The 69,502-nt window shown below is 38.9% G+C and overlaps 10 protein-coding genes and 1 long non-coding RNA gene across 12 annotated transcripts in view; 6 read left to right on the forward strand and 5 right to left on the reverse strand.

The window, feature by feature from the left end:
* Nucleotides 1–200, forward strand: part of LOC116127429 — a 586-nt gene extending 386 nt beyond the window's left edge. Inside the window, exon 2 of the long non-coding RNA XR_004127604.1 lies at nt 1–200. This exon is cut by the window's left edge and continues 120 nt beyond it. This is a non-coding gene — a long non-coding RNA (uncharacterized LOC116127429).
* Nucleotides 201–1,032: 832 nt separating this feature from the next.
* Nucleotides 1,033–6,976, forward strand: LOC116127413 (nuclear transport factor 2). Of its 2 annotated transcripts, none has more exons than XM_031413061.1 (9): nt 1,033–1,440; nt 3,281–3,415; nt 4,079–4,388; nt 4,640–4,896; nt 5,355–5,568; nt 5,842–5,963; nt 6,045–6,113; nt 6,328–6,409; nt 6,500–6,976. In XM_031413061.1, the coding sequence occupies exons 1-9, from the start codon at nt 1,411–1,413 to the stop codon at nt 6,631–6,633; spliced, it is 1,353 nt and encodes a 450-aa protein (XP_031268921.1). In that variant the 5' UTR covers nt 1,033–1,410; the 3' UTR covers nt 6,634–6,976. The 2 variants fall into 2 exon arrangements, with proteins under 2 accessions (XP_031268921.1, XP_031268922.1); XM_031413062.1 differs by lacking the exon at nt 1,033–1,440 and adding an exon at nt 3,153–3,159.
* A 399-nt stretch (nt 6,977–7,375) lies between these two features.
* On the reverse strand, nt 7,376–13,844 carry LOC116127300. The gene is made up of 9 exons (XM_031412960.1): nt 13,731–13,844; nt 12,313–13,250; nt 12,071–12,243; nt 11,847–11,973; nt 10,351–10,386; nt 8,989–9,055; nt 7,856–8,793; nt 7,614–7,786; nt 7,376–7,516 (listed from the first exon to the last, which is right to left on the reverse strand). Exons 2-9 carry the CDS (start codon nt 13,192–13,194, stop codon nt 7,384–7,386), a joined length of 2,529 nt encoding a protein of 842 aa, XP_031268820.1. The 5' UTR covers nt 13,195–13,250; nt 13,731–13,844; the 3' UTR covers nt 7,376–7,383.
* Nucleotides 13,845–15,020: 1,176 nt separating this feature from the next.
* Nucleotides 15,021–17,872, forward strand: LOC116127276. The gene is made up of 2 exons (XM_031412934.1): nt 15,021–15,246; nt 16,085–17,872. The coding sequence occupies exons 1-2, from the start codon at nt 15,144–15,146 to the stop codon at nt 17,689–17,691; spliced, it is 1,710 nt and encodes a 569-aa protein (XP_031268794.1). The 5' UTR covers nt 15,021–15,143; the 3' UTR covers nt 17,692–17,872.
* A 532-nt stretch (nt 17,873–18,404) lies between these two features.
* On the forward strand, nt 18,405–21,365 carry LOC116127422. The gene is given in 6 exon segments (XM_031413073.1): nt 18,405–18,588; nt 18,862–18,996; nt 20,545–20,601; nt 20,603–20,747; nt 21,082–21,133; nt 21,136–21,365. Coding segments are annotated over 6 exon segments (561 nt in total). The 5' UTR covers nt 18,405–18,529; the 3' UTR covers nt 21,249–21,365.
* Nucleotides 21,366–24,109: 2,744 nt separating this feature from the next.
* On the forward strand, nt 24,110–26,593 carry LOC116127407 (auxin-responsive protein IAA13-like). The gene is made up of 4 exons (XM_031413052.1): nt 24,110–24,457; nt 24,869–25,004; nt 26,021–26,082; nt 26,182–26,593. Exons 1-4 carry the CDS (start codon nt 24,184–24,186, stop codon nt 26,229–26,231), a joined length of 522 nt encoding a protein of 173 aa, XP_031268912.1. The 5' UTR covers nt 24,110–24,183; the 3' UTR covers nt 26,232–26,593.
* A 7,906-nt stretch (nt 26,594–34,499) lies between these two features.
* LOC116127406 (MDIS1-interacting receptor like kinase 1) lies at nt 34,500–37,961 on the reverse strand. The gene is made up of 2 exons (XM_031413051.1): nt 35,113–37,961; nt 34,500–35,018 (listed from the first exon to the last, which is right to left on the reverse strand). The coding sequence occupies exons 1-2, from the start codon at nt 37,775–37,777 to the stop codon at nt 34,612–34,614; spliced, it is 3,072 nt and encodes a 1,023-aa protein (XP_031268911.1). The 5' UTR covers nt 37,778–37,961; the 3' UTR covers nt 34,500–34,611.
* Nucleotides 37,962–40,318: 2,357 nt separating this feature from the next.
* On the reverse strand, nt 40,319–45,213 carry LOC116127358 (bifunctional TH2 protein, mitochondrial-like). Its single transcript, XM_031413003.1, has 6 exons — nt 44,697–45,213; nt 44,472–44,580; nt 43,128–43,418; nt 42,633–43,047; nt 42,047–42,310; nt 40,319–41,143 (listed from the first exon to the last, which is right to left on the reverse strand). Exons 1-6 carry the CDS (start codon nt 44,879–44,881, stop codon nt 40,731–40,733), a joined length of 1,677 nt encoding a protein of 558 aa, XP_031268863.1. The 5' UTR covers nt 44,882–45,213; the 3' UTR covers nt 40,319–40,730.
* Nucleotides 45,214–46,360: 1,147 nt separating this feature from the next.
* Nucleotides 46,361–47,883, forward strand: LOC116127253 (photosystem II reaction center PSB28 protein, chloroplastic-like). Its single transcript, XM_031412893.1, has 2 exons — nt 46,361–46,539; nt 47,164–47,883. Exons 1-2 carry the CDS (start codon nt 46,461–46,463, stop codon nt 47,631–47,633), a joined length of 549 nt encoding a protein of 182 aa, XP_031268753.1. The 5' UTR covers nt 46,361–46,460; the 3' UTR covers nt 47,634–47,883.
* A 167-nt stretch (nt 47,884–48,050) lies between these two features.
* Nucleotides 48,051–50,595, reverse strand: LOC116127252 (subtilisin-like protease SBT1.2). Its single transcript, XM_031412892.1, has one exon. The coding sequence runs from the start codon at nt 50,511–50,513 to the stop codon at nt 48,204–48,206; it is 2,310 nt and encodes a 769-aa protein (XP_031268752.1). The 5' UTR covers nt 50,514–50,595; the 3' UTR covers nt 48,051–48,203.
* A 1,994-nt stretch (nt 50,596–52,589) lies between these two features.
* Nucleotides 52,590–55,258, reverse strand: LOC116127403 (xyloglucan galactosyltransferase MUR3-like). Its single transcript, XM_031413049.1, has 2 exons — nt 55,240–55,258; nt 52,590–55,126 (listed from the first exon to the last, which is right to left on the reverse strand). Exon 2 carries the CDS (start codon nt 54,784–54,786, stop codon nt 52,945–52,947), a length of 1,842 nt encoding a protein of 613 aa, XP_031268909.1. The 5' UTR covers nt 54,787–55,126; nt 55,240–55,258; the 3' UTR covers nt 52,590–52,944.
* Nucleotides 55,259–69,502: the final 14,244 nt, after the last annotated feature.

Below are 69,502 nucleotides of genomic sequence, written 5' to 3' on the forward strand. Positions count from 1 at the left end.
GTGGAAGAACAAAGGATTGTGAAGAAGGTTTTGAAGATCTAGAAAGCAAAGGAAAATCAATCTTCAAGGAGCTAGAAAGCGAGAGGGTGAAAGCAAAACTTTTTGGATTTTAAGAAATGAATGAGAAAGTGGAAAAGCTTCTTTCTTTGTATTGAATTCCCTATTTTTATTGGGTTTGAATTGACAAAATTACTTATACATATGCACCGTAATTTTACAATATGGATTTTTATTTAAGAATATAATAATGTTGATACTTAGTTTTATTTGGATTTAAATTGACAAAATTTAAATATAAATGCGTTGTAGCAAGTACAGGGATAAATTGGTAATTTTAAAGGTTTCAAATTTTTAAAAATCTAGTTGTAACCTTATTGAATTAAAACATTATTTTTAATTAAAAAATAGAGGGATAAATTGGTAATTTATATTTTCATATACAATTAAGGGCATATTAATATTTCGTATTTAAGAGTGGATATACTGGTAGTTGACTTTGTTAACATGACATAAAATAATAAAAAAATATTAAATTAAATAATAAAAGGTACTTTCATCTTTACAATCAAATAGTAATGGATTTTGTTAACAGAACATAATGGTGGGTGAAAAGTGTCATTTTGAAACTTATGGTGGATGAAAAAGTGTCATTTTGAAACTTCATGAGTGGGAAAGTGTAGTTTTGCAAAATCTTTGGGTGGGAAAATATCGTTCTCCCTCCTCATTTTGGTCATCAACTTTCGGTTCCTACTTAGGGCATCAAGTCTCTTTTTCATGCATCACCGATTTTCTCTCAGACTCAGAGAATCTTATAAAAAATAAAAAATAAAAGATGAGAAATCCTGAAATGGTTAAAAGAGACAAACTCAAAGCCCAAAATTCAGTCCACTGCCGCCCATTGAGAGTTTGGTAATTTACAGATTGGACTGTTGTTTTTTCTTTTCTTTTCCAAAAATAGACCTCCTAATGGACAGCTAGGATTTAGTGCGGTAATCCCCTGTTAACTAAGTAATTATTATTTGCCAATCAAAACACACACAGATCTGTATCCTAATTCCTAACCCCTTCTTTCTTTGTTTCTTTTTAATTCTTCTCCTCTCTTTAAAACCCTTTCTCGTTTCAGCACCCCGCTCATTCTATCCCTCAACCATTCACTCCTTCTTTATTTCTCTTTGAAATCTCCAAACTCCTCTTTCTTCACCTGCTTTGTTTCATTCAATAGTTTTTTTTAAAAGAAACAGTAAACATTAATATAAGCTTTTACTCATAAACCCTAGTTTTCAGATTAGGGTTTTTGAAGCACTCAATCTCTCAGTGGATCTGTGACCGATCATTACCTCAAGAGGGTTTAAAGGGATTCCTCTTGGATTCTTTTCACTGCATGCTAGCTTTTGTTCTCAACTAACTAATATGGCTACTTCATATCCAGGACCAATCCAGGTCATTCAATCGAATAACCAACTGCATCTCTCTCTTNTATCTTGTTTTGGAACATACATATTTTTTCTATTTTGTTATTCTCTATACTTATAGATAACAAATCCATATATGTGTAAGCTTCATTCAAGCTGATTTTTGTGCAATTCTGGATTGTTTTAAACAACTCCAAAACTCGGTGAAGATAAGGTGAAACATTTCGTTGACACTAAGTTAAATGGAGAATAGCCTCCTGAGGTAGTTGCAAAGGTACTGAAGATGGTAACTTCGGCTGAAAATAATACATCAAATTCAAGTTTTCTTGGTGGAAGAGCAAAGGATTGTGAAGAAGGTTTTGAAGATGTAGAAAGCAAAGGAAAATCAAGCTTCAAGGAGTTAGAAAGCGAGAGGGTGAAAACAAAACTTTTTGGATTTTAAGAAATGAATGAGAAAGTGGAAAAGCTTCTTTCTTTGTATTGAATTCCCTATTTTTATTGAGTTTGAATTGACAAAATTACTTATATATATGCACAGTAAGTTTACAATCTGGATTTTTATTTAAGAATATAGTAATGTTGATACTTAGTTTTATTTGGATTTAAATTGACAAAAATTAAATATAAATGCGTTGTAGCAACTACAGGGATAAATCGGGTAATAAATTGGTAATTTTAAAGGTTTCAAATTTTAAAAAATCTAGTTGTAACTTCATTGATTTAAAACATTATTTTTAATTAAAAAATAGAGGAACAAATTGGTAATTTATATTTTCATATACAATTAAGCACATATTAATAATTTCGTATTTAAGGGTGGATATATTGGTAATTGACTCTGTTAATATGACATAACATAATAAAAAATTTATTAAATCAAATAATAAAGGGTATTTTCATCTTTACGATTAAATAGTAACGGTTTTTGTTAATAGAACATAACAATAGGTGAAAAAGTATCATTTTGAAAATTCATAAGTGGGGAAGTGTGCCAAACCTTGGGTGGGAAAATGTCGATCTCCCTTCTTATTTTGGTCATCAACTTTCGGTTCCTACTTAGGGCATCAAGTGTCTTTTTCATGCATCACCGATTTTCTCTCAGACTCAGAGAATCTTATTAAAAAAAAACAAAAAATTGAAAAAAAAAAAAATAAAAAGATGAGAAATCCTGAAATGGTTAAAGAGACAAACTCAAGACCCAAATTCAGTCCACTGCCGCCCATGAGAGTTTGGTAATTTACAGATTGGACTGTTGTTTTTTCTTTTCTTTTCAAAAATAGACCTCCTAATGGACAGCTAGGATTTAGTGCGGTAATCCCCTGTTAACTAAGTAATTATTATTTGCCAATCAAAACACACACAGATCTGTATCCTAACCCCTTCTCTTTTTAATTCTTCCTCCTCTCTTTAAAACCCTTTCTCGTTTCAGCACCCCGCTCATTCTATCCCTCAACCATTCACTCCCTTCTTTATTTCTCTTTGAAATCTCCAACTCCTCTTTCTTCACCTGCTTTGTTTCATTCAATAGTTTTTTTTTTTTTTTTTTAAAGAAACAGAAACATTAATATACTTTTACTCATAAACCCTAGTTTTCAGATTAGGGTTTTTGAGCACTCAATCTCTCAGTGGATCTGTGACCGATCATTACCTCAAGAGGGTTTAAAGGGATTCCTCTTGGATTCTTTTCACTGCATGCTACTTTTGTTCTCAACTAACTAATATGGCTACTTCACCAGGACCAATCCAGGTCATTCAATCGATAACCAACTGCATCTCCTCTCTTTCTTCATAGATGTATACGAAAAGTTTTTTTTTTGTTTTTGTTTTTTTTTGTGTTGTTGTTAATGGCTGTTTGGAATGTTAAACAGGTTGGCTCTTACTTTGTGGGGCAATACTATCAGGTACTTCAGCAACAGCCTGATCTGGTTCACCAGTTCTATTCCGATACCAGCACCATGATTCGGATTGACGGAGATTCTACTGACTCTGCTTCTGCAATGCTGGTAAATATTTGTTATTATATGTTTTTTTGTTTATATTTTAATATGTAAGAATGGTTCTTTATGTGCTCCCATTTCTTCTTTGTATTTCTTTGGTAAATAGCTGGTGGCTTTGGTTGTTTACTTCTTGATTATTACATGGTTCTTAAATAGGAATGTTGGTGTTACGTGTTACACACCGTGACTTTATATATTAATTTCTGTGAATGGTCAAAACTTGTTATTCAATTGTTTGACCTGCATCCTTTATTATCAAATTTATGCTCATTTGGTATATAATTAGTGTCTGATTCTGGCAGTGGTGGGAAAATATGAAAAAAGAAACATGAAATTGTATAGTTTTCCAAGTCATCAAATTTTGTGCATACAATAGAGAATATATCATATATATTTTACTTGTTGCTCTTGTGGAATTTATCAGTCAGTGAAAATAAAGACTTATGATTCTAGTTGATATAATTTTCTTGGAATGTGAGTTCAGACTTGTGAATGCTGTTCTCCTTTTTCTTACACTGTCATCTTTACATGTTGCATTAAATTTCAACCTGCCAGATTGTTTGGATTCTTTCTCTCTATTACTTGAATTATATTGTTCCTTGAGCAATGTATATAGGTTTTTCTGTTAGTTTTCTTATCAGTAAGTCTTCCTTTTATCATTTTCTGCAGCAAATTCATGCCCTTGTGATGTCACTAAATTTCACTGCGATTGAGATCAAGACGATCAATTCTCTTGGTTCTTGGAATGGTGGAGTTATGGTAATGGTTACAGGTTCTGTCAAAACTAAAGATTTCAGTGGCAGAAGGAAATTTGTGCAGACCTTTTTCCTTGCTCCTCAGGAGAAAGGTTACTTTGTTCTCAATGATATCTTTCAGTTCATTGATGAGGAAACAATTTACCAGCATCCAGCTCCTGCACTGTCCGAAAGCAAATTTGACGCTCAAGTAGATGCTTCTAGCCCTCTTCCTGAACAACCAGGTACTAATATGGAAATCTGTTACTGGAATCAAATAGTTTCTATGTCTGATATTAAAGGATCTATGATACTTCTTTTAACTTTTTAACTAAGCTGATAGATTTTTGTCAATCATACAGTGTAACTTTTGTTTCTTTTGTTTGAATAACTTTTCAAATTGTCCTCTATTGACAACTAGTTACCCAAAATCATGTTTTAAGAATTAAGAGAATCAAGTTTTATTGTGGTTGTTCTGACTTATTGGGTTTTACAGTTTCCAATTATGATTTGGAAGAAGAGGCTAGGGAATATGTGAATTCAGTTCATATAGAAGATGAGCCAGTTGACCAGTACAATCTCCCAGAGCCTCAGGAGCATGAAGACCTTGAAGCTGAAATTGTTGTGGAGGAAACTCCTGTGGAAGAAGCTCCTGCTTTGTACCAAACTGATTTGAATAATGTGCAGGCGCCTCCTGTTGCTGCTGTTGATGAATCTGTGGGCGAGATGGCAAAGAAAACTTACGCTTCCATAGTATGCACAGTTTCTGCTCTCTTTCTTTCATCCTCTTTGTGTGTAGAAATGAGTTCTCAGGTGTCTATGCATGCATTTAGGCATTTACCTCTAAATGTATCTTCAAATAGTTTGTACTAACAAAACCAAAACATTGTCAACTACTTTTATCCATTATTTGAGAGAAAAAGTATCCATCAAATTATGATGACAACAAGTTTATGCGCGTGAGGGAGGGTTGTGAGTGGGAAAGTATAGCCATATCTAGAGATAGATTAACTATTCTTAGTGGGGTCATGATCATGGTTCATGCATGAAAGTGAGTGAAGATACAAGTCTTGTAATAGTTTACATGAATATAATTAGCATGGGAAGGTGGGATCCATAATTTTTGCTCTGATTAATTGCTGAAAACTATTTTAGGTGGTACTAGTAGTACTAATTATGATCGTTTGTTTTTTATGGTGAAAATATGGTAGTTGCGAGTAGCTAGGAATCAGTATGCATCATCAGTTGCTACTCAACCATCCTTTACCAAGAGTGCCCCGACTACATCAGACTGGGATCACACACCACAGCCTGTATCCCAGCAGTCAAATTATGCATCATCCTATGCGCCTGAATCTGGAGCTTTGTCAAATGTGCCTGAATCTGGATTTGACACAGCAGATGAAAGCTTTTCCCTAGAAGAAGGTAACATATTCTTCGCAAAAGATGCAGTTCTTGATATGATAAATTTTGTTGATATGGATCATCAACTATTTGATGCAAGTCATTGCACATGATAGTTTCATATGTTTTCTCTGACTGATAAATTTAAAAGACAATCTTATTGCTAATAATTAGTTTTTATAAATTTGCCGTCTCCCTGAGACAGAGGCTCTAAATTGTTGAATTCATGTGATTAGAGTTTTGATGTTTTTGCTTAGGAGAGTTTTATTGATTCTAGAATATTCATCCTTTCAGGTGAAGTAAAATCTGTCTATGTGAGGAACTTGCCTTCTACTATTTCTGCTGGTGAAATTGAGCAGGAGTTTAAGAACTTTGGCAGAATCAAGCCCGATGGTGTGTTTGTTAGAAACCGCAAGGTGTGTTCCTTTCCATCACACAAAATTTCTGTCTCTTTATGTCATATTCAAAGAAGCTAATTTAACAGTTATTCCACACAGGATGTTGTTGGTGTCTGCTATGCTTTTGTGGAGTTTGAAGACATTTCTGGTGTTCAAAATGCAATCCAGGTTTGTTTTAGTCTTTATGAAATTTCATTTCTTTATGCTGCAAACAGGAGCATATCATGATATTTGTATGTGTGCTAGGCCACATGGAGTCTCAAATAATTGATATAAGTCATCTGGTGTAGTAAATTACTCATAACAATCTGCTGGAAATCTATATTCTATTGGTGGATTCTGCAGTTTATACTTGCCTGACTTATTTGTGTGCTTTCTGTAGGCATCTCCTATACACTTGGCAGGAAGGCAAATATACATTGAGGAGCGAAGACCAAACAGCAGCAGTACTTCTCGAGGAGGAAGTATGTACATTGTTATTTCTCTTTTCATACTCTAGAGTGGCCAGAATTTTTATTTATTTTTTGAATTGCCATCCAAATGTGATTGATCAGGAAGGGGAAGAGGCAGAAGCAGTTACCAAACAGAGACCACTAGGGGTGGGCGCTTTGGTGGTCGTGGTTTGGGTAGGGGAAGTACCCAAGATGGTGGCGACTACAACAGACTGAGAGGCAATGGTTTCTATTAGTGAGGTTCACAAAGAAAGCATGGATGCTAGGAGACCAAATATGAGTAGCAAAATCGTTATAGGTATTCCGCATAAATTTTTTGATCTGAGGGTGGCTGAGGTTTGCTGAATTGTGGTTTACCGTTTTCTTTGGTTTAGGAGAAATATATTTGTAACTTTATGGGGTGTACCATTTTGTGATGCAAGTGTGGAGGGACTTTTCTTTTCTCTGTTTCTATTCTTCTGTTGTTACAGAATATGTTTAATCTCCCCTTGAATGGTTTTTATCATGCATATTCAAGTGGGATAATTTTGGGACATTGTGAGTCTTGTTTCGCGAGGAATGTGATGGGCTATTTTGGTATATCAGCTTTTCTTGCATGTCCATATTCTGTGTCGTTTTTGTGATGCTAGTTCATTGCCCTACCATCAATATCAGTTGAACTTGAGCCGGTGTTAAATGGGGTGATTTTGTCTTCCAAGTTCCAACTCTTAAAAGATAGGTTATTCCATAAAAAAGGTTTATAAATGTGAACCAATAAATTATATTATTGATAACAAATTCCGAAACAGTGGTGTGTATGCAATTTGATTAATCAACAATACCCATCTGGTAAAATAACTATATATACAGTTAACCAATAGTTTATTTTGGTTGATTTATGACATTAAATAAATAGATTGACCGCTGAACCTGACAGCAAGGTTTCCCTCTCCCTCTAGGCTCCAACTCCGTTTCATTATATAAATAAGCAAACTCTATAGATCCAGTTAAACATTTGCAGAAGCTAAAGCTCCTCCGTGAAGTCGCTTACCCACGGTATCCAGATCTTTTAGTACGTTACATCCATCGTCATCTTCTTCTGTTTCCCATAGAAAATTAGCATACGACGCTTGCACATTGCTAAAATACAAGAAATTTGAGTCTTCCATCAGTAAATTAATTAAAGCTAAAAGAAACTGGAATGAATATCCATTATGCTAAAACGCTAAACATATACCTATCATGAGGAGAAGCTTGGATTGCTCTTTCAAAATAGCTAGAAGCTCTATCTTCATCACCATGATGCTCCCACACCAACTTAGCATATTGTGACAGAATATCACCGTCCCCAGGATCTGCTAGAATTGCACGAGAGTAGTACTCCTCTGCCATCCCAAGGTCTTTCTTACTCTGTCAAAAATCACGCATAAGTCTACAAACACAACCAATTCATTGTTTAATGGAGGGAATGGGACTCACCTGATACAGAAATTGAGCGTAATTTCTCAAGAATAAAGGGTTTCCTGGATTTTCCTCTACCATCCTCCTATAATGTTCCTCAACCCTGCCATTATCCCCACCTTCCCCGCCGGACCCTGCATAAAAGTCACCGCCGCCGCTGCCGCCGACTCCACCACCTCCCCCACCAATGCCAATTCCCATGGCAAGATACATTTGTTGACCAATAACCTCGTTTTCCCCTGCAAAACTCGTATTCCACAATTTATCCATAGCTTTGGCCTCCTCACTAAGAGCCATACTCCCCATCTCATTCTCGAAACTAAACTCACTTCCTCCCATAGCCATGACCCTCTTTCTATCCTTTCCAATATTTCTCTCAAAAAACTCTTCGTCCTCTTCCTCTTCCTCTGCCTCCTCCTCATATTCTATATCACTTTCATCTTCTTCATCTTCACGCCTGCCTCTCATAGTAGAGTATGAAAAAGAAGGTATTGTTTCCAACATCAAGCACTTGCTTCTCCCTGAAAACATCTGGGGTTGTTGGTTTTGGTTTGTATTATTGAGTTCTTCATCGGTGCAACAAGCATAGGCTAGCCCTTCCAAGTTTCCATCAGACCGAACTCGACGAAATCCCTTATGGGAATCAGATAAATGATCAGTAACTGCGGGAGATATAGGAGAAGAGTTGCAAGAGACAGAAGGCAGATTACGAGTCCCATGTGGGAGTAATTTGTTGTCGTGGTTATGGTGGTTGGTATGGGGAATAACGGGTGGGAGGTGGCACTGGTTCTTGGATTCATGGTGATTGTTGACGTTGTTATTGACGGTTTTGGTAGGAGTCTCTGAAAATGAAGAAATGAGAGAGCCAAGAACTGGTGTTGATGAGCTCCTTAGCAACATCTTTGTTTCTTTGATTATGGCTTTTGTAATGACTATTTGTTTCTGGTTGTCAAAATCTGTGAAAAGAAAATAAAAAATTAATACAGTTGGTGAGCAACAGAAATGTGTTGTTTGTTTTTAAGTACTATTTAGGATATTTTTAACTAGTCAAAATTCGTCTTATTGTTACATAAAGCTAATTTGTTGAATACAAATAGCCTATCATTAGAGTCCTAATTCTAATTATGCATAAGATTAATTCGTCCATGTACCGCCAACGCCAGGTAAAACAGAAGGGTAGAGATAATCCTCCAAGATTAACCAGCCAGCCAACATCAACTACATTTAACTTTTACTCTCTAATTAAAGCCATTGCCAAATAATGGAATGCACATTAAAATAGATGCAAGGTTTTCCCAACACAGAAGGGACAGACATGAAAGGAAAAAGGTCTCAATAAAGATGACATATTCCTCAAGACTCACATTCGACAGCAAAACTCTACTGCTAAAAGTTGTAGAAAACACGAGCATACACAAACGAGAAAGAGAGCTTACCCTTTCTGAGATGCAAATCAAAGAGTCACCTCTTATGCCAATAATTAAAGAGAGAGCTTTTTGCCCAGTGAAGTTATAAATCTGGAGAATCGTCTTTTTTAATATGAAAGAATGAGGAGGTTCTTTCAAGTGATGAAAAAAGATTCGTCTTTGCTTTCCAAAAACATGTGGTGGAAAGAGGTTTGATGTAATGGGGGGGAAAAAAATATCAACTTTGTTGTCTAGTATTAGCTGTAAAAGGCCCCATGAAGGAAACCCCACTTTGAAAGTCCATGTTAAACAAATGTGTAAAAGCATATACAAATACAAATACAACACAACAAGCTACTTCTAGCTACTTTGTACTGAGAAATAGCATTTTGTGTTGGCTGTTGTTGGAGTTGTCAGGCAGACTGGGAGATTAGTAAACGTTCAATGAAATGGATTTATTCTTTGGACACGTTTTCTTTTACAGGTCTTACTTCTTCTTCAAACCCTACACGTAGCAAAAATCTTCTGTTTTCAAATTGGTCATCCACCGACTCCACAATCATCAGAGCAAACAACATGTATATCAATCATCATATACGTTTCAGCAATATTGTCTACTTCTGGAGGTGGGTTTAACGGCCGAGGTGCACATACATTCTTCACAAAATAATGAATGAATGAATGAATTTATATGATTAGGAAGATCCAATTTTCCCAAATAAAAATGAAGTAGAAATGGATTAGATTATGCCCCAAAGGTAAGACTTCAACCGTGTGGGAATTTTTATAAAGAGTTCTTCCGTGAAACATGGGGTCATTTTCTTCCTGAAGGATCCAAAATACCTTTTCTGCATGCTATGAGTATAGAGTACCCAATGTCTTCTTTAGCCCAATCGCCAGTAAAAAAGTTCGTTCTTTTATTTAAAATAACGATGGCCTTGGATTTATTTGGTTAACTAAAACGGGAAGCGAAGACTGATTGGGAGGGATTGGGCCAGTGATGTGGTTCTTCAAAAGAGTAAGCCTTGTATGAACGTGTCACTATTTGGAAACATCTGGATGAATCACTTTTCAGAATCTGTGGACCAAAGAGCTATTGTCCCAAACCTGAAGGGAATCCAATAACACGGTGAAGTGAATTATCTGTCAAAGATTATATTGATTAAAAGTATTAGATAAAGAAGTAGTGAAAAAATCACATTTCATATGAAAAGAAAGATTTATTATTTATTTATTATTAAATAAAGAACCCTTAAGAATAATTGTCTTGAAAAAGCAAGAAAAAAAGTGAAAACATTTGGAAGATGGTCCCACAAAATGTGAGATTTCATCTACGGAAGTGTGGAATAAGATTCCCAGCTAGAAAAGTGTAACAGGCAACATGATAACAAAATCGAAAATTTGAGATCATCTTAGAGAGTTGGAACGTTTTCAGGCAAGAACATGTTTGGTTGCCAATGCTTTTATTGGAAGACACTCCCCGATTTATCCCCTCCACAACCTGAAACCTTCTCCTTGCCTTCTCCACTTCCCAATTGGCCTCAAGGTATCACATTTGGATTCTAAAGTTTTGATCTTTTTTGCTAATTCAATTGTGATTTGTGGGGCTAATTTATTTTTGTTGAGTTCTTTTTTTGGTTGATGGGTTCGATTACCGCGGATCATGGGTTAATGTTGATTTTTGTCAGTGTTCATTACTTTTATTTACTCAAATTGATTGATGTTCTTCGTAATCTACATGCATTTGATATGCTTTTTTTATGTAAATTTATTTTTCTGGGCAGTTTTCAAGTTCATAAAGGTTAAAGCTTGAGATGATTTCGCTCGATTGCCAATTATGTTTGTTTTGGTCAATCTCTGCACGTTCATTTGTCATTTGGCTTGTAGGCAATGAACTAGCCAATTCATGCAAACAAACATACTGGAAAAAGAAAATGTTTTTAAAAGCTGATAGTTGTGCAGTTAGGAATGAGCTTATTGAGATTTGAAATTGATAATCTGAATGTTTCTGTTGTAGTGGTTTATGGTTGTTCAGCATGAAATTATTTTCTTTTATCAGCTTTTGTGTTTTTATGTTTTCTTAGTCAACGCATTTAGAGAAGTGTGTCCTAGACAAGTTTATATAATATGGAGGCTATACTGCAATCTGCTGCCAAATTTTGTAGTCTTTTCAAGGTAGAATATTTCTGATTGAACTTGATTGGTGAATGGACCTGCTTCCTCCCCCAACATCACCTATTAGATTTTTTAAATGCTGTAAATTTTAAAGTAAGCTCAACTGAATGATTTAAAGCAGTTCTTTTCTTCACAAGTTGAAGTCATCTCATTGAGTTCTGCCTTCCTGTTATCATACTAAACATTCAATTGTTTGCTTTGTTTGATAACAAATTCCGAAACAGTGGTGTGTATTCAATTTGATTAATCAACAACACCCATCTGGTAAAATAACTATATATACAGGTAACCAATAGTTTATTTTGGTTGATTTATGACATTAAATAAATAGATTGACCGCTGAACCTTACAGCAAGATTTCCCTCTCCCTCTAGGCTCTATTTCATTATAAATAAATAAATAAGTAAATTCTATAGATCCAGTTAAACATTTGCAGAAGCTAAAGCTCCTCCGTGAAGTCGCTTACCCACGGTATCCAGATCTTTTAGTACGTTACATCCATCGTCATCTTCTTCTGTTTCCCATAGAAAATTAGCATACGACGCTTGCACATTGCTAAAATACAAGAAATTTGAGTCTTCCATCAGTAAATTAATTAAAGCTAAAAGAAACTGGAATGAATAACCATTATGCTAAAACGCTAAACATATACCTATCATGAGGAGAAGCTTGGATTGCTCTTTCAAAATAGCTAGAAGCTCTATTCTCATCACCATGATGCTCCCACACCAACTTAGCATATTGTGACAGAATATCACCGTCCCCAGGATCTGCTAGAATTGCACGAGAGTAGTACTCCTCTGCCATCCCAAGGTCTTTCTTACTCTGTCAAAAATCACGCATAAGTCTACAAACACAACCAATTCATTGTTTAATGGAGGGAATGGGACTCACCTGATACAGAAATTGAGCGTAATTTCTCAAGAATAAAGGGTTTCCTGGATTTTCCTCTACCATCCTCCTATAATGTTCCTCAACCCTGCCATTATCCCCACCTTCCCCGCCGGACCCTGCATAAAAGTCACCGCCGCCGCCGCCGCCGACTCCACCACCTCCCCCACCAATGCCAAGTCCCATGGCAAGATACATTTGTTGACCAATAACCTCGTTTTCCCTTGCAAAACTCGTATTCCACAATTTATCCATAGCTTTGGCCTCCTCACTAAGAACCATACTCCCCATCTCATTCTCGAAACTAAACTCACTTCCTCCCATAGCCATGACCCTCTTTCTATCCTTTCCAATATTTCTCTCAAAAAACTCTTCGTCCTCTTCCTCTTCCTCTGCCTCCTCCTCATATTCTATATCACTTTCATCTTCTTCATCTTCACGCCTGCCTCTCATAGTAGAGTATGAAAAAGAAGGTATTGTTTCCAACATCAAGCACTTGCTTCTCCCTGAAAACATCTGGGGTTGTTGGTTTTGGTTTGTATTATTGAGTTCTTCATCGGTGCAACAAGCATAGGCTAGCCCTTCCAAGTTTCCATCAGACCGAACTCGACGAAATCCCTTATGGGAATCAGATAAATGGTCAGTAACTGCGGGAGATATAGGAGAAGAATTGCAAGAGACAGAAGGCAGATTACGAGTCCCATGTGGGAGTAATTTGTTGTCGTGGTTATGGTGGTTGGTATGGGGAATAACGGGTGGGAGGTGGCACTGTTTCTTGGATTCATGGTGATTGTTGACGTTGTTATTGACGGTTTTGGTAGGAGTCTCTGAAAATGAAGAAATGAGAGAGCCAAGTACTGGTGTTGATGAGCTCCTTAGCAACATCTTTGTTTCTTTGATTATGGCTTTTGTAATGACTATTTGTTTCTGGTTGTCAAAATCTGTGAAAAGAAAATAAAAAATTAATACAGTTGGTGAGCAACAGAAATGTGTTGTTTGTTTTTAAGTACTATTTAGGATATTTTTAACTAGTCAAAATTCGTCTTATTGTTACATAAAGCTAATTTGTTGAATACAAATAGCCTATCATTAGAGTCCTAATTCTAATTATGCATAAGATTAATTCGTCCATGTACCGCCAACGCCAGGTAAAACAGAAGGGTAGAGATAATCCTCCAAGATTAACCAGCCAGCCAACATCGACTACATTTAACTTTTACTCTCTAATTAAAGCCATTGCCAAATAATGGAATGCACATTAAAATAGATGCAAGGTTTTCCCAACACAGAAGGGATAGACATGAAAGGAAAAAGGTCTCAATAAAGATGACATATTCCTCAAGACTCACATTCGACAGCAAAACTCAACTGCTAAAAGTTGTAGAAAACACGAGCATACACAAACGAGAAAGAGAGCTTACCCTTTCTGAGATGCAAATCAAAGAGTCACCTCTTATGCCAATAATTAAAGAGAGAGCTTTTTGCCCAGTGAAGTTATAAATCTGGAGAATCGTCTTTTTTAATATGAAAGAATGAGGAGGTTCTTTCAAGTGATGAAAAAAGATTCGTCTTTGCTTTCCAAAAACATGTGGTGGAAAGAGGTTTGATGTAATGGGGGGGAAAAAAATATCAACTTTGTTGTCTAGTATTAGCTGTAAAAGGCCCCATGAAGGAAACCCCACTTTGAAAGTCCATGTTAAACAAATGTGTAAAAGCATATACAAATACAAATACAACACAACAAGCTACTTCTAGCTACTTTGTACTGAGAAATAGCATTTTGTGTTGGCTGTTGTTGGAGTTGTCAGGCAGACTGGGAGATTAGTAAACGTTCAATGAAATGGATTTATTCTTTGGACACGTTTTCTTTTACAGGTCTTACTTCTTCTTCAAACCCTACACGTAGCAAAAATCTTCTGTTTTCAAATTGGTCATCCACCGACTCCACAATCATCAGAGCAAACAACATGTATATCAATCATCATATACGTTTCAGCAATATTGTCTACTTCTGGAGGTGGGTTTAACGGCCGAGGTGCACATACATTCTTCACAAAATAATGAATGAATGAATGAATTTATATGATTAGGAAGATCCAATTTTCCCAAATAAAAATGAAGTAGAAATGGATTAGATTATGCCCCAAAGGTAAGACTTCAACCGTGTGGGAATTTTTATAAAGAGTTCTTCCGTGAAACATGGGGTCATTTTCTTCCTGAAGGATCCAAAATACCTTTTCTGCATGCTATGAGTATAGAGTACCCAATGTCTTCTTTAGCCCAATCGCCAGTAAAAAAGTTCGTTCTTTTATTTAAAATAACGATGGCCTTGGATTTATTTGGTTAACTAAAACGGGAAGCGAAGACTGATTGGGAGGGATTGGGCCAGTGATGTGGTTCTTCAAAAGAGTAAGCCTTGTATGAACGTGTCACTATTTGGAAACATCTGGATGAATCACTTTTCAGAATCTGTGGACCAAAGAGCTATTGTCCCAAACCTGAAGGGAATCCAATAACACGGTGAAGTGAATTATCTGTCAAAGATTATATTGATTAAAAGTATTAGATAAAGAAGTAGTGAAAAAATCACATTTCATATGAAAAGAAAGATTTATTATTTATTTATTATTAAATAAAGAACCCTTAAGAATAATTGTCTTGAAAAAGCAAGAAAAAAAGTGAAAACATTTGGAAGATGGTCCCACAAAATGTGAGATTTCATCTACGGAAGTGTGGAATAAGATTCCCAGCTAGAAAAGTGTAACAGGCAACATGATAACAAAATCGAAAATTTGAGATCATCTTAGAGAGTTGGAACGTTTTCAGGCAAGAACATGTTTGGTTGCCAATGCTTTTATTGGAAGACACTCCCCGATTTATCCCCTCCACAACCTGAAACCTTCTCCTTGCCTTCTCCACTTCCCAATTGGCCTCAAGGTATCACATTTGGATTCTAAAGTTTTGATCTTTTTTGCTAATTCAATTGTGATTTGTGGGGCTAATTTATTTTTGTTGAGTTCTTTTTTTGGTTGATGGGTTCGATTACCGCGGATCATGGGTTAATGTTGATTTTTGTCAGTGTTCATTACTTTTATTTACTCAAATTGATTGATGTTCTTCGTAATCTACATGCATTTGATATGCTTTTTTTATGTAAATTTATTTTTCTGGGCAGTTTTCAAGTTCATAAAGGTTAAAGCTTGAGATGATTTCGCTCGATTGCCAATTATGTTTGTTTTGGTCAATCTCTGCACGTTCATTTGTCATTTGGCTTGTAGGCAATGAACTAGCCAATTCATGCAAACAAACATACTGGAAAAAGAAAATGTTTTTAAAAGCTGATAGTTGTGCAGTTAGGAATGAGCTTATTGAGATTTGAAATTGATAATCTGAATGTTTCTGTTGTAGTGGTTTATGGTTGTTCAGCATGAAATTATTTTCTTTTATCAGCTTTTGTGTTTTTATGTTTTCTTAGTCAACGCATTTAGAGAAGTGTGTCCTAGACAAGTTTATATAATATGGAGGCTATACTGCAATCTGCTGCCAAATTTTGTAGTCTTTTCAAGGTAGAATATTTCTGATTGAACTTGATTGGTGAATGGACCTGCTTCCTCCCCCAACATCACCTATTAGATTTTTTAAATGCTGTAAATTTTAAAGTAAGCTCAACTGAATGATTTAAAGCAATTCTTTTCTTCACAAGTTGAAGTCATCTCATTGAGTTCTGCCTTCCTGTTATCATACTAAACATTCAATTGTTTGCTTACTTTCTCAGGTCAAGGATTTGCCTCCGGAAGAATAAATCTTGGAGAAATAGAAGTTGTTCAAATTTCCAGGTTTGAGCTCATTTGGAGCTGTGATCTTTTGCAGGACAAGCGAAAACAGGTTACATTTTTTAAGCCAGTGGGAATTCCTGATGGGTTTTATTGCCTTGGTCACTATTGCCAATTCGCTAGTCAGCCTTTAAGAGGATTTGTTCTTGTGGCTAGGGAGGTGGCTTCTTCTGTACCAGAAGCTGCTCATATTTCTAATTATGCTTACTCACCAGCTCTTCAGAAACCTGTTGATTATACATTAGTTTGGAATCCAGCTGATGAGGGCGAGGAGAACTATGAAGGTTGCGGCTTCTTCTGGTTTCCACAGCCTCCTGAGGGCTATAAATCCATGGGATTTTTGGTTACCAACATTCCAAACAAACCTGACTTTGATGAAGTTAGATGCGTTCGGGCTGACCTGACAGATAAATGTGAAGCTTATCACCTTAAACTTGATACCAGTCTTAAATTCTCAAATTCTCAGTTTCGGGTTTGGAGCACGAGACCTCGTCACCGAGGAATGCTGGGTAAAGGTGTTTCCGTGGGGACTTTTTTTTGCAGTAGTTCCTTGATCTCCGGAGAAGAGTTGAATATTGCATGCCTGAAGAATTTAGATCCTACGCTACATGCAATGCCGAATTGTGATCAGATTCATGCACTCATCAGTCATTATGGACCAACTCTTTTCTTTCATCCTGAAGAAATCTATTTACCATCTTCTGTTTCATGGTTTTTCAACAATGGAGCAGAGTTGTACAAAGCTGGGGATTTGGTTGGTGAGGTCATTGATCCTAGTGGCTCAAATTTGCCTGGTGGTGGAGCAAATGATAAGCAATTCTGGATAGACTTGCCGAGTGATGACAGGAGACACAGTGTCAAATACGGAAATTTGGAAACTGCAAAGCTTTATGTTCATGTGAAGCCTGCTCTTGGTGGAACATTCACCGATATTGCCATGTGGGTTTTTTGCCCCTTCAATGGGCCTGGCACTCTCAAAGTTGGAATCATGAACATTGCTCTTAGCAAGATTGGTCAGCATGTGGGTGACTGGGAACATTTCACTCTCCGTATAAGCAACTTCACTGGAGAGCTGTGGTGTATATACTTCTCGCAGCACAGTGGTGGTGAATGGGTGAATGCTTATGATTTGGAATACATAGAGGGGAATAAAGCCATTGTTTACTCCTCAAATAGTGGACATGCTAGCTTTCCTCATCCTGGCACCTACATTCAAGGGTCTGCAAAACTAGGAATCGGAGTGAGAAACGATGCTGCTCGTAGTAATTTCTTTGTTGATTCAAGCATCCATTATGAACTTGTTGCTGCGGAGTATCTTGGAGATGGGGTTGTTACTGAGCCTGGTTGGCTGCAGTTTATGAGAGAATGGGGTCCAAAGATTGTTTACGATTCCAGAACCGAGCTAGATAAGATAATGAATGTTTTGCCTGTGAGACTTCGGTATCCAGTTGAAAGCATCTTCCATAAGCTCCCAGTAGAGCTGTATGGGGAGGAAGGTCCTACTGGCCCCAAGGAGAAGAACAACTGGGTGGGCGACGAAAGAGGCTAGGTTGAATATGAAAGTCAAGCCTGTAATTTTTGTATGATAAGTCATAATCTTATAGAGATATTCAAGATGGGTAGGATAGAGTTGCATTTGAAGCAAAAGCTGTTATCAGTATGATGAAGTGTTGCGTGGAATATGAATCATAATCACTGGAAATGATGTTACATTGCAAACTGGTTAGATTATACAATTTTTGTATTGACAGAAAAATATCTTAACGAGATATTACAAGAGTTGTAAGATAGCTAAGAAGGCAGAGAGAAGAAGAAAATGAATTTTGTTATGCAATTCTTTGGTTTTTTTGTTTTTTGGTGTGCAAACCAGTTTGTATGCACTTCAACTATTTTTCCGAAGTCCTAAAGTTAACGGCCAACGACCACGTAAGCCTCTAGTGGCTTGGCCGAGAATCTGGGTTTTAGCATTAAACTAAAACTGATGACAAATAAAAGATTAGTTTAGAGAATTACATGGGTCTCCAAAAAGAGGTGTAATTGCATATACATCCAGAATCCTGTTCCTATCGGTTTAAAAGATGAAAATCACTAAATCAGTGTATTTGTACAGCTCAAACTAAAGTTGATGAATTAAATATGATAATGAAATATATTTTGAACAAAGCTCTTTTATGGGTCCATTGGGCCGTGATATATGGGCTGCACTGCACATAGTAAGTCTCTACCCAGTTCTAACCAAAAATATTTTCGAGTCAAATTAACTCTGTCAAGTATTTTGACTCCCCAAACAACTTAAACGGTGTAGCCGGTGGGGCGGTGGTACAAATAATCACCTACTAGAAACGATACATTTGAGAAAGAGGAGAACAGATCAAAGTCAGAGAGATATGTTGGCGAGAAGGTTGAGTTCTTTATTTAAGAGCTCCCCATCTTCAAAGGCTTCTAGGTAGAATTTCTTCTTTTTCTCTTAAATTTTTTATTTTAACTTCGTGAGGATCGGATTATTAATTCTATTTTTTATCTTTATCTGGGTCCTTCATTTTACTTTGCAACAATGGGTATTTAATTTAGTTTTTTTTTTTTTTTATCATGCCCATTATTTGATATATTAAGATTCGATTGTTAATTCAAATGTTATTCTTATGTTAAAGCATTTAGTTTATTTTATGTGAAAAGCTAAATTTTTATGGTGTTTGACTGGTAAAATCGATTCTTGCAGCTCTGCAAAGCCTTTGGACGAGGAAAAAAGCAAGTCATTTGGTCGTAAAGCCGTGTCTTTTGTCTTGATTACAGTTACCGGCGGTGTGGCTTTGAGTGCTCTTGACGACCTTGCTATTTATCATAGCTGTAGCAGGTATACTTGTTAAGTCATTTATTTATTTTGTCAGGATCGCCATTGAGATATCGAAACTTTTAGTTTTTGTTTTATCAATCAAGAATTTTGGTAAGGCTGCTTATGTATATTCAGTAATTTGCATATTGTGTTCTCGAATTTTTATCTTATTAAGCCCTTCATTCAAAAGATAGTCACTTGGCATATGGCCATTGGATTTTGTATAAGGCTATCTGATTAGAAGTTATAATTTATTGAACTTTCGAAAAAGAGAGTTAGTGCCCAAGTCAGATATTTTAATTTTTTTTTTTTTGTATATTTAGTAAATTTTACTTCCTTGCTTAAATGAAACCTACAAACTCTGTAGATCATTTTCCTTTGAAAACCCACCCACCAATGAGTTGTTTAGGGATAGTGTAGGAACTTTATCATAAATGGTGAACCATGAGGATGATGTGGTCTTTTAAGAAATCCTCATGGCACATAGGTTGCAAGCAAGCCATAATATGTCAGTATAAGAGGAGCTTGATTTCCGTATTAGTGAAACATTATGATTGCTTGTGTTTGTTATCCAAATTATAGGTTCCATGATCGCTGAGTGGCTACAATATGTTGTGGCATCAAAAATACAAAGAATACCTGTGGTGTATATGCTCCTTGTTGAATCATACAAAGTTAATATCTGAAGGACATTAGGATTGATGGGAGATAGGATTGTGTTTAACACTCCTACTTTCATTATTCAACAGAAACACAAACAAAAAAAAGAAAGTATTTCTTTGTAAGCTTCTTGTGCATGATGTTATTGTTAGAATGTAGATATATGCGGATGCCTCTTGCACAAATAATTTGTTCTTGCTTTAAAAGATTAAAATTCAACATTGAAACAAGGGAATTATTTTATCAGATACCTAGATTCATGCCTACCCAAGTTCTAATTGAACTGGAGAGCTGATTTTACCTGAAAAGGAACCACTAGCATAGGCACCAGCCAAGTTCCTTTTTCAACAGAAATCTCATATTAACCCTAACCCCTCTGCTGAACTAGAACCAGTCAAATGGGCTAGTTTTGAAAGAATCGCCAATTTCTAAAGCTAGTTATAATTTCACTTCAGTAGTTGTGTACCTGTGTTGGAGAGGGAGAAAGAGTCCAGGTTTCTAGTAGGGAAGGAGGGATAGTGAAGTATCGAAGTAGAAAGTGTTCTTAGTGCTGTTCAATAGAAACTTCTCTGAGTAGTCATAAATATTTTATATGCACCCAGTCTAGCTAGCAAGGGATTGAGTATTCTTCTTTCCTGATGTCTTTGCACTATCCCTGTTATATCAATTTATGAACACATGGGGAAGCAGATTTGAGGCTTTTGTGGCTTTTGGTTGGGTTTATGATGGCCTGTCGTTTGTTTGCTTTGAAAATACTAGGGCTTCTGTGATTCTTCACTTTCTATTCTTTAACAAAAACTTTACTCTATTCAAAAGCCAAAAGTTACTTAAGATTATAAATGTTTATAAAATTATTTAACCGACAATTGGAAAGTGCCATTATATTATCATTTGCCTGAAAATTTTCAGCAAGGCAATGGAGAAAGCTATTAAGAATCAGGCAATCATTAATGCTATTGGAGACCCATAAAGAAGGGCCCATGGTACATGCATCTCTTGCAGTAACTCACAAGAGACATTCTGTTTCTTGCACGTTTCCTGTCTCAGGTCCCCAAGGCAATGGAGTCTTCCAGTTGAAGGCAGTCCGTAATGGAGGTCTGCTGTATTTAAGTGTCCTGTTTCTGTGCTCTTTATGTTTGATAGTATTTCATCATGCTCGAAATTGATTACTAGTTAGCTTCCATATCTGAGACATTTTCCTGAAACTGTGGTTGCTAATGCTTTTACATTTTTTAAGAAAAAGGGGGAATATCATGTGTTTTTTGAAGGGAAGACTACTCTCATATTACATGTATTTTCTTTATCTAATGTTGGATTGAGTTCAGTGAATAGGTGAGATATAGTTGTAATTTGTCATCACTATTTAATTTTTTTTTGCAATTTTTGGAAATCTTGTGCCACATGCTATCTTATATCCTTGTTTTTCCTGATATTTTTCACAGATAGCTGGTTTTCTTCTTTACGGCACAAAACTGGGAAATTCTAATCATGGATGCTCTCTCCACCTTCCTGAAAACGAAGGGAAACAACAAACAATGCGAATCAGGTCTCGGACAATTTCTCACCCTCAGCTTGTAAGTCCTGCACCCTGCAACCTCAGCAGAAAACAATGAAAAAGTAAACTCTAAATTGGATGCGTTTTTAGGTTTTCCTTATCTCTTGCTCTTCTGAAATTCATGTGGTCATCACAAAAAATTTTGCACAATTTTTTTTTTTTTTTTATATAATAAGAAAATGGTATGTTATATAACAGCTATTGTATTGATAGCTTGGAATAACAGTGGATTTAGGATGGATACAGCACCAATTTCTGAAGTGTGGACATGAATGAGATATGTGAAGGTCCATACTTATTTAGTTGGGTAATGGCCCATGGACTCCACAATTCAGCAATTACGTAAATTTAAGTGTTTTTTTTATTTAATTATCTTATCCTGAAATTTTTTGAAGTAAGAGATATGAATATTTTGTCAAAAAGTGTGATGAGATTTAATACTCGACTTCCGTGTTATTAAATTACAGGCGAGAGATGAAATGGGGAAATAAAAATGAAGGGGTACGTGTCAGGTGTACAGGGAGGGTAGGCGGGGAATATATAATGATGCCGTTGTATTGTATAAATGTATACACTTGTGACGGGTACATATTCATGCTTTTTAGGTGGACCCAACTACCTTCCTTACAATTATAAAAAAATGAGGCAACCGTGGACTCTGTTCCCCGGCTCCATGGCACCGTCGATATCAACGACTGCCACGTGGAAATATAAATATATCCGGACTTGAAACGCGTTTTATGAATTAATTCCCGGAATCAAAACAGATCTGATAAATTAACCGTAAGTGATAGACTGTGGTTGAGGTGTCTACGTTGGAGTAGTTTGTTAAATGAAGTGGTCCCACAGGTATGGTGTATGAACACGCGGGTCATGCTGTTAACCCCTGAGATGGGTTGTCCCCCCTGTCGGTTGTCGTTGGGAGCATTTAGGTGGTTGGCTGTCTGTTTAGGAATTAGGATAGCGGAATTTCGTGTTTTTCCTTTTTATTGACTTTTAGGGTTATTATTTCCAATTTATGATTATATTGTATAAACGTGTTTATATATCTATTTGTTTGATCTTGTGTTGATATCAAGATATGGGTTGGGTGGATAAAATTATCAATATTTTCTTTATCTAATCAAGGGGGTTCGTCCTTTGTATTTGTGTTCTTGGACTTAATTAATACCAACTTACATATTATAATCACAACCGCAATAATATGACTTATTTATTACATTTAGATTCATGCTCCCTGTTGACATTACAGATCTGGGAATGAGAAACAAATAAAGAATAGAAAGAAGGTAAAATTAGTGAAGATTCAGATAATAACAGCGGCTAGAAGAAAAATTAAAATAATAGTGGAAGCGCATAAAGCCGACAGGTGGGGCATATAGCAATCACCACCACCACCACACCACCACCACACCAAACCTACCTTTTCTATGTTTACTACACTATTTCCCAAACTCACCAAACGAACAGCCCTAATTTCTTCTTCTCTTCTTTAGAATCTAAACCTTCTCTTTCTCTTCTTTTTTTATGAAACACATATCTTCTTCTTCCTTTTCTTTTTGAACTATAGAAAATGTCGCCAGTGGATCTGTTTCGACGGTTTCAAGAGATGATAATCTTGTTATCTTCTGAGGATTCTTCCAGCCCGGTGAGTCCGACCTCGAGTTGGGTCTTGGGTTGAGTCTTGGTGGTAACTGTGGGTTTAAGCTCCAACAACAACCCGCTTCTGGTGCTCAATATGCTAGGATTTTCACGGCTAAAGATTTCCCTTCTTCTTCTTTGTCTTCTTCTCTTCTTCTTTGAGCAGACCTAATCATGCTCCGTGGTTCCAAGAGAAGTGCCGATCGTGGGCTAATGCTGCCCGGTAACTCTTACTTTTCTTTTTAAATTTCTCTATTCCCTCGTAATTCTCTCTTCTTAATTTTTTATGTCTGTTGCCTTGTGGTTTGCTAATAGATAGGGCGCTGTAGGGCTAAATTTCTATTATTATATCTGTTGATAATTTGGTTATAGGAATTTATGATCAGAATGATGTAGATGCTTTGTTATGATGATGGAGGGTGTTTTTTTTTTTTTTGGCATAATGTTGATAGCGATTTGTTGCTAATATTTTTTTGAAATGTATAGTATGGTTATTTGCATTTACTTTACTTGCGAACCCTAAATTCAGAAATTATGCTTCGTGGGGCATTTTGGGGATCCTGTATTGTGAAGGATTGACTCTGTCTGATCATGTTCCTTGTTTCTAATGAGTGTGTTTGTTTCGCTCTAACTGTGTTTCTATAGGTGCACATTTGGATAGATATGGGACCTACAGCTAGGTTTACCTCACAAATCTGGACTAATAATCTAGATCTTCTTCATGGGATCTTGCTTAGTGTTACTTTAATTTTAGAATCAGTAACAAGCATAGTTGTTCAAATCCTTATCTGAGTAATAAAATTTTTATGTCCCAAGTTTGAGAATTGATCTTGATTCTTTTAAAATATTTCAGTTTAAAGTTTAGGATTGTAGGGTCAGACTAGCAAGCATGTCTGTTTTTATTCGAAACTGAGAAAATATATTAAAGCTATGAGGGGGAAGTAAGCACTATACAAAATCGATCAAAAACATCCAAAAACACGGCTATGTTCCAAAAAAAATCCCCTTTATTGTACAACCCAATCCCCAGGAATACAATAAACTTTCATAAACCCAACTCAATTGAGATGATAAAGAAAAATTAGTAATCTTGAAATTCCTTGGAGATTGAGGCAAGCATGTCAAGTGAAAAATTATTCTTCTCAATTAAGTTTTATGGGGTTGTTTGCTTAATATCATCAGAGTTTATGTGTGTTAACATACTGTGAAGTTCTGAATGAATTTAAGCTTTTGTAAGTTTTGGTTTTAGAAATTTTTCTGAAACTGATGGTATTGGATTTCTTGTTTAATTTAAATCTTGAAACAGTCAAGTCGTGGGATGGCCTCCTATTAGAGCATACAGAAGGAACAGCATGGCCAATCAAGCAAAATCAGTAGCCACTGAAGAGTACAACTCAATGATTGAGAAACACAAAAGAAAGAATGGTGTGGTAGAGAAGACTACCAATGGCAGCAACAAGAATAATGGTACTTCTAAAACTAGGACTTCCCTGTTTGTGAAGGTGAATATGGATGGAATTCCAATTGGAAGGAAGGTTGATCTGGGTACTCATAGCTGCTATGAGACCTTAGCACAGACTCTGGAGGATATGTTCCACAGGCCAACTACAACTATCACTGGGATGCGTGAGTTTTTCATATCTTCTTTTATTTGGTTCTGAACTGTTCTTTAATTTGTGCTTTTGCTATGTAGCTAAAATGATTTTCAGTATATTATTTTCCATTTATTCTCTTCTGATCATTAAGTTTAAACGTTTCCTATCTTTATGTTTGGATTAATGTTGTAAAAACATTAATAAGAAATGTAGTGGATCTCTTTTCCTGAATTCTGTATTGGGAAAAGTTTTTAAGTGGCTGTTTATCTCCTATCAAATTTGGTTCAAATTCCTTGATTCTGCTTTCCTTCAAATTTAGGCCAGCATATTGAAAATCTTACAAAAAGCTGAGTTTAGACAATTGCTAATCAAATTTCATTTACTGGATAATAATTAAAGTAAACATACTGTTTTATTGATTGTGGCATCATTGTGTTATTAGGATCAAGCATACAGGAACATGACACAAGAGTTGAAGCAACAAGACGTTCAAAATTGCTGGATGGAACGTCTGACTTTGTGCTCACTTATGAGGACAAAGAGGGAGATTGGATGCTTGTTGGAGATGTTCCTTGGGGGTATGTACTCCCTGGCACAAAAGTGCTTAGATATTAATCCTATTTATGTCTATACATGCTCAATACATATATCTTTTATCTATTGCATAGGCCTGAAAGTTCAAACTTGGAGTTTACATCATCATAATAGGAGGAATGTAGTAGTTAACACTATTAGAATAATTAGTTGCTTGTGATTATCTTATGTGTATAATATGACAGAGTTCCTCGGAGTATAAGAAATCATTTGCTCATCTCTCTCACGCTCTCTAACAAGCTTTACTATTACTAATCAGGAAAAGATGAGTGAAGGACAAACAATCAATGACCATTTTGATTATTTGATCGTTCTGATTTCTCTTGTAGATTTCCTTAGGTTGCATTTGTTGTAGGATTTCTACAAATTCACACCTCTTAAGGTGTTGTTTGTGTTCCTCAAAAAGGGAAACTGTGATAAGGATTTTCAAATAGAATTGATTAACATTGGATTTTAGCTGTAGAATATTGATACTCATTCTTGTAATGCCCAACCACTAAGAAATTCACAAACATAAATCTTCCCGACTAATTGGTTACGTATTTCAATTATTTGCTCTCTTTCAAGGGCTCTTTGTCAAAAATTTACAATTCCATGAAAACTTAGTGATTTGTTTTATGTTGGAGGAGAAAGATATGAAATGGAAATCCTGAAGTTATATGGCCTAACTTCTTCCTAGCATGTATCAAATTGAAATATTTCATGCAAAGATCTTTTTGCTGTTACTTCGGGATTCTCAGTTAGGATGACAATTCTTAGGTAGAGCTGCTATGAGGCACTCTATTTGTTGTTGTATGTTTTGTCTGGCACATCTTATTTTCACACAATCAGTAATGCTGTCGAAGAATAGTAAGAAATTAGAAAAGATGCTCCATTTGTTGAATTTGATGAGTTCTGTAAATACCCTGTCGTGAAGCAATGCTCAGCTGTTTGAAGTTTGTTATCTGTCATCTCATTAAGTTGGCATCGAAATTAATTTAATCATTTGATTTCTATTCAGGATGTTCCTTGGCTCTGTGAAGAGGCTTAGAATCATGAGGACATCTGAAGCTACAGGACTTGGTATGCAGATCTGCACTAAACGAAATGATTATTGATTCACCATCCGATATGTTCTATTTTAATGCATTCTGATTATGCTTGTTTTATCCTCATTTGCAGCACCATGGTTACAAGAAAGTAGTGGAAGACAGAGAAACAAGCCCATCTAAGCCTGTTTTCTTCAAACCTCACAAGATGAAAACTTACTGCGTTCTAGAAGATATACGAAAGAGAAAAAAAGAGATACTAGTACAATCATTTTGACAAGTCAAGATTGGTCCTCTATACATGTTTGTTTGTTTGCGGTTGCTGTATTATTTTGTTTTCTTTTTGTTCATTCCTCGTCGCAAGTCTCTGGGAATTCTCACTATACTTTTTGGAAGCTGAAGCACCTTACTTTTCTATGTAATGCATACTTCAATGAACGCTGTGTTTGATGCTGTATATATTGGAGCACTTCATGTTTTGTTTTTATGAACCTAGATATGATCTTTGCTTTTCCTTGTCAATGCAAAGAAATTTTTTTGTTTTCTGTTTCTGGGTTGAGCTGTTCCACTTTTGTATTTTTTGTTAATCATCAAAGTAGTAGTTAAACGTATGTAATGTTGGAAATTTTTTATGGGACGATAATTGAATGACACAGACTTATCATCGNTAGGCTAAACAAAGTTCAATCGAATACAAAAGAATAATTTAACTTAAATACAAAGAGGCTATATATAGGCTAAACAAAGTTCAATCGAATACAAAAGAATAATTTAACTTAAATACAAAGAGGCTATATATAGGCTAAACAAAGTTCAATCGAATACAAAAGAATAATTTAACTTAAATACAAAGAGGCTATATATAGGCTAAACAAAGTTCAATCGAATACAAAAGAATAATTTAACTTAAATACAAAGAGGCTATATATAGGCTAAACAAAGTTCAATCGAATACAAAAGAATAATTTAACTTAAATACAAAGAGGCTATATATAGGCTAAACAAAGTTCAATCGAATACAAAAGAATAATTTAACTTAAATACAAAGAGGCTATATATAGGCTAAACAAAGGAAACTGAAAAAAAAAAAAAAAAATAATGAAAAGACTATTCTACCATTAATAAACAATAAAACAAAATAACCTTGTATTTCTTAACATCTCCCCTCAAACTCACGATGCAGCGGCTACAAGTATCGAGAGTTTGCCAATTAGAAAACGAAAACGGGAAATAGAATGCGACTTGGTAAAGAGATCTGCAATCTGCAAAGAAGAAGAAACAAAGGGCAGGGTAATGGTGTCATGCTTGAGATGATGACGAGTAAGGTGACAATCGATCTCAATGTGCTTAGTTCGTTCATGAAAAACCGAGTTGTGAGCAATCTGAATAGAACTCTGGTTGTCACAATACATAGGAGTGGGATGAGAAAGAGAGACTCCCATATCTGCAAGTAACCAACGTAACCAAACAATCTCTTCGGTAGTAGATGCCATAGCACGATATTCTACTTCGATTGAAGATTGAGAAACAATAGATTGTTTCTTGCTCTTCCAAGAAATAAGAGAATCACCCAACAAGATACAGAAACCAGTAACAGACTTGCGATCTGTGGGATCACTGCCATGATCAGCATTAGAGTATGCACGCAGCTCCAAGGAAGAGATGGATGGAAGTAAAAGACTCTGAAAGACTGTACCCCGAAGATACCACAAAATACGAAGAATAGCTGCCCAATGAACTGTAGTAGGAGAAACAATAAACTGACTAACAACATGAACAACATATGCAATATCTGGACGAGTAATAGTGAGATATACCAAGCTCCTAACAATAGTATGGTATAAAGTAGGATTTGACAAAGGTAAACCATCAGAAGAAGAATACTTTGTGTTAACCTCAATCGGAGTATCTATAGTCTTATTATCAGTAAGTCTAGCCCACTCAAGAATATCTGCAACATATTTTGACTAAGAAAGAAGATAACCTCTAGGTGAGTAGGCTACCTCAATACCCAAGAAATATCATAGAGAACCCAAATCCTTCATTTCAAACTGTCTAGCTAACTTTGTCCTCAAAACTGAAATACCATCAATATCATCACCAGTAATAATCATGTCATCAACGTATAAAGACAGAATGACACGACCTGCATCAGTGCACTTAATAAAAAGAGCAGAATCATAACTACTAGAAGCAAATCCAAGGGAAGAGATCACAACAGAAAATTTCTCAAACCAAGCACGAGGTGCTTGTTTAAGACCATATAACGCTTTCTTGAGCTTGCAAACATACCTAGAATCATGTGAAACACTAGGAGGGGGCGCCATATAAACTTCTTCTTGAAGATCTCCATTCAAGAAGACATTTTTAACATCAAGTTGAGAGATATGCCATTGACGAACCGAAGCTACTGTAACAAGAGTACAAATAGTAGTCATTTTTGCAACAGGAGCAAATATCTCCTCATAATCCATACCATACTATTGAGAGTACCCTTTTGCAACCAACGTAGCTTTGTATCGCTCAATAGATCCATCAGAATTAGTCTTGATCTTATACACCCAACGACAACCAACAACACTCTTACTAGGAGGTAGAGGAACCAAATCCCAAGTGTCTGTCTTATGCAAAGCAGAAAGTTCCTCATCCATAGCTTGCTGCCAAAAAGGATCAAGAATTGCCTCTTTATAGGAAGAGGGCTCAGAGAGATAATGAATAGAAGCTAAAAAGGAAGTAAAAGATGAAAAATAACAAGAATAAGCAAAATTTGGTAACTTTGTGGACTTACGAATGCGTATGGATTGATGTAGAGGTGGATCCACAATCTCAGAAGGAGCTTGAGGGACCATAGGAGAAGAGGGAGCTTCAGGTGTGTAGGAGAGTAAAGTGTCGGACCTGCAGAATGATTAGTTCGAATTGGTCAAGTATAATGTAAAGATTACGGGGTAAGAACATGAGAAGGGGTATTTGAAGTACTAGGAACCTAAGATGACAAACTATCAGAATCCTCAGAAAAATGATCTATACGAATATGATCAGATCTAGTCAAGTTATGAGTAGTGGATGGAATAGAAAAGAAAGGTATATGCTTAAGAAAAACAATATGACAAGACACATAAAGTTTCTGAGTTATTGGATCAAAACAACGATACCCCTTTTTACCTTTACCATAACCAAGAAAGACACAAATAGCAGATCGAGAGGACAACTTGCTGCGTTCTACATGAGGACGAAGAATGAAACAAGTACAACCAAAAACTCTAAAGAAAGAATAATCAAGGGCATACCTATACAACTTTTCGAAATGAGAAAAACCTGAAATATGAGAAAATGGAATTGTATTAATCAAACATACAACAGTAAGAACAGCTTCACCCTAAAACACACTAGGAACAGAAGCAGACAACAAGAGAGCACAAGCAGTTTCAACAATGTGCCTATGTTTTCTTTTAGCAACACCATTTTGCTCAGGAGTATTTGTACACGAAGTTTGGTGAACAGTTCCATCTAAGGCAAGCAACTCACAAAATTTATTAGAAGTGTATTCCCCACCCAAATCACACCTAAAACATTTGATAATAGCAGAATGTTGAGTTCTGACAAGAGCTCAAAAGGCTGTATATATCTCAAAGAATTCAGAACGATGTTTCATTAAAAAAAACCCAACAATAACGAGTATGATCATCAATAAAAGAAACATAATATTGAGACCCTCCTTTTGTGGCAATCGGAGAAGGGCCCCATACATCCGAATAAATCAAATCAAATGGAGAAGAAGAATCTGAAATACTTCGATTAAAAGGTAAAGCTGAAATTTTGCCAGTTTACATCCACTACAATAAAAAATATCACAAGTTTGTAAATTTCCTAAAACCCATGTGGATGCCAAAAATCTCAAAGGAGAAGACGAAACATGACCTAAACGAGAATGCCATAAAAAAAAAAAAAAAAAAACTAGAAGAAAAAGGACTCAGAAGACAAATCAACACTAGTAGCAGCAGCAACTGGCACTTTTAACTCATCCAAAATATATAGTCCCCCCTTCCTACGACCTGTCCCAATCAGCTTCTGAGACTGTAGATCCTGCACATAACAAGAAGAAGAGAAAAAGGTGACTAAATTACCAGAATCACATAACTGACCAACAGAAGCAAGATTTAATGTGAGTTTCGGAATATGATAAACATTAGGGAGAGACAAGTGAGGTGTGACAACAAAACCAACACCTGCTAAAGGCATAGGAGTGCCATCAACAGTCATGACAGGAATAGAAGATGAAGGAGACACAGAAGCAAAAGATGAAGAATCTGGAGACATATGATATGACGCACCAAAATCCAAGACCCATACAAAATGTGACATACCTGAAGAACTATGAGGGAACCGACTTACGGAAGAAGAAGCAAACATAGCTTGTGGCTATAAGGAGAGAAACTTCTGAAATTGCTCAGCCAGAGTACTAGGATCGGTGAAAGGACCTGATGAAACTATTGCTACAGTATTAGACTGTAGTGGTTTATAACCCTGAGGTGGTCTAGAAGCATTAGATTGTGACCGGTTGCCAGGCTTCCAAGCTTGAGATTGTTGCTGCGATTGATTCTGTTGTCTCAACTTAGAACACTGAGCCTTCCAATGACCTTTATGCTTATAGAAACTATACTCATCGAAGGCAGCCCTTGTGTAAGGCATATTTTGATTATTAAAGAGTGGCTTAGAAGGTACTGCTAACACAGAAGGATTAGAAGTAGAAAGAATTCGTTTTCCAGAATAAGACTTAAGTCGTATTTGTTCAGTCAATAACTCACTAACAACTGAGTCAAAAGAAGGAAGTGGAGAACGATGCAAAATTGAACCTCTAAGTCCTTCAAAATCACTACGAAGTGCCGTTAAAAACTGTAATAACTTCTTTTCTACTAGTATACTTAGAACATATTCTATGAAAAATATACATACTTAATAATGAAAAGTAGTTGGGCCCAAAATTTTTCTTTGCTTAACATATATTACTCTGTACATAGCAAAACCACAAATACAAAAGCTTTTACAAAGGTGGACAGTCATGCCATTTCTCTCTGCTTGTCGACGTCCATCCGATTGCTTTTCACCTATTTCCTACAAAACATGGAAAAACAACGGGGTGAGCATAAATATGCTCAGTAAGTAAATCCTCTACTCCTCTATCCCCACGACTTATACTTTGGTTCTTTCCTTTCTTTCCAATTCTCTTTGTTCTTTCTTTCTATTCTTTCTTTCTATCTTAGTCTCACTAACCATGATGGAAATCATGGTAACATGCATGAATGAAATGCATATGCAGTAATGCATAGACATGCGTTTTCTTTTCTTCTTTCTCTTTCTTATTCTGTTTCTTTTCTTGCTTGCTCAAGCTCTTCTTTTCTTTTCTTGCTTTTCTTGCTTGCTCAAGCTTTCTCATTCTTTCTCATTCTTTCTTATTCTCTCTTATTCTTATTCTTATTCTTATTCTGATTCTGTGCCGATCGGACTCGGTTGATGCATGGATTTGAAACCCTGGCCGTGTGGGTGAGTCCAATCCTCATCTACATGCACTCTTGCGGACTGTACAAATTCTTTCCTCTTCTTAGGCCACTCAATTAAGGTGGCGTGCATGTAGGAAATTCTTCTTGATACAGCCCTCATCCACATACACTCTTACGGGCCGTACAAATTCTTCTTCTTCTTATGCCACTCAATTAAGGTAGCGTGTATATGAGAATTTCTTCTTCTTAGCACTCACTGGTTCCCCATCGCAACAACCTATTCTTTTCTCTTCTTTAACACTTTTCTTTCTTTAATTCTTTAGTGCTTTTCTTTCTTTCTCTTTACTCTTAAAGTTCTTTATTCTTTCTTTAAGTTCTTATGCATATGGAAATATATGCATGTGGATGGCTCATGCTTATGCTTCTTTCTTAGGTGCAATTATGCAATGCAAATATGCAATGTTGCACAAAATTAAGTTTCTCCATTCATGCATATGCTTCTCTTAGGTATTTCATCAAACAACAAGCATGCATACTTAAATTCTACTTTAACTATACTTCTCCTTCTTTCTTAAACCATCCATAATTAGAGTAAAACTCCCTTGAACATCACAAATCTTAGCCAAGAAAATACACTTCATAAATGCTCTTAAACTCTTTTTAAATTCAATCCAACTTCTATCAAAATCTATCAACTCAACCAACCCTTCTCATGTAGAAAACCCATTCATGGATCATCATCAAACTCAATAACAAGTTTCATACACAAATCTCAAGCATATGAACCTCATATAAAATTCACATAATACAATCTCTATGCTTTACTTGCTCAAACAAGGGTTATTGTTGTATTTACTTACCTTTTTCTTGAGTAGTTTCACAAAAGCTCACTATCTTTGTTGGACTTATTCTCTTTCTCAAACCCTAAGCATCAACTCTATAAGAATTCCATACTAAATTAATCTCATGTCTAGAGCAAGAATTCTTACCTCTTGAAGCTTAGGATCAAATCCTTGTCAAAATCCAACCAAAAGCCCTCAATTTCCTTACCAAAATGGATGAAGAATTGAGAGAAATGGAGGGTAGTAGAAGTGTATGGGGTGTAGAGAATGTGAGGGTTTCTAAGGCTAAACCCTTGTTAGCTCATATAAATAAGCACTCTTTCCCATTTTGCCCTTGCACTTTCTTGAAAATTCCATCTTTACCCTTTAATTCTTTACACATCCACCCCCACTCCAATGCATTCTCCTTGAAATTTCCTTGCATTTCACTCCTTACTTTTCCTGCTAATTAGGGGTAGAATGGTCACTTCACCCCTATGGAAAATTCTCTAGAAACTTCACTAGAAAAATCAGTCGACTCTTCGCCCCGACGAAAAAATACAGAGCATACGTCGCCACGGTGAACCTTCTTCTTCGCCCTGGCGAAGTCTGCACTTCCATAATTCTCCAAGGCTTCACCAAATTCAGGGCATCCAAGCAACTTTAACACCTTACAAACTTACCCAAGGGCAACCAATCAACAATAACAACATAGCAATTTAACTTAAGGCCAAAAAACAACACCAAGACAAAAATAAGCATACAAAACTACGTACCTCAAAGTGGGCGTTACAAAACTGTACCAACCGTTACTGCTCTCTACGAGCAATATAGGCACCACATGCCTTTAATTCTGCAGATTCTGTAAGAGCCAACTGATCCCAAAGATCTGTCATAGCAGAATAAAACTCTTGAATACTCATATTCTTCTGCTAAAGAGCTCGTATGTCATTCTTCAATTGATACTGTTTTGCAAAATTTGATTGAGTAAATAACCTTTGCAGATGATCCCAAACCTCTTTTGTCGTCTCATACTTCGCCAATTGTGTACCTATGGAATGCTCAATAGAATTGTTAATCCAAGTAATAATTTTTGCATTGTTTGCTTCCCAGGCATCTATTAAAGCAACATAACCCTCATTAGTATTCATAGGTTTCACAGAAGTTCCACTAACATATCCCCACATCTTTTTACCTTTAAGAAAATTTCTCAGCACATAACTCCAATATGAATAATTCTTTCCATCTAACCTCACACTCACAGACTGAAGCAAATCGTCTCTTTCAGTAGCCATAATAAAAAAACAAAGAAAATCAGAATGCAAAAGAAAGGAAAACGAAATACCAAACTGCAGAAACTGAACGAATACCCTCTCGAAATTGTACGGTCACTCCAAAAAAAAAAAAAAAAAAAAGAGGAGACTAGGGTTTCATTGATACTGCACAATGCAATCGAATACAAAAGAATAATTTAACCTAAATACAAATAGACTATATATAGGCTAAACAAAGAAAACTGAAAAAAATAAGGAAATAATGAAAAGACTATTCTACCCTTAATAAACAATAAAACAAAATAACCCTATATTTCTTAACACTGAGAATATCCCATCCTAGATAAGAAAGCTTTGTTGTTTCATGTTTATATAACTTAGTAGCTAATTCTTTGAAATTGCTGAAATATCGAAAGTCCAGAAGTATAGAAGGTACTCAGCTTAGAACACTGAAGGAGATTTTTGTTGTTCTTATCTTAGCACTATAGGAGAATAATTCACCAAGAAAAGTGACATCCCAGCTTAAATTCACCAAAAAAATNTTATGGGACGATAATTGAATGACACAGACTTATCATCGTCTTAGTGAGACATGCTGAGAATATCCCATCCTAGATAAGAAAAGCTTTGTTGTTTCATGTTTATATAACTTAGTAGCTAATTCTTTGAAATTGCTGAAATATGGAAAGTTCAGAAGTTAACTTAAAACACTGAAGGAGATTTTTGTTGTTCTTATCTAGCACTATAGGAGAATAATTCACCAAGAAAAGTGACATCCCAGCTTAAATTCACCAAAAAAATGAAACTTTATTTGCCAGAAAAGTTTGAATTTCATGTACTCGATAATATTCTGGACACCAATATAAACCAGTGATTACAAACATTAACAAAAACAATTCTACATACAAAATAAAAATTAGTTTTAACAAATGACGGCCCGAAGGGAATGGAATTATTTTCCTTCCTGTTCCTACAGAAGGCCATTTACAGGTGATGTGCTAAAGACAGGGTTTGGTTTGTTATTTGCAAATCGATCGTTGTTACTTGTGCTTTTTCTTCGAGGTTTCGCCTCACCAAGCATAGTTATTACATCCCTCATGGATGGTCTGTCCTTGGGGAGTTTAGCTGTGCAAAGTAGTGCTATTCTAAGGACCAACAGCATCTCCTCTTGAACATGCTTACAGTTTCCTACATTCGACTCTAATACTTCTTCTAAGTTTCTGTTTTCCTTAATCTTCCTTCGAATCCATTCGACAATGTCTACACTTTCTCCGAACTCCGGATCTACAGGCCTCTTTCCTGTCAGAAGCTCCAATAGTACCACTCCGAAGCTATATATATCAATCTTTTCATCAACCTTCATGGTGTATCCATACTCTGTAAAAATATAATACAAGTAAATATTAATCTTAGTTCGAAAATGTCAAGACAGTTAATTTTGACAAATTCTGGAATAAAAGTAGTAACTCACCTGGGGCAATATATCCATAGGATCCAGCCACCATGGAAACCGTCTCATTCTTACGAACCATCATCCTCGCCAACCCAAAATCAGCAATCTTTGGCTCAAGATTTGCATCAAGCAATATGTTATTTGACTTGATGTCACGATGGATAATGGGTGGGTGACAATCATGGTGGAGATAAGTAAGGCCTTGAGCGACTCCGAGTGCTATGTTGTATCTAGAAACCCAGTCAACTAACAGCCTATCAGTTTGCTTGCTATGCAAGGCATCTCCGAGGTTGCCATTAGGCATATACTCATATACTATCATCATGTTGGTGTCATTGTGAAGGAATCCTAATAACCGAACTATATTTCTATGTCTTAGCTTCCCCAAGACATTGACCTCTCCTACAAAATCGCCACTGCTTTCTGTTTCAATGTCAGTTCTAGATCTCCATAACTTCTTAAATGCCACGACAGTGTTCAACCGCGCTATATCTGCCTTGTAAACAATTCCTGTTGCTCCCATTCCAATCACATTTGATTCCTTGATGCAGGTTAGAATGTCACCACTTGTGAAGCCAAGCCTCTGAAATGCCATCAGTCTCCAGGGCCACTCTCCATTGCCCATTTCCAATCTTTCTTCAAAGCAACTTCCATTTGAATACCACTTTTTGTATAGAGATCGCGCACCAAAAGCTGCGATTACAACTGCTAAAACAGATGAAATCCCAATGATCCATCCAGCGAGAATGTGCTTTGTCTGTAAGCTCCTCTGGCGCGATGTCATTGGTGAGTACCCGCTGCATGGAGGGAGGACACGACCACAGAGACCAGCGTTGCCAACAAGATCATTTGGGTTTATTGTTCTTAGCACACCATTTGCAGGAACTGGACCTTCTAGCCGGTTGTATGAAACATTGAGCATTTCCAAGGCAGGAGAGGTTCCAATACTGTCGGGTATTCCACCGGTTAGAGAATTATTCGATAGATCAAGAATAGCCAATGTGGGCATCATGGCTATTGCTTTAGGAATTCCTCCAGTCAATTGATTGTTCCTAAGATTCAAGTTTACTAATTTTTGGCACGAAGCAATACTAGTTGGAATGCTACCAGAAAAATGGTTTGATGAGAGATCAAGCACAGAAAGTGCAGGACAGTCCTGAAACTGGTCTGGGATTTCTCCAACTAAGTTATTATTTGAGGCTATAAAAGTTTGCAGATTTGGAATGGAAAGAATGGTGGAAGGAAGTGAAGATCGGAGTTGATTTCTAGATAAATCAATGAAAGAAAGTGAAGTTGAAGAAGAAATATCATCTGGGATTTGACCAGTGAGACTATTATTTGCTAACTCTAACCTCTGAAGCTTCCCAAGTTTGCCGAGCCCAAGGGGAATTGTACCAGAAATCTGATTGTTCTGCATTCGAACACGAACAAGTGATTGACAAGTTGATAAGCTAGGTGGGATTGGACCTGAGAAGGCATTGTTGAAAAGAATGAGCTTGGTGAGGTTGCCTCCATTGCACGAACTTGCTGGGATCTCACCAGAGAATGAATTGGACGATACGTCCAACCACTGCAATGGTGAATTCTTGCCAAGATCAATAGGCAGTGGACCTGAAAATGAATTGTTCCACAGCTCAAGCACCTCCAATTGAGTCAACCCCCCGAGTCCAGCAGGGACTTGGCCAGACAGCTGGTTGCACATCAGATTCAGGAGCTGTAAATTTTTCAGCTCAGAAATCTCATCTGGAATTTCATTTGACAACATATTGTCAGAGAGATCCAGCAATTGTAATGAAGTAATGTTGCCTATTGATGCTGGAATCTTGCCTTTGAGATTGTTCTTATACAAGAACACTGTTTCCAGTAGCGTAAGCCTCCCCAATTCGGCTGGAATCTCCCCACCAAGATTACCAACCGCCAAATCAAGATACTTGAGGCTAGTGAGATTTCCAAACTCCGGTGGTATCTCTCCTTCAAACTCATTGTATCCAATTATTATACTCTCCAGGGATGAAAGTTGCCCAAGCTCTCTCGGTATCTGGCCAGTGAGATTATTGCCAGAAAGGCCAAGAAACTTCAACTTTTGCAAGTTCTTGAAGGACACAGGAATTGAGCCTTCAAAGAAACTTCCTCTGAGATCTAAAGTCTCCAGTGAAGTTGCATTGCCAAGATCCTCAGGAATAAATCCTGAAAAGTTGTTGCTTGAAGCATTTAAAAAAGTCAGTCCAGCTGCTCCTCCGAATCCAACTGGGAAGCTACCAACAAGGAAATTCTGGCTCACATCAATGCTCTTCAGTGAAGTGAGTGTCGCTATAGATTTTGGCAATGATGAAGAGAATCCATTGCAGCACATGTTGAGAGAAGTAAGGCTTTGTAGCCTTTGAATGTCATCTGATATGCGGCCACTAACATTCATGTGGGAGAGATCCAGCTTTTCAACAGCTCCGTTGGAGTTACACCATACTCCTGTCCAGTTACAATGAACTGAATATTTTCCAGCTTCATTGTCCGGCAACTTCCAATCATGAATACGTTTTAATGGATCGATGAGACCAGCTTTTATCGACAGTAAAGCCGATGCTTCATCATTCAAGGCAGTATTTTGAACAAGCTTGGCAAGACCAAGATAAGAACAAACAATGTAACAGTAGAAGAAGACCAAAAACTGAACTTTCAACCGCATATTGTTCTTCTTGATTGCCTTTAGTTCGTGTCTTTTAGTTTTCCACCATTGCCAATCTCTAGACCAGCTAGCTAGAGAGACAGTTAGTGTAGGTGAGGTGTTTTAGTAAAAAGAGAGAATGTGAGTATGTTATGCTTATATGAGAAGCAATGGGAAGAAGATTGGTTAATGTATAAGTGTTGGTATAAAAATAATAAAGAAAGATGTGATTAGAGTTTAATTATTGGAGAGCTCGTGAGATCTTGGGTTCTGCAACAGCTGTTAATCAACAAGTAATGACGGGGAAGTTTTTGGATTTATTGGAAGCTTCTCCGACATTAAACATGGGCAAAGAATGTGTTCTTACCACTGATACTTCCTTCTACTTCTTCTCCTCTGAATATATATCAATATGATTTTATGACAGTCAACTGAGTAAATATGAACGCTGTACTTCTTTATTTCTTATAATATTTTATATCATAATCTTATACCTTAATTATAACATTAAACTGTCATAAGGGTATTCTTATTTCACCCCCTGCTGCATAGATTAACTTATATAACTTCGTGCACCACCACAACTCTCTTCATTTTTCTTTATTAATATAGAAGGCTTTTGACATATTTCACAGCTGGGTTCTGGTTTTCACCCAGATGCATATTGATTACTTAGAACAATGTACAGAGGGAATATATTATTGTTAAAAGGCTACTTTGAAGTATTTTACAGAGGTGTGGAACCCAAGGGTGCATGCTTAAATTATTTAGGTTTCATCCAAGACTTTCCCTCAACCAAAGTATTTGGGTAACTTCTAAGTATGACAAGGAATTAGGAATGATGAATTAATTTGAAGAACATGTGAACACTTCAAACCCCCAGCATTGAGCCCACATGGCAATGACTAGCAGTACATATATATATATATATTTTTTTGTTTGGTCCCCCAGAGTCAAATAAATCCTTACTCTAAGTTGCAATAATTCTGATGATCATATAATGGTGAGCTTGCCTCAGTTGAACAATCCACATTGTCTTGATCTTAGGGGTTTATTTTAAAGAACCAGATCAAACCCATCATGCATTAATTAGTTAATTAATTATAAGTGGTTTTAGGTTGGTTTTAGTTATTGGTTATGATTGAAAGTGAAGGAATCTATACATGTTATGTCTATAATCCAAACACAGAACAAAGACAAAATCAACCAAGTTTTTTTTTTTCATTTTTTATTTTATCCTTACATTCTCCTTTTTCCTTCAAACACTAGCTGATATAGTTGACAAAAAAATGTTACTAGATGAGTACATAATATCAAAACTGAAATTTTATTATACAACCCAGTTGGCTCTTCCTCTATGGGAAGTAAGTAAAATGTAGAAATTAACAGCAGTTTGCCTTTTGGTATTGAAAGGAAATGATCTAAACTTGATCAAGTAGAAAAATAAAGAAGAAAAGGAAAGAAAAAGATGAAACTTTGGTTTCTATAGGAGAAAAAGAGTGAAAATATGTTAAATTAGAAAGGAGTGTTAGTGTTGTGATCACATGAAAACCAAAAGAAACACTAAAGAAAACAAGAAATAGAAAAAAAAGGGAAACAAGAGGGGAAATGGGAGGAAGTGATGCACATTATAAATGATATTCATGAAAAAGATAAACATAAAAAACAGAACAAAAACTGGTAATTCCCACATGGAGACATGTGGAGGAGTGAATTAAAATGTCCCAAGTAAGAGAGTAGAGATGAATTAAAGTAGCTTAGAAGCCATGTGAAACAGCAGCTTCCTAGGGAATCACTTCTTGTGGGATTTGCTTATTATTAGAGAGAGTTTTATAAATTGAAAATGGTGATTTGGGATTGGGTAGGATGAAATCTTACGTGCCACCACATGGGTTTATGCCAAAACCAGCCTTTCACGATCGAAAAGGGATCAGATGTCGCACATGTGCCCTCCCTCTCCTCCACATTCATGAATTCTGCTGCCTATTCTTACATTTTCATTATCATAAATTAATCACTCTGATTGGACCTGGACCTTATTATTCATATTAATTTTTAGGATTCTTATTTCTCCTCTTGTCTTTTTGGGCCGATGACCCATTACCAAAATATAGGTATTTCAAGACCCGTTAAGAAGGTTGATTTTATATTCTTGTCTTGATTCAAGGGGTAGATTTGCTTATCAGTTGGTTAGTTATTTCAACTTTCCAAGTACAATGAATTGAATTTAAAAGGGTTACTGAATTTGAGGAGATAGTTCACTTGTTTTTGTCTCAGTAAAACACGCATTAAACCTGTATTTATTTATTTGAGTGAAAAAGAAACAAAACATGTATTTACATGCTAATTGAACAAATAATAACAATAAAGTTAAGCCGATAGACGAATCTCACAAATTTTCCCTCACAAACTCAACATAATAGCTGATAATTGCTTTTTGATAAATTTATCTATCAAAAACCAATTATCAGTTGCTACACTGGATTTGTGAAAGAAAATTTATGAGATTAATTTATCAACGTAATATTGCCCTAATAACAAGTTGAGAAGAATGAACCAATATAAGAAAATATTATTTGAGTTCAAATTCAAGATCAACATTAATCAATTATACAACCCAGCGAAATAGTATCTTTTCCCTCTTCAGCATTATGAGAAAAGTCATCTTGTTGCAAGGCTTAATATGCAACAAGAAACCATGAAAGGAAAAATTATAAAAGTAAACACAGAAGGTGTAAAACAAGGGGATTAACAATTTGTTTAGACTGTAACAATGTTATTGTGACTCTAATTACAAAATCTCTATATTATTGGATGGCAGACCCTAAAGAAGAAAAAAGAATTAAGGGCTTACCGGTGGCCCTCCAGTAAAATTAGCCACCATCTATATAATCTGTATATCCTACTGTTGTAAATGAATCTATGATCCGGTTTCTTCAAACAAGTAACTAGATACCGCTTAGAAGGTCGCAAGTTATGACCCCAGAATAAATGCTTGTATTTCAGCCCAACTAGAAACTGTGTATAATGTGCCGGACATTCTTTTCCATGTAAAGGAACCGCCGTTTGTAAGTTCCTTTTGTTTCTCTACCAAACCAGAGAACAATGGGACAAAAGAAACCCCAAACTGCTCACCCAGTCTCCTCAGGCTTGAACTTGAACCAAATACTATGCCTATATCTGCTTCAAGAAGGCAGAGCAAGTCAGCTGGTGAACCTCCAATATAAACTGTCAAGTTCTGCTCATTATTGCTGCGGTCCTTTACAATGTCATTGAAGATTTGACGCTTTTCCAAGGGAGACTCCAGATTCTTAACAATATCACCTGTCGATATGGATTCTTCATATACTAATTCATTTGAATGTACTTTCAGCACATTTAGATCCCCTGCAATGAAAGGGAAGATACACAAGAGCTTGAAACAACAAAAAGGAAGTAAAAATCGAAAAATTAGATTCAGCAGGATTCCTCAAGTTGTGCATAAAAGAGAATGGGAATAGATCACACATATTTATATAATCATAAGGTTTATGCTGAAATATTCCTGTCAATCATGGAATCCTATCAACAAAGACAGCATATTATTATATTCTTTAAAATTCACCTTCAGGCTTCAAAAACATCAGCTACATTACAATAAAGTAAGAGATGAAACTTCTTACCATCCAACATCCAAATCTTTAATAGAAACAAGAACAAACCCTGCATATCACCCCTGTTGTTCCTTTCCCCTAAACCACTTTCAATCTTAGCTTAGTTGAACTTAAATGGTTGTATCAGAATTTATCTTCCTCTCATCTCTTGATAATTAAAATAAAATCATTAACTTTACTGACAAGAAACAAAACACTATGAAAGAGTTCAATGTCTCAAAATTTTTAAACCACTAATTTCAAACTTTTAACTACTTCATGGAGGAATGACGAGATGTGTAGACTGATAACAGACCATCTCATTCCTTTCCAGTCATGGAAAAGATTAGTAAGCATAATAATGATCCTTATGTATAAGCAAACAACTTAATAGCAAAGCTAAAATGATTTGAAAGAATTTCTTCCCAGAGTCACTTCAATAAATTTCCAGTTTCAGGCAAAAACAACAGGGGTCGTATATACAGTTAGAATTTTGAGTCTTTAAGTCAAGTATCACCATCAAAGTGGACCATAGTTTATAGTATTTTGTTTTCAAAATGGACCAATCTAGTAAGTACAACAGTATATATTTTTTGGAATAAAGTTTCAGTATATAAAAATAAAAGACAGAAGATATATAAGTTCCAAATATGAGTACCTGATGAGAAAGCAGACCGAATAAGATCACCACACCAACAGTACGAAAGAACATGAACATCAGTCTTATAATTTTCACATTTTACAATCTTTTGGAAGAACCCTCTACATCCATCTTGAAGCATGAGAAGTTGACCAGTTCGTTTTATGTCCTCCAGATTTAAACCCTTCAGTACTCCTGACTCTACCACCCTTGAATTTGCCTTCCTCTCAAACTCTGCAAGTTGCTTGAGTGCTTCACACAAACCTTTATAATCAAATTTTCCTACTGCAAAAGCAGATGACATCGTAAGCATAGAAGTTTCAGCAAACATTTCATGCTGTTAACTGAAAGTTGTATTGATTCAATAACAGCACAAGGTTTATATAGCTTAACACCAACACTGAAAAAGGAAAATAAAGAGAAATACAGCTGCTACACTAATTTTATCTGGAGTTCTGGGTTACAAATCTAAATCATACCAATATTTTGTCAAATCTTTGAACCAAACATGCCCTAAAAGAATTAAATTTTTACCACACCATTGTCAAACTACCAAGGCATATAAATCTACTATCAAAATTAATCAATCAACTGTTCATCATACCTGCTTCAGAAGGCAATATACTATCTATGCATAGTTCATACTCTTCAGTATACTTGGTGGAAAGAACTCCCCATGTATTCCTCAAATCAGCAGATGACATTCGAGTGAGTTTTGATTCAGACTGATCAGGATCAGCCTTTTGTGATCTTACAATTGCAATTTCTGCTAAAATGGCAGAGGAATCGAAAGCGGTGCACGTCAAGTCAAAGTCACAGAATATGGTAAGTTGGCCTTCCACAGGATCCTTAACCCAAGACAAAGGAATTACTGTTGGCTGCACCATTGGTTGAGCAGAGTAAAAATCTACTTCAAGTTTCATAGCTTGATGATAGAGCTTTTCAATGACATCAAGCTCTTCTCCTGTCAGAGAAACACTTAGTTTATCCAGCAACTCCTCAGTTTGCGCAGTTAATTCCTGGAACCAGTATTTGTTTGATTCGATCAGCAAGGTATCAAACAAAACATCATGGAAAAAATCTTAGTAATCTCACAAACCTCAAAATTTTCAGAGCAATAATATTCAATCCACTTCTTGTAAACGTGAGAACTATCATTAGGATCTAGAAGAGGCTGGATCTCTTTAGTTATAAATGCAAAGAGCCTCAAGCAAGGTGATATAGCACCAATTGTATAAGCAGCAACTTTTGTCTTCTCAAAAGGAGTTTCGATTTTGCCAAGAACTTTTTCTCCTTCAACTTTACCGGAGGCTGTTGCCAGCAAAAAGTCTGTGTATTTGAGTGTTGCATTGTTGGTAATGCACTCTTCTGGGAGTTCAAAGCCCCATTCCTGCAGAAGAGACTCCTTCAGAATATATACTGAAAACAACCACGAGCATGAATGAAAGGGGAAAGGAAAATAACGGGTCATTGCCATATACAGTTGAAGTTCATAGTTTACTCAATAGGATTAGTTACTGGGAAAAGAAAAACATCAAAAAGCCCATGGACCTATGGCACACTCAAGAGTCATGCTAAGTCCTGAATCAATGTGGGCAGGTTAGCATGGTTATATCAAAATCTAAAGCATGCTTATATCAGAAACAAAGGAAACATCAACACCTCATGTTCTAGGAAAGAAACACAAGATGGATTCTATAGGAGTTTCAGCTTAGTCGAAAAGCGGCAACAAATACCAATAATTGTTCAACTCATGTAACCTATCAGTCCACTAAATCAAACAAAGGACATTTTAGCATATTTGAGCAGAGAAAAATGCCACTTTGTGCTTTAATGGTCTTGAACCAGCGGACGAATGCAATTTATAGATAACAACACCTTTTCCGCTAATTTTCAGGTAATTTCAAAAGTTCATGGCCTGTTATACGAATCCGTAAATCTTTCAGATATCCAGATGAGGCCAGCCCAAACTGAAAGATAACTTCTTGGGTTTCTTCAGCAATAGCCAATTACACATTTACCTAATACATGCAAATTACCGACTCAATAATGTCCTGTCCCCTTTGAACATTAACTGCTTAGAATAAAACGACAATAATTATCGTTCCTTAAACTTTACGTGTTTGTGGTTACAACGCGTTGAATCCTAGGAAACAAATAATTGTTTAATTAACAATGAGGCAAGTAAAAAGAAGCCCGGTTAAGTCTTTGGGTTTGCCGATACCAAATATAGATGGTTGGTTAGTAATAAAATGCATTGCTAGTTGTAAAGTGTGATATATCCAACTCAACTACTCCACTTATCTTCAATTATCAATCAATAGCAAATGAATGTTAATCTTAGCAGCTACTAATTGACAAGAAAATGCCATGTAATCAGAAGAATAAAACAAAAACAAAAACAAAAAGAAAAGAAAAAGAAAAAGAAAAAAGGTAAGCTTACGCTGACAAGCGTATCGAGCGTTTTAAGCTTATGTTTAACACGTTTCCGAAGCTTGCGTATGGCACACTTGTCTTCTTCATCGTCTGCACATTCTTCTGCCAATTCATAACTAAAAAAAAAAAAAAAAAAAAGGAAAAAGATTAAAATAGGACGTTTCAATCTAATCTAAATCTAAGGTAGAAAAGTGATAAAATAAAGAAAAGGATCGATAATGAAGATTCTTACGAGTGAGCAAAGGCTTTAAGGAAATGAACATCTTGAGAGACGCAATTAAGAAAAGTATCAGAGTTCAAAGTCCCAGAGGCTAAAGAAACAAAGAAAGGACTGTACATAATAAAAACAGACTCGTTCTTGAACTTGATCCAGAACTTCCTGGCTAATCTTCCTTCGTCCACTCCTCCCATCGTCATTACGTATTCCGATCAAACGATCTTGAAAACTTGAGAAGAAAGTAAGAAAAGGAAAGCTTGGTTCAAAGGAATGGAATGGATTCTTGGTTTGTTTGGTTTGTATATGTATATATAAAGAGAAAAAAAAGAAAAAAGAAATGAGTCCAAAATTGCAGGATAAAAGAAGAAGAAGACCGACGGTCAACTGAAAAAAAAGAGGAGAAGCATGGAGGTCTCGTGAGTAGAATGGGGCCGAGCCGACAGAGGGAGAAGACTGAGTCTGAGTCAGAGTCACCAATGGCGTAATGTTTAAAAACAGGAGGGGGTCGTGGTCCGCTTCGCTGCTCCCCGCTACCGCTAGTATTTTTCTTGTATAAAAAAAAGAGAGAGGTGTTTGTGTTAGTGTATATTAGCAAAGACAGAGAGGGGCAGTGGGTCAACTGTGGGTAAAGCGTGTTGGAACAGTTATTAACACGTGACACGTAGGATTACTGGTCCCCACTGTGGTGGATTTTACAATGTCTAACACACCTCACCCCCGTGTTATTTTGTGTAAAACTCATTTTAATTTGACTTGTTTATTACACATACATATTTATTTAATTTCATTAATAAAAATGTTACATAATAGGTATAAGAGCAATTAATTAAAAAAATAGGCAGATGGTGAGAAGACAAAATGTGTAACATGGTCCACGCTTCCTCCAACCTATGAATCTGCAGGGGTAGGGCCCATTAATGAAGCCATTAATATTTAAAAAACTTTAGTTGTTAGAAGACACAAATTTCTTGCACTTTCTACACACTGTAATAAACACAGGTAGTTCAAACATTGACTAAACAAATTTCCAAGGTTTGGTGGAAGCCGATTGGTATGGTTCAGTGAATCAATAACAGTTGCTGCACAAGACACGTGGATTGCCTTGGCCTTAATCTTTTTCGCTTTTGCTTTTGGAATTGGATGCCACTCCCACGTCGTCGTTTCATTCTTAATTCTAAGAAGACAATTGCGGCTTCGTTTCCTCTCCTTTCTTAATTCTATGTATTGCTTCGTGTCGAAGTTCGGTTCAAACACGGTGCCTTGAAAAGGACCATCTTTATTTGAATACAAAAGTCATCTTGAATTCAATTCAATAATCAAGTATACACCTATACATTTTTTGTTGTTTCTGTATGCAAATTGATATAAGAAAAAAAAATTAAAATTAAAATATGTCTATTATTCATTAAAGGCAGAATAAAATGTGTGAATAAATATTCAAATCACTTTTGTATTTCCCAATTGAGAATGTAATTGCCGTCCCATCATCAATTACACCGACGCTAAGAAAATGTTTTGGGCTTTTAAGATCCATTGATATTTTTTTGGGCTGACGGCATCCTTAATAGGCCACTTAAAGGGCCTAAAGAATCTCAAGTCTAGAGCCACGCACTGAGCTGAGGGCTGGGGCTGGATAGCTCAAATCTTCGGATGATGAAGACTAGAGGCAACTAAGTATTTGAAGTGAATGGCTATGCTTCTTACACATTACTCTCACTTTGGCTTCACATCATCACAACACCAAACTCTTCTTTCTGTCTCTGTGTTAGTGTATTTGCAATGGCAATAACTCTACACTCACTTGCATTCGCATCTCCGGTCTCACACTGTTGTCAACACCAACCACGCTCTCTGTCAGGTATTTTCCCTTACCTTTATAAGTTCCTGGAATCAGTGCTGAAAGAAAACAGTGAAGCAATAACTGTGCAATGCATGAATGTTTTTTACTGTTTTTGGTCTTTCAGTTACTTTTAAATACATTTTTTTAGTTGTTTTTGAGGATGTTTTCTCCTGTTTTCGGTCATGTTTTGCCTTTGCTTAATATGGTTGGATTTAAATTTGTTAAGAGTGTAATTCCCGGACATGTAGCATTACTAGATATGGGTGCTTAATAAAATTTGTATCTTTCGGTAGGAAACTTTTGACATTCTTGATATTGCATTTCTCCTGTTTAGGAAAATTATTCAGTGGATTGTTTCTATGGAAATGTATTTAAGAAGTATTAAATTGTTGACCCATAACTTGTTTGTCTGATAAAATGGGTGAGTACTGTTATGGAGACTCAGGTTGAGCTAAAGTCATAATTAATTGACTAAGCGGCGTCGAGAGAAGTAGTTTGAGCTCTATGAATTCTTTAGTAACTCGCTGAAATTGTTATGTTTGAGGAAGGCATTAAAAGAAGTAGCAAAAACAAACAGCTTCCCATCTATTATAAATTTAATATGTTAAGAGCAAAACTTGTTTTGTGTATTTCATTTTACAGGTATAGTAACATGGTCTGTTCATGGAAGTGTGCACTCACCCTTCATTGGCCAATCTTTACACCTGACTCGCCCACGCTTGGCCCCATTAAAAACAAACTCTCTGATATCTGGACACATAACAATGATGGTCAAACCAACAATCCAGTTCATCCAAGGAACCGATGAATTGACTGTACCAGATGTGAAGCTAACCAAATCAAGAGATGGTACAAACGGTATGGCTATATTCAGTTTTGATCAACCCTCAGTTTTTGACTCGTCCAATGAAATTGGTGATATCACTGGATTTTATATGATTGATGAGGAAGGGGTTCTTCAATCAGTTGATGTAAGTGCAAAATTCGTTAATGGAAAGCCTTCAAGGATTGAAGCAAAATATATAATGCGGTCTCCCCGAGAGTGGGACAGATTCATGAGGTTCATGGAACGATATGCAAATCAGAATGGATTGCAATTTGTCAAAAGTTGAGGCAATGTTCATTCTCTTGTTTCTCGTTTGCTTTGCTTTTATCCTATCACCTCTTTGGTTTTGTGTAATGCCAGTGAAACTTGAAGGCCTCGGTTGACCGCTTTATTGGTTTAATGCAAATACCATAATGCTCCACTCTCTCCATCAAGACAACAAATTTTGCTGTTTCTATTAATGTATGATTCTCTTTCCTTCTTTATGTACATCTGAGCGGACAGTTCATGTTCCTGAACTTTGTTTAATGAGTTAATCTTTCTTTGGAATTTGTCTCAGAAAAGATGAAAGTATATATTTAATGAATCGATTCATTATTGGAAGGTTTGTCTGAGAAATGATGCGTGTCCGTAAGATCTATCATTTCTCGTGTACTGCAAAGTGTCTCAGTGTGTGAATTTATAAACCTCTTCTAGGCGTTGATTGAATAATTCATAACATATTTGTTTATTGATTCTTTATCATGTTTCTGGCCGAACATAATTTAGCATTACTACTGTTAGTCTTCACTGAATGACAAAAGCAGAACTATCTCTACTTTTAGAAATGCCACTACTCTCATAACCACTGCGACTGTTACTTCCAAGTCACTGAAATAGGACTTCGAACCCTGTAAAAGCTGCTGTTGCCAGAATGAACCCATGTCAACTGTCCTTGTGCAAAGCTCATCTTATCTTTTCCTGGACTTCTCTTCCTTGATGTAAACCAGATTTTATAATTTAAATTTTGGTTTATGTTCTTGAATACTATCCTTCGAGGTTTAACTCTCACTTTGACGCCTTCTGGAGCCACTACTTCCACTGAGTAGATGGAATTAGGACTCCCGACGTTTGTCAGTCGCCTTGTGGTCATTTTGGTTGTCTTTCCATTCTTAAAAATTACAGATATGGAGGGATAATTGAGACTGAAACCCCTGTTCATCTGTAAAATTTCTTCGCAGCTCACGTTCCTGTGTGTAATTGCTAAAATTTCTGATTTTGTGTATCCTAGAGTGCATAGATGAGTGATATACTCATCTGGTGTAATATCATATATCAATCCAGGATTGATTGCTCTTTCTGGGTTTATATGGCCTGCTCCGATAGCGAAAACTCCAGCAGGTTTATTCCCATCCATTATCGGTTTTCCAAAATGGTCATTTGTGTCAGCAGTTGTCATAAGTGCAGACTTAATGGCTGCAGGGGTCCATTTGGGATGTGCTGAGCGGATTAGAGCAGTGATGCCACTGACATGGGGACAAGCCATGGAAGTCCCGGACATGACGGTGAAATTCACCCTTCTTGAATCTTCCGGAAGGCTTGTTGGACCTAAGTTTTGAGGCCAAGCAGCAACTATATTGACTCCAGGAGCAATTACATCAGGTTTCAGGATGGTAGGACTATATAAACTTGGTCCTCTGGCCGAAAACTGTGCTACTGCTGGTGCCCTTGATCTCCCAATAGCAGTTCCTCCAAATATGATTCGAGCTCTAGCCCTCCTTGTGGAGTTAATATAAGCCTTTAAACGAACTGCCTCTGCAAAACCAATCACTGTAGCCGGCAAGACATGGACATCAACCGAATCCTCTTCCAGGTTTATCACTGTATTTGCTAAAATCATTGCAGCGCCACCCGCTTCTTTCACAACTTCACCTTTTTCTGCCCTTCCATTGATACCTCGATCACAAACCACCATCTTACCGCGAACTTTTTCCTTTGGGAGAGACCCTCTCAAGCAAAATTCACTTCCCCTCTCATCACCACTTATCACATAAACTAGTTCAAGCTCTTTTTGTAGATTGGATAATTGGTTTCCTGGGTACATGGATTCTCCATAAAGGAGTCCTCCGTTACCCATCCGAACAATAGCTGGAAATCTTCTGTCTAGTGTGCTTGCACCAACGGTAGCTATCCAAGGAGCTTCATTAGCAACTGAGTTTTGGAGTGGTCCACTGTTTCCTGCTGCACATACGACAGAAATTCCATGCTCCATTGCCCGAAAACTACCAATTGCGATGCTATCATCAAAAAGCGGTAATGGGAAACCGCCCAGAGATAGAGAGAGAACATCAACCCCATCTATAATTGCAACATCCATTGCCGCTAAGATATCGGAGCTATAACAGCCACTGAACCAGCAAACTTTATATACAGCAACGTGAGCACCGGGGGCCATTCCTCGAGCCACGCCTGCTCCATTACCAAGCACACTTGCCATTGGAACTGAAGTTCCACCAGCCGTTGATGCTGTATGAGTCCCATGCCCCTGGGAATCCCGCGGTGACACATATTCTTGAATAATATTTGGCGAGGATGACATTGAAGCCACACGGTGACCCCTAGAGAAGAACCTGGCTCCAATAAGTTTCCTGTTGCAATTCGAAGCATTGAAGTTTTCACCTTCTTGGCAAATCCCTCTCCATTTCCTGGGAACTGGGGGCATTCCCTGATCATCAAAGCTTGGACTTTCAGGCCAAACTCCAGTGTCAAGGACCCCAATTATGGTTCCATAACCGAAATGGGAGCTATACCAAGCTCCTCCATTTGAGGGCCGCTTTGGTCCTAAGAATTTGTAAGAGTAAGTTGTCTGAAGTTGGAACCTCCTGTCAGGTCTAATTGCAATGACGTCAGGCAACTTTTGCAAAGACTCAAACTCTGATTGAGAGAGTTGAGCAGCAAAACCTTCCATGGCAGAATGGTAGGAGTATAGAAGGCGAGAAGAAGGGTCCTCCTCGGAGGAAATGGTTTGTTCAATGAAGGAGAGATGCCAATGAAGCTTAGAAGTGAACAAAGAGCTAGTTAAACCATGTGGGTGGAGTTGAACTACGTAGGTTTGGAGAGTGTCTGCGTGAAGAGAAACAAAGTAGAAGAAAATAACAGAAACAAAAAGGGAAATCTTGGGTTCCATGGATTAAGTGAAACGTAAAAAACAAAGCCAGAAACTGGATGCATGGTTTGGTGAAAGGAAAGTGGGGGTATTTGAAGGAGTTGAAGAGAATTCAAAACTGGGTTAGAGAGATCTGAGAGAGAATATGAAACTCGTGAAATATAAGAGCTCTTCATCACGAGGATCGTTTGTTGTGACAGTGGGAGAGAATGTGTAGCTGCTTGAGGAGCTGAAGGAGTTTGAGTTAGCTTCACGAGAAGTTAAGGTTAGTTTTAATACATGTGGTATAGACGTTAGATTTTAAATGCTATGAATCTTTGTTTCTGAGTTTTGTTTTGTCGAAGTGAGAAATTGTTAAGGAAACATGAATGGAGTGGATGGTTGTCATTAAATGAAAGGCTAGTTGAAATCTACATTTGATTCAGGCAGACGCTCTTATGTTTCTCCGAAACAGAATAGCTCCCTCTGCCCCGTGCAGCTTGTGTTTGCTTCACTGCAGTGTGCTACTGCTACCCTTCATATTTCACTATTTTCTATATCATATTTACTCATGCGCACACATGTGACAGGAATTTATGTTTAAAGTTTCTTTTTTTTTTTTAAATAAAAATAAAAGAACATTCATAAGTCATTGTTTTGAAGTCTCATATTGCTCTATGTGAGAGGGTGCGTGTATCCTATATATATAGGGCTATAAGCCTTTAACCCAACATGATGCGTTTTGGATTTGAAGCCCATAAATAAAACATGAGGCCATATAGTGTCAAAGCGGACAATATCATGTTTGACCATTTATAAACACGTATAAACCTTTAACCCAACATAACGCGTTTTGGGTTTGAAGCCCAAAAATAAAACCATGAAGCTATGTAGTGTCAAAGCAGACAATATTATGTTTGACCGTTTGACCATTTATAAACATGTTATCAACGTGATTGCGATAGAGTTATGTTGTGAAGTCCCACATCTCTCCATGTGAGAGGGGGTGCATGCAATGGAGGGGTATGTTATGAAGTCTCATATGCCTTCGTGTGAAAGGAGGTGTGTATATATACTGGGCTATAGGCCTTTAACTCAGTACACATTTTGGGCATAAAGCCTAGAAACAAAACTGTGAGACCCTGCCATGTCAAAACGGACAATATCATGTTTGGCCAGTTGTAATTGCCATAACCCATAATTGTAATTTAAAAGACTTTATTTTGTAAGATTTATGTGCAGAAATATGCTCACATATGGGCCATATTGGGCTGGGTGATGATTCATAAAGTCCAACAAATGTGTTAGGCTGGGTCATGTTGAGTACCGTCACATAAAAGGGTCTCTTTGGCCCATTGGAATACTCCGGGGCACCGCGAACGCTTCAGAGAATGGGTTACAGTACAATACAAATACAGGTTGTGTCCAGCTTCAAAACACATGACATCCCATGCCGGTGAAAGGTACCGTGGCGGTAACTCTGTTGGCTGGCTCCAGATTTCTAACAATACAACTCTCATCCAGCTCAACACCCACTTCAAAATATTCTAAAAATTTTTATTATTTATTTAATTTCAGTTTTTTCCCTTATCAACACCATCAATTGAACTCTAAACTGTTAAACTTTTATCATAATGATACCTGCTTATAATACTTCAATTCTGATGCTTCAGTTCATATTTAATCTAGCAGTGCATGTCTTTTCATGATTCGGTTAATTTTTTATCAATGTAGGAAACCAGATTCTATACAAATGCAACTAATTTACAGGTATAAGAACAATTGTCGTATAACAAAAAATAAAATTAATTGACAGAATAGGTCCTGTGGATCTAAACACAACTACAACTACGTTGGAGGCACATGACGATAACATCAGTGCATGGAAGGGATTTATACATGATTAAATTCTAAATAGAATTTACCACCTTTTCTAAATATTAAAAATATTACCAGATTCTTTATAGTGTGATAGAACTCTACTACTTAAGTAACTAAAGAAATTTAAATGTCAGCAGAACGGTTTAGATTCTTTAGAATGATTGAAATCATCTCCCAAGTTTCCCATTAACCAATGTGCATTGATTGGACAATAATCCAGGGCAAACCGCACTCGAAGCTAACTGCAATTAACTCAGATATACTTGTTAATCACTCATGATTATTACTAGTATGCATTGGTTGAACACCTTAGGAAGACAAAAAATTGAATTCTGAGCTACAATACATTACAAAGAATTTCTAAGCCAAATTCAGATTGCAACATGTAAGAGATTCTATATTAAAAACTGTATTAGAAGAAGAAAATGTGTATATTCTGGTCCAAAACATGGAGCATGGCCTATACTTGATGGCAGTTTCTACAATGATTTCATAGCAAAGCCTACAACCCACCTGACTCGAGGTCAAAAGTCGTGTTCTGAGCAACCGTGGGTAGTAGATATCATCACATCAGTTGTTATATAATCAACTGCTACCGTGATTGATCTCTTTGCTCATTTTTCCAAGATTTTTTTGCAGCTTCTGCTGACGAACCATCAGTTTCACCATTACCATCCTTCTTCGGTTTTGAGAAGAAAGGATCCCACTCATGACCTCCTACCTCACGTTGCCCTTCATCTAGCAAAGCATATTTCCATGCGTTCTCCTCCACAAAATTATCATATTCTGTACGACCTTCAATGATATTTCTCCTCAACCTTGTAACTTTGTCAATGACTGCCTGTACAGCAACATCAAAAGAATCTTTAAGAGTCTCCAATTTTGCGCGAGGATCTGCATATATCAGCCTTGGTATAAGATTGATAACAGTCTCCCTCATGATCTTAACCTGCTCAGGAGAAATTTGTCTGAGCCTTTCCTCTATGCTAATATTTCTCTTACGGATGTCATCCTCCGGAATGAAAACCGAATATGTAGAATAATTCTTTGGAAGATGCCAAGTATATTGTGTGTAAGCCGAACCTGGATGGAAGAAGACAGGTATGCAACCGGCCAACATTGAGTCAAAGGCAGATCTCCGTGTGTATGAATCTCCTTGAGGTTGCAGGCAGAAGAGGGAGCTCTGAAACATCTGCATTATGCTGCTTGGGGAATGACACTTGCTCTCCCCAAAATCACATTCCAACAGCTTGCCCACCTTCGAACTCTTACACTGGTCAATGATCTGCCCTCTGATTGACTTGGGGTTGTCAGGACGTGGAGCACCGGCAAAAGAAAAGAGCCACTTCCTCTCCAATTTCCTCATCCTGTCTTGCCAAATAAAAACATCAGCATCTTTAGCCGGATGGAAGTACGTCGGATACGGAATGCCAAAATCATTTGCATTCCAGGGACTTGATTCAACCACAAGCATGGACATATTCTTCGCAGCTGGGAGAAACAAAAGCTTATTCCCCCAATCTTTTTCTTCATCGGTTAATCTCCTGAAATCCCAAGTTATCCTCCCTGCCACCAGAAAATGATCCCTCCCACCCATGATACCCCACTCAGGCCTCTTCATTAGCCAATCAACCAAATCATGCGAAGCAGCATCTCTGGTTGATATATTATGCCCCCAAAGATACCTAGCAACATCAAACCCTGCATAAAATGGCACGAAAATTGCTGCAGCAATGGAAGAATCATCTGTCAAGCAATCATACTGCTTCATCCTGTTATTGAATATCACATCAACTGCAAACTGATTCGTGGCATACCACCCAGTATTGGAAAACACCCCCTCAACATTCTCAAGCGGAGGCCCTAGTCCAGCATTTTTCATGAACTTACACATATTGGTCCAGAGACTCAATCTTCTACACTCCTTCAGCATATCCTCATTAAACCTCGGAGGAAGATCATGCACATAAATGTACCTACCTCCACAAGGATCGCTCTTGTTCTCGATTGTTTTCAATGCCCTGATAAATGGAAAATTCTCCTTTTCATCATTACCATCATCAGTGGCTTTTTTGCCAGGTTCTTCTTTAACTCCAGCATTAGATAAATCGGAAGGAACGGGATCTGGGATAACAGGATTGGATTGTATTTGGGTAGATTTATTATCAACAAAATTGCTGGCTTCTTTATGGGGTTCAGTAACACGGGCATTGACCCAATGGACAGAGGTAGATTCCTGGTTAGTGGGATTTATCGGAAATTGGGTAGATTCACTAGCAGTATTACTTCCAAGTACTGCAAAATGAAAGTATAACAACAGAATCCAAAAGATTACAGACAATGAAGCTAAAAAACATAGCCTCTTTTGTTGATGTTTGCCCGTTCCCTTATCCATTGGCTCTAAAGGGCTATTCAACGCCGGCCGGCGTCTCATCCGCTTCTAATTAGCTCGATCAATCAATCAATCAACAATTGCCGCATTTCATCCAAAACACCCACAAGCCCAATTCAAGAATCTAGTAATCCTACCCAACCCAACACTTAAAATCCCCAAAACTAGACAAATAAATAAACCCTAACCCCAATATCAACAGTTGAACTGAATATACTGCTATTCAGCTTAAAAACTGTAACAAAAAGAAAGAACAGTAAACAATGCTCAACTTTCAATAAACTAATCACAAATATTCAAACCGAGCTCAAGATCTTGACTTCTAGAAACAGTTCTCAAGCCAGCACAAATCACGATCAATCACGAACCGCGTCCCTCTGATCTGTTGCAAAAAAATTTGCAGCAAAATAGAACGATGTAAAAAGGGCAGATCGCAACGACTAGCTTATAAAATAAGAAGGACGACAAAACGGAGTAGAGAAAGAAGAAACTTACGCGTGGTCTGATTGTTTTGNAAAAAAAAAAAAAAAAAAAACTTGAAAGTTCATTTCCATGCTTTTTATTTTCAATAATGCTACGGACACCGGCATTTTTACACCAAAATCTTGTACCGGCCTACTTGTCTCGTGATTCACACCAACAAACCAGACACGTTTCACATTATTTTTATTTTTTTCTAGTGAACGGCCGTTCATCAAATATGGACGACTGTTCACTTACATGGACTCCCGTCTATATTATATGGACGGGGGTCCATTTACTATGGACAGGCGTCCCCATTTAAAGGACACCCGTCCATCAGTAAAATAGAATAATTTTTTTTTATAAAAATTAGGGATGGCCGTTCATTGGTTATGGATGACTGTCCCTAAATATTGGACAGACGTTCATATTTTAATGGACGCCCGTCCATTAACAACTCTTTTTAAAAAATTAAAAAAACATTTAGAGACTGCCGTTCATCAGTTATGGACGGCCATCCCTTAATTTTGGACGCCGGTCCATAAATTGTGGACGGGCGTCCCTTAAGTTTGGGTGGGCGTCCGTAAGGAATGGACGCCCGTCCATTATTGTGGTTTTAAAAAACAAAATAAAAAATTTGGACAGCCGTCCATAAATTGTGGACGATCATCCCTTAAGTGTGGATGGGCGTTCGTAAGTAATGGACGCCCATCCATTATGTATGGACGGTCATCTGTAAGGATTGAACGGCCATCCCTTATGTAAAAGACGACCGTCCGTAAGTAATGGACGCCCGTCCATAAGGAATGGACGGTCGTCCTTAAGTTTTGGACGACCGTCCATACTGTAATTAAAAGAAATAGTATTAGGTTAAAAAATTTTGGGGGAAGTTTTGAAAATTAAAACACACAGCCACGGTCTTCTTCTTTGTCTTCCATCTGTGCTCTTGTTCTTTATCTTCGCGCTCTTGTTCTTTGTCTTCCATCTGCGCTCTTGTTCTTCGTCTTCGCGCTCTTGTTCTTCATCTTCCTCTTCTACGCTTGTTCTTCGTCTTCCTCATTTGCCATTGGTAATTAGACACTTTCGTTTTTCAATTTTTTTTTATTTTTTTTTTATGTTGGATGAATGTGTTGGATTCTACGTTTGTGTTGAATGGAGTTGAGTTGATAGAGAGAAATCCAATCAATTTGGTAGGACTAGTTTGTGTGATTGATAAATAGAAGTGTTCTACCATTGGTAATACTTCGAATGCTCTCTCTTAGGTCAGTTTGCATTTCCGGTTTACTATTGTCAATTCTCCATTTTTATTGCTTGAAATACTAGTTCTTTTATTGTCTGAATTGTTTGAACACGCGGGGATCCAACATTTTGACATAACATTCTTAAAACATTAAGACAAAAACTATTAAGTGTTTTAAATTTAAACTTAATTTGGGTTTTCAATTGTTTTGTATGTTGGCTGCTTGTTGGATATATGAGTTGCCTGGGCCATGAAGATATTAAGTGTGTTTCAGAATGAATTATAAGCTTGCATTTTTGGGTGACATTGCAATTGTTAGGTTTAAAATGTGTGACTATATGCTGTGTTATATATATGTATAAGTAGAGTTTCTTGTATGAAGTTAAATGGTGTGTGAGACGAGATGTTGAAACTAAAATGTGTTTTGTAAAGGGGAGGTAAAAATTTGCTAATTGAAGAGGGAAGAAAATCTGCATTTTTTTTGTATGGGTAATATTTGCTGAACTGTTTTGCATTTCTCGGCTGGGCTGGAATCTTAGTGAGGAAAAATGCTTAGTATTAGATATTAAGTTTGTCTCCTTTGCATGGTTTAAGTATTTGTAAAAGATCCGACCTGCTGTATTCGGCGAGAACCTACCCACTTCTAGAAGTCTAGCCATTACTGCCATTCTCCCACTTCCTAAAGAGCATACCAAAGTATTGCCCATACATACTTTAAAAAATATTCCTTAGTAAGCTACACCGCCTGACCTAAACCAAAAACTACAATTCTTAATACACTACTAGATTCTCAACCACCATTCCTTTGTAAGTTTCAAGTTTCAGCACAAGAACCCTAGGTTGTGACCTAAACTAAATAGTTCAAGGAAATAAACAGCCATCATAAATTTACTCATCTCTATTTGGCACAATATAATTTAAGAAAACCATCACGCACCTTTCTAAGAATAATTATATCAATGACCAAAAGGTAGCAGACCAAGACCACTCATTGACCAATACATATGAACAGTTCTGAAATAATGTAAGCTTCTAAAATGCATTTGATTATGTTCATGGGCATCATTGACATCTCTAATAGTATAGCTGAAAAAACAAATAGAAAACTTCTTGTTCTGAACTCCCACAAGAACATATCTAAAGAAGATTATGTTATTGATAGTTTTATAGCACATTTATACCAGAACTTACCAGGTAGTATATGAAGTTTAGGACAGGATGATCCAAAACATCAAGGTTTGCACCTTTCTCGAATGCATTAAAGCACATTTATAGAACAAAGTGTTAGGGCAAAAAATCGTCCTTGGCCTAAATAGGAAAACAGGACCACCAATGAAGAAAAGGCCAGCCCAGTCCTAAAGAGGCCCAAGACAAATTAGTCCCATTTGATACGAGATAAGGCCGGCCCAAACCATCTGGCCATGGGCCTCCCAATTCCAGCTCACTTCATGGGCCTATAGGCTAGTTTAGAGCCCACGGCCCCCACTGATCATTTTCTTGTTCCTGTTCAATCTCCTATTCGAAGAAACTTTCTCGTTCCTGGTCACTTTCCTACTCAAAGTGACTTTCTGTTCAGATCACCTTCCTATTCAAATGCAGGTAAGACAGCTCACCACCGCCCTAACTTTTCTAGGGTTTGCATCAGAGTTACACTCGGACTCCTACTCCTACTAGGATTGGGAGACCAGACAATCACTATATAAACAGAGGCCAACCCTCTCACAAAGGACACATTACATTACACCTTCACACCCGCAGTTCTTACTTGAGAGCTTCATATCACTGCCGTAGTCACAGTCTCCGACTAGACTTTCGGTAACCTTTCTACTCCTTAGCCCTTACTATACTAGCCTTTTTCAGCCTTGTTGACTTAAGCGTCGGAGTGCCTACGGCAAACACCACCCCGGTATTTCCCGTTTGCTTCACACGTTTGTTTTTCTACGTGTGCAGGTGCAGCGGATCGCTAGTGGCCTCAAACTCACGAGATCAGACCCCCCTTCTGTACAGGTAGATTTTTATATCTACAGTTTGGCGCCAACCGTGGGGCCTCTAGCAATCATTCGGCTCGATGAACCCTACTACGTAGAGGAACTTTCCATGGCTGACAACTCCGACAACGCTAATCCCGGCCTTGAGGCCAAACTGGAAGCTCTAACTGCTCTCATGCAATAGAACTCGGACAAGGTAGCCGCATTGGAAGCTGAGAACAATGTGATCCGGACAGAAAACGCGTCCATCAGGTTAGAAAACCAGTCTCTTAAGGAGAAAGTTAGTCAATTCTACGATCTAAAGTTCCTGCCTAGCCAGGCACCCCCCAATCGGTTCCGCAACCCTATTCCGTCCATGCAACCTCTCCTTACGCCAGAGCACCCACCCTCGGTCTCTGGCAAAAGGCCGCGTCTGCTAAACCCGTTTGCGGTCGACGATTCTGTCCTGATTCATGGAGATAAAGATATGCCTGTAGAACATCATTCAGCCGATTCATCCCAGCATCAAGATCAAGACGATCCGGTGGCAGAAAGCCCTCATCCACAAGACCAGCCTAATCTAACCATCCCACCTTACATCCAGTCGACCATCCCAACGCATACTCGGCTTGGCTCAGCTCGGCTCATCCTCATGGGATGAACGGCCAAACTAAACAAACAGCACTCGAGCCCATCCATCCTGACCAACCGAATGACTATCAGAGGACTCCTCTGACCATCCATGTAGGGCGAAACACCAGAACAACTACCATGGGAGTCATCTAACCGGAACGAATGACAGAAGATCTATGCTACCAGGGAACGCACGAAGGAACAACTCGTCAGACTATCCCACGAGGGATGACCCAACGGAATGTACCAAAGTCAATTGCAAAGGCTGACCCAGTCATGCGGGATGACCTAGTGGCGTCCCCTTCTCCTATGGAACAGGTACTAGCCAAGAGATTGGCCGATGTGGAAGCAGTGATGCGACGCATTCCAGGAATGCCGATCCAAAGCAAGAAGAGTAGGCCCCATTGTTACGCGGATTCACCCTTCGTGGATGAGATCGCCCTAGCCGACATGCCTCAAAAGTTTACTATCCCCAACATGAAACTGTACGATAGCACAACCGATCCGGACGATCACATAGCCTCGTACAAGCAGCAGATGTTCACAGTCTCAATACCCCGACCGCTAGGGAAGCCTGCATGTGCAAAAGTTTCGGTTCGAGCTTATTCGGCCCAGCACTCCAATGGTACACGAATCTCTCGAACGGATCTATCAATTCATTCGCTCAACTCACCGACACATTTGTTGAACAATTCGCCAGCAACAAGAAACTCGAGAAGTTGTCGGCTGACCTATACAGAGTATACCAGAGAAGGGGAGAGCCATTGAGAGAGTATGTCAGCAGGTTTAACAAAGAGAAGATCTCCATCCCTGCATGTAACCCTGAGACAGCCGTAGATGCCTTCAAGAAGGGTCTCTTCCCAAACGGAGAGCTATACAAAGAACTTACAAAGCTGGGTTGCATCACAATGGAAGACGCCCTGGCTCGGGCAGTGATCCAAATAAGGTGGAAAGAGGATGAGATAAACCGAATGATTCACTCCAGATACGATTCAAGGCGGAATGACAGGAAGCCATAACACAGGCCAGCGGAGCACCGCTACCAACCCCCAACAAGTAATTCGAACAGAGCAAGGAAACCGTATGATCATCAAACAACAAGAAACGAGAGCAGACAATTCAGATTGAACCGGTACAAGATACCGAAATACAGCCTCAATGTCGAGCCAACCCAGGTCGTCGCTATTATGAAGGGAATAAGATCCACTGTTAAGTGGCCAGGCAAGCTCAATCCCGAGGCAAAGAGAGACAAGACCAAATGGTACGAGTTCCACGGCGATCATGGGCACAATACCACAGACTGCATCGCCTTACGGCTAGAGGTCACTGCACTTCTAAAAAGGGGACATCTCCGGGATCTGTTAACCGATAAGGGGAAGAACACCATTAGCCATAAGAGTTCAAAAGAACCATCATCACCTCCGTGAGAACCTACACCAAAAGGTTTCTGTTCGCTCATCTTCGGAGGATCAGAGATCAATGGAGTAAGTTACTCATCGGCCAAGCGATATGCCAGAGCCAACCACCACCATGAAGTCTAGTCCATCCATCCGATCTTGCGGTCACATACTCATCAGGTAATTTAGTTTGAAGATGACGAGTCAGTCGCCTTGGCCGCTCCTCATCACGATCCCTAGTCATCTCCCTGCAGGTCGCCAACATCCTAGTAAAAAGAGTATTCGTAGATGGAGGCTCTTCAGCAAACATCCTATTTCTCGAAACAGTGAAGGCTACATGATTGGAAGAGGTAAACATCAACAGGCGGTCGACATTACTAGTTGGTTTTAGCTCTGAGCAGAAATATACTATCGGGGAGATCATCTTCCCTATCTACGCCGGCGGAGTTAACAAACAGACAATTTTTCTGGTAATCGACTGCCCCTCGCCATACAACATCATCTTGGGCCGACCTTGGATCTACGACATGTGGGCAATCCCATCTACCTTCTACCAGATGATCAGATTTCCTACCAAGTGAGGGGTACGAGAGATCAAGGGTGACCCCAAAACTTCCAGAGATTACTACAAGAACGTCTTCAAAGGCAAGGGTAACTCTTCATAGCAATTACAGTCTCATCCAACCCCACCAACCGATCCGGATCAACCATCTATGGAAGAGTTGGATGAAGTACAGATACATCTGGACGATCCCAAGAGAAAGACACACATAGGGTCTTGCCTTAAGCCCGAGACAAGAGAGAAGCTGATAGAATTCCTCAAACAGAACCAAGACTGTTTCCCCTGGTCCCACGCTGACATGACCAGAGTCAGTCCGGAAGCAATGGTCCACCAGCTCAAGGTAGACCCAGATCACCCACCAGTGAAATAGAACAGAAGGAAATTCGTACCAGAGCGTAACCGAATTGTCAACGAAGAGGTCGAGAAGCTCCTGAGCAATGGTATGATAAAAAAGGTCCACTACCCTGAATGGCTGGCGAATGTCGTGATCGTAAAGAAAAAGAACGGGAAATTGAGAGCATGCATCGGCTTCACTGACTTAAAAAAAGCCTGCCCCAAGGATTCTTTCCCGCTCCCACATATCGACATCATGGTCGATGTGATCGCAGGTCACGAGCTCCTTAGTTTCATGGATGCTTTCTCAGGGTACAACCAGATCTTGATGTACCCAGACGACCAAGAGAAGACAACCTTCATCACGGAAAGGGGAACCTATTGCTATAAGGTGATGCCATTCGGCCTGAAGAACGCCGAGGCCACCTACCAGCGGCTGGTCAACAAGATGTTCGTCAAGTACCAAGGAGACACCATGGAGGTATACATCAACGACATGCTCGTCAAGTCACTGATGGCTGAACTGCACCTCGACCACCTCAGCCAGGCATTTGCCATCCTCAGGAAGTACAACATGAAGCTAAATCCAGCCAAGTGCTCATTCGGGGTCTCGTCAGAAAAGTTCTTGGGCTACATGGTGACTCAGCGAGAGATAAAAGCCAACCCCGACCAAATTAGAGCAATCCTTGGTATACCGTCTCCAACTTGTGTCAAAGACGTCCAGCGCCTAGCAGGAGGTGTAGCCACCTTGAGCCGCTTTATCTCCAGGTCAGCCGACAAGTGTCATCTCTTCTTCTATGCCCTCAAGAATTCAAAGAAGTTCGAGTGGACCGCCTCCTACGAAGAAGCCTTGCAATAGCTGAAAAGGTACCTAACCTCCCATCCGCTCCTCTCTAAACCTGTGGACGGGGAGAAGCTCTACTTTTACCTAGCGGTCTCAGAGACAGCTATCTCAGCAGTACTAGTTCGGGAAGAAGAAACGAAGCAATTGCCGGTTTACTATGTGAGCAAGTCACTCCTTGACGCAAAAACGCGATACAGTCAGTTGAAAAAGTTAGCCCTTGCCCTCATCCATGCATCCAAGAAGCTCAGGTTGTACTTTCAGTGCCACTCAATAGTTGTATTCACCTCTTTCCCACTCAAGAGGGTACTGCACAAACCGGAACTATCAGGCCGACTCCTGCAATGGACAGTAGAGCTCTACCAACCTCGCACCGCCGTCAAATCCCAGGCCTTGGCTGACTTCATTGCTGATTTCACCCCGAATACCACCACCCAAGCAGAAAGTGAGTTATTATGCATGAACGGCGGATCACCATCCAAGTGGACCCTCATAGCTATGGGTTCAAGTACACGAACAACGAAGCCGAATATGAGGCCCTCATAGCTAGACTTTCCTTAGCCAAAGAAATTGGAGCAAAGAAACTAGAGGTGAAGTCTGACTCCCAGCTCATGGTCAATCAACTACAAGACACGTATCAAGCACGCGACTCGAAGATGACATCCTACTTGAGCATGGTCAAGGAGCTGCAGGCACAATTCGATGAGTTCTCCATCGTCCAAATCCCCAAACCGGAGAACTCATACGTTGATGCTCTTGCCAATCTCGGCTCAACCCTCAAATGCTCTTCCCCCTCGTCCATCCCTCTATTATTCATGCAGTGGCCTGCCAACTGGGAGGGACAACAACCAAACAAGCTGCCCGAGGAAGCCATGGGAGTTGAACTAGTCGACTGCTGGATGACTCTGATAGTGAGATACTTGGAGCATGACGAACTCCCTGCGGACAAGAACGAGGCATGACGACTAAAAATAAGAGTCGCCAGATTCACCATACATGAAGGCCAACTTCTTAGAAAATCATTCTCGGGCCCCTACCTCAAGTGCATAAGCCTAGAGAAGGCCCAACGTGTCCTTGCTGAGTTACATGAAGGCGAATGTGGAAACCATGCTGAGGGACGCAGCCTTGCACACCGAGTGATCACTGCTGGATATTACTGGCCGACCATGCGTGTTGATTCGACCGCTTAAGTGAAGAAGTGCGACAGTTGTCAGAGGTTTGCTCATATCTCACACCTCCCACTAGAGCGGCTACATTCCATCCTCACACCCTGGCCCTTTATGAAGTGGGGAATGGACATTGTGGGAAAACTACCTACTGCACCTGGACAGCGAGTCTTCATGTTAGCTGTGACAGACTACTTTATGAAGTGGATTAAAGTCGAAGCCTTCGCACAAGTCAAAGACCGAGAGATAAAAGCCTTCATCTGGAAGAATGTCATCTGCAGGTTCGGGATACCGAAGGAGATCGTCACCGACAATGGATCCCAGTTCATCAACTCAGGCTTCAGGGATTTCTATAACATGTGGGGGATAAAGTTGAGCTTCTCAACCCCCCGCAACCCCCAGTCTAACGGCCAGGCCGAGTTGTCAAACAAGACCATAATTCAGACACTAAAGAAGCGATTACAGAAAGCCAAGGGTGCATGGGCAGATGAGCTACCCGGAGTCCTCCGGTCATACCGAACCATGGCTCGCTCGTCAACGGGTGAGACCCCATTCTTCCTTACATACGGTTCAGAAGCAGTAATCCCAGTCGAAGTATCAGTCCCGTCCACCAGGCTCCAATGGACGGACGAGGAATCAAATGACCAGAATCTTTGCCAGAACCTGGACACCATCGACAAGCTATGCGAACGGGCGAGCATCCGTAACACAGTTTATCAGCAACAGACCACCCGACATTACAACCGCAACGTGAGGATCCGGACTTTCAAGATAGGCGACTGGGTCCTCCGTAAGGTCTTTCAAAACACTAAGGAGGTCAACTCTGGCAAACTCAGCCCCACTTGGGAAAGCCCATACAAGATAACTAAAGAAGCAGGGAAGGGCGCCTACAAACTCCAGACCCTCGAGGGCAAAGACATCAGTAATAGTTGGAATGTCGTTCACCTCAAGCGCTACTACTTCTAGGTGAACTTAATCTTTTTTCTATTTTTTCCTTGTTTATTTTTAAAGGGATGAGTGGGCCTACCCACCTCCTCTTAGACAGTCGGCCTCATGGCCAAATATTAATAAAGTACTATTCAGAAATCTTACATCTCCAAATCGACTCTAGTCAATCGATTATTGTTTACACCTTCAAATCGACCCTGTCCGGTCCACGATTTCGTACCTTTGAATCGACCCAGCTCGAATCACGAAAACACCTTTGAATCAACCCAGCTCGATTCACGAAAACACCTTCGAATCGACCCAGCTCGGTTCAACACCTTCGAATCGACCGCTGGGTCACACTGAAGTAACAAACACAACCTGGTGCATCTACAAGAAAAGAAACAATGAACTCATTCATCCATAAAGAAAGCATCAGAAGTTAGAACAACCGAGTATAATAACAGATGGCCTCAAACGGCTCAGTTCAAAATACAAAAGAACGGCACACGCCAAGAAAAAGGGCATCGCAGGCCTCAAAATACAGGAAAAAACTAGGCTAACTATCCTCAGTACGAGTCGCCTCCTCTATCTACGACTCAGTCATAATGTCTGCACCGCCAGCACCCGTCCTAGCAGCTCGGTCGCTCGTATCCCCAACATCCGACGGCCCCGGCTAACTAGCAAGGTCAGGCATCTGTTCCTCATCCTGCAAACCCAGATGACCAGCTCTCTCTTCCAGTAACTCCAGCATGAGCTGGATGTCTTCATCCGAATCCCAGTGAGAAGTCTTCCCTTCCTTGAACTCAAGCATGAGTTCACCGTGGGTCTTGATGATAGCGTCATCGGCAATGGAAATACACTGCTCCCTTAGAGACTCAATCTCTGCTGTCTTCTCGGCCAACTCACGCCTCAACTGCTCCAACTCACGCTCGCTATCCCTCAGATGCTACTGAAACTCTTGCTCAGCCTTCCGGGCCGCCGCCTCCTTTTGGCGCAGGCTGGTGTTTGCCTTGGATACATCATGTATCCGTTTCTCCTGCGCCACGACAGACTTCCTCAAATGAAGACTGCTAGTGAGTACCTGCACAACAAAACATTGCCATCAGAACGAGATTCAGGAACAAAATCATCAAATACTACTGTCATACCTGAACGGCGTGGGCTACCCCCCAATCAGTCGCAGCAACTGCACCCATTTGATTAAGACGCGCCTCATCCGTCGGGAACAAAAATGAGTCGGCCAGCTTACTCATGGTAGTCGCATCAGAGTAAGTCGACGTATTAGCCGGAATCATGATGGTAATCGTCCCGACCTCTTCATCCATGACTGCGGTCTGGGACGACCCAGCTCCAGCTGCAGGCTACTGACTCGACGGCGTCGCTAACACATCTTCTGCTCTCCTGTCCTCCCTGGCTAAAGACTCCCTCCTCCTCTTCTGGCGGCGTCGGGCGATAGATTCGTTCGCGCTCGGGACGGTCAACTTTTTCATTAGTGACTCTGCAAGTGCAAACTCTCCAATAGTTAGTGGGTTCAACCCAGACTCACCAAAACTGATATGGTTGTAGTATCAACTCAGAAGCACATCCCAAGTCTGCTTCAGCGAGGGGAAGGGAGTACCTCTCTGTATCGCCTCTACTCCAGCCCAAAGAATTTTTTTCCTCAGGTTGGACTCTGCTAGCACTACTCGCCAATCCCTCTGCTCCAATGGGATGGCTAACACTTTCTGAGTCGCTACGTCCAAGTCGTCTCCGCTCTGCCCAGCTCGATTGAACTCAAGCTCTGTAAACAAAAAACACAATCAAGATTTAGTAATCAAAAGTATGAAAGAAACAACTAAGTTCTCACCAGTAGCTCGCCAGCCGATCGGGATCTCGCCCTGACCTCTCTCTCCAAAAACAGCCTGACCCCTCAAGTAGAAGTATCGATCTTTCCAGTTCTTATCACTAGACCGTAGGTCGGTCACCAAGTGAGACCGATCATACCTCAAGTTCAACAGATACCGACCCTTCTCCTTATCGTTCTCCTTCAAGAAGTACGAATATAGCAGCTCGTGCAGCCCGAACCTCACTTGGTTCCGAACACAGAGGTCTTCCAAAGCCATTAGCAATCTCCAAGCATTCGGCATAAGCTGAGATGGGGCAATCATGAAGTGGTTCAGTACCTCCCACATGAGGCGAGGGACGGGTAGCCTCAACCCATCATGAAACCACTTCTCATAAACACTGATCCAGCCCTTTGCCTCCCAGTCAACCCGTTCGTACGACCGTCACATCCGGGTATTAATCGAACTCGAAATGTGATACAAGGTCCGGATGCGCCACACATCACTATCCTTCAGAACAGGCGGATAATCTCTAGTCAAAATCCCGCTGCCCTGTTGGCTCGGCTCTTCCTTAGAGCCATTACTGAAAGAGGATGGACTACCAACTCCTTCGGAGTCTTCCCCACTTCCCCATGCCTACCCGAACCAGTCGAACTGGAAGTACTCGTACCTAGGGCAGCTACACTAACTCTAGTCGGCACCCCAATCGGGACGCCCTCTTCGGGCATCATCACTATGGTGGGGGCACGATCATACTCATCCCCAACATCTACCACAATTTCACTCGAGCTTGCTGATTCAGTGTCTGACAAAACAACCCAATCGCCCATCTCGACCGACAGACTCGGTCCTAGATTTGGAATTCTCAACTGTCAAAGAACCACTTGCCCTGAGTACCGACCGAATGAAGATAATAAACCCAGCTATCAATCGCCCTTCAACACCGGTCAACCTACCTAGCAATACGTCAACTGTTAAACGTCGATCGACCCTCGAAACCAACCGACTGGCATGATCCAAACTTAACTCCAAGAATGCCAAGTGAACAAGCAACGGCTCGCCCTAACCATCTGACCGAATAAGACCGCAAACACCCAGCTATCACCCGTCCCTCAGCACCAATCGACCTACCTGGCAACAAGGTCACTCCTAATCCTTGATCGACCCTTCCTACCGACTGACCCAGACCTCGATTCAAGCCTTTCTTCGCTCACCCCAAGTGGTCGACTCGCCTTTAGATTCAACACTAAGTCTACTCGCCCTTGCTCAACGATGCACCCACTCAATGTTACCCACTCGGTCTGGATGACCGACCAACTATTCAATCCACTTCGTACTCCCTCACCACTCGGTAAGATATACTGACTGAACCAAACGATACTAAACACGACTTCGTCTTCCCGATCCCGTCCAAAAACCCAGAAAATACCCAAAACTGCTGGATTCTCACTGGATATCCATCGAAAAATTCAAATCTATGCCTATTCTAAAAATCCTAATGCCAAAACACTTCGAAATCCAATTAAAACCCACTCAAAAGTTCAAAAACTTCACTCTACCTTCCAAAGATTCAACAAACAACCAAAACAAAGCAGTGAATCAGCCTAAAGAGAAAAAATGTTTACCTTGAAAGATTGCAGAAAGAGACCACTATCACTCAAGAAACTGGGACGAAAAAGAAGGAAGAAAAAGGAAAGAAAATTTTTTTGGGACGAAAACACAAGACAAACGCAAATGGAAGATGAACAGTATGTTCCTCAGTTTTATAAGAAAAAAGTGAACACGTGGCAATTTGTGATTGGCCGGTGGTCAGGAGTCTCTTCGTTTTCCCACTCTCGAAACGACGGATCGATCGCCACCATACACGTGGCAGCGATCCAAATCACTTAGGAAACTGTAACCCTGTATAGAAGCTGCGGCTCGGCCATCCTGCTCTTATGGCCAACTCAGCTCGTGTCTTCCGAAATGGGCCCAATGCGCATCCAATCTTCGCACCCCAAGAGATCCTCCAGACTAGCCGGTCAGCTTCGAACGGCCCAGCCCACGCTCTTTTTCCAGAAAACCAAGCTAGGATGCATCGCTCATTCGTAACGGACGAGTAGTCAACCCTTGGTCTAGATCCACATTTCACATCCACTCAGTCGCCCGATCCTCCCGACCGACTCAGCCTTTTATTTCTGGAGGCACTCCAAATGTCCCATGCTCAGCCGGCCTGGAAGGCTTGGTCGACCGGTCGATCAGCTTGGAATGGCCCGGGTCAAGCCCTCTTCAGAACAAGGCTGGAGGCCTCGTCCGTTCATCCTTCCGTAGCGAACGAGTGGACAATCTTTAGTCGAGGTTTATGTATCTCATCCATTTGATCGTCCCCGCCGCCCGACCGAGCGAAGCTTTTTAATAAACTTCTTAACTCATTCGACCCGACATGACGAGTGAACACCCTGACTAACACTGCAACTCACCTTGCTAGTCGGGCGGACGTACCGAACGAGCACATGAGCATCGGGGCCTAGTTGTCTCTTTCCCTTCAGCCCGTCGTACTGATCAGGCACACTGCAATGATGGCATACTCTGGGTTAGGAATGGATACCGAACGATGTCCAACCAAGAATCAACTGCAACAGTCAGATCGTCCACGCCGACGATCGTTCGTCCACGAAGGAAGATCGAGCTCGCCTCGAGCGCTACCTACTCTCTGACTTAAGAAACTCTTAACTCAGAGAGTGGGGGACAAATTGTTAGGGCCAAAAATCGTCTTTGGCCTAAATAAGAAAACAAGACCACCAGTGAAGAAAAGGCCAGGCCTAGTCCTAAAGAGACCTAAGCCAAATTAGTCTCATTTGATACGAGATAAGGCCGGCCCAAACCATCTGGGCACGGGCCTCCCAGTTCCAGCCCACTTCATGGGCCTATAGGCGAGTTTAGAGCCCACGACCCCCACTGATCATTTTCCTATTCCTGTTCAATCTCCTATTCGAAGAAACTTTCCCGTTCCTGGTCACTTTCCTACTCAAAGTGACTTTTCTGTTCAGATCACCTTCCTATTCGGATGCAGGTAAGACAGCTCACCACCGCCCTAACTTTTCTAGGGTTTGCATCAGAGTTACACTCGGACTCCTACTCCTACCAGGATTGGGAGACCAGACAATCACTATATAAACAGAGGTTAGCCCTCTCACAAAGGACACATTACATTACACCTTCACACCCGAAGTTCTTACTTGAGAGCTTCATATCACTGCCATAGTCACAGTCTCCGACTAGACTTCCGGTAACCTTTCTACTCCCTAGCCCTTACTATACTAGCCTTTTTCAGCCTTGCTAACTTAAGCGTCGGAGTGCCTACGGCAAACACCACCCCGATGTTTCCTGTTTGCTTCACGCGTTTGTTTCTCTACGTGTGCAGG

This window comes from Pistacia vera, unplaced genomic scaffold, assembly GCF_008641045.1.
Source record: "Pistacia vera cultivar Batoury unplaced genomic scaffold, PisVer_v2 Contig190, whole genome shotgun sequence".
Classification (NCBI taxonomy): domain Eukaryota; kingdom Viridiplantae; phylum Streptophyta; class Magnoliopsida; order Sapindales; family Anacardiaceae; genus Pistacia; species Pistacia vera.

Coding starts and splice junctions, on each gene's coding strand:
- LOC116127413 (XM_031413061.1), top strand. CDS start 1,411: ATGGCTACTTCATATCCAGGACCAATCCAG. Junction 4,897..5,354: donor AGAAAACTTACGCTTCCATA/GTATGCACAGTT, acceptor AAAATATGGTAG/TTGCGAGTAGCTAGGAATCA. Junction 6,114..6,327: donor GTGTTCAAAATGCAATCCAG/GTTTGTTTTAGT, acceptor TGCTTTCTGTAG/GCATCTCCTATACACTTGGC.
- LOC116127300 (XM_031412960.1), bottom strand. CDS start 13,194: ATGTTGCTAAGGAGCTCATCAACACCAGTACTTGGCTCTCTCATTTCT. Junction 11,974..12,070: donor CAAGCTTCTCCTCATGATAG/GTATATGTTTAG, acceptor CTTGTATTTTAG/CAATGTGCAAGCGTCGTATG. Junction 10,387..11,846: donor GAGCTTTAGCTTCTGCAAAT/GTTTAACTGGAT, acceptor AATCTTTGACAG/ATAATTCACTTCACCGTGTT.
- LOC116127276 (XM_031412934.1), top strand. CDS start 15,144: ATGTTTGGTTGCCAATGCTTTTATTGGAAGACACTCCCCGATTTATCC. Junction 15,247..16,084: donor ACTTCCCAATTGGCCTCAAG/GTATCACATTTG, acceptor TTACTTTCTCAG/GTCAAGGATTTGCCTCCGGA.
- LOC116127407 (XM_031413052.1), top strand. CDS start 24,184: ATGGCCAATCAAGCAAAATCAGTAGCCACTGAAGAGTACAACTCAATG. Junction 24,458..24,868: donor TACAACTATCACTGGGATGC/GTGAGTTTTTCA, acceptor TTGTGTTATTAG/GATCAAGCATACAGGAACAT. Junction 25,005..26,020: donor GTTGGAGATGTTCCTTGGGG/GTATGTACTCCC, acceptor ATTTCTATTCAG/GATGTTCCTTGGCTCTGTGA.
- LOC116127406 (XM_031413051.1), bottom strand. CDS start 37,777: ATGCGGTTGAAAGTTCAGTTTTTGGTCTTCTTCTACTGTTACATTGTT. Junction 35,019..35,112: donor CTATGGATATATTGCCCCAG/GTGAGTTACTAC, acceptor ATATTTTTACAG/AGTATGGATACACCATGAAG.
- LOC116127358 (XM_031413003.1), bottom strand. CDS start 44,881: ATGACGATGGGAGGAGTGGACGAAGGAAGATTAGCCAGGAAGTTCTGG. Junction 42,311..42,632: donor TATATTGCCTTCTGAAGCAG/GTATGATGAACA, acceptor CTTTTGCAGTAG/GAAAATTTGATTATAAAGGT. Junction 41,144..42,046: donor TCGGTCTGCTTTCTCATCAG/GTACTCATATTT, acceptor CTTTCATTGCAG/GGGATCTAAATGTGCTGAAA.
- LOC116127253 (XM_031412893.1), top strand. CDS start 46,461: ATGGCAATAACTCTACACTCACTTGCATTCGCATCTCCGGTCTCACAC. Junction 46,540..47,163: donor CCAACCACGCTCTCTGTCAG/GTATTTTCCCTT, acceptor TTCATTTTACAG/GTATAGTAACATGGTCTGTT.
- LOC116127252 (XM_031412892.1), bottom strand. CDS start 50,513: ATGGAACCCAAGATTTCCCTTTTTGTTTCTGTTATTTTCTTCTACTTT.
- LOC116127403 (XM_031413049.1), bottom strand. CDS start 54,786: ATGAGACGCCGGCCGGCGTTGAATAGCCCTTTAGAGCCAATGGATAAG.